The 70,419-nt window shown below is 50.1% G+C and overlaps 3 protein-coding genes across 3 annotated transcripts; all 3 read left to right on the forward strand.

Moving 5' to 3' along the window:
- Positions 1-18,148: 18,148 nt before the first annotated feature.
- KRT78 (keratin 78) lies at positions 18,149-25,994 on the forward strand (the record flags this gene model as incomplete). The annotated part of the gene is made up of 9 exons (XM_081082288.1): positions 18,149-18,682; positions 19,085-19,299; positions 20,350-20,410; positions 21,105-21,200; positions 22,240-22,404; positions 22,744-22,869; positions 25,168-25,388; positions 25,650-25,684; positions 25,765-25,994. Exons 1-9 carry the CDS (start codon positions 18,317-18,319, stop codon positions 25,992-25,994), a joined length of 1,515 nt encoding a protein of 504 aa, XP_080938414.1. The 5' UTR covers positions 18,149-18,316.
- Positions 25,995-31,255: 5,261 nt separating this feature from the next.
- KRT79 (keratin 79) lies at positions 31,256-42,123 on the forward strand (the record flags this gene model as incomplete). The annotated part of the gene is made up of 9 exons (XM_081082272.1): positions 31,256-31,732; positions 33,598-33,818; positions 35,158-35,218; positions 35,342-35,437; positions 39,620-39,784; positions 39,969-40,094; positions 40,722-40,942; positions 41,616-41,650; positions 41,921-42,123. 9 exons carry the CDS (start codon positions 31,256-31,258, stop codon positions 42,121-42,123), a joined length of 1,605 nt encoding a protein of 534 aa, XP_080938398.1.
- A 7,512-nt stretch (positions 42,124-49,635) lies between these two features.
- On the forward strand, positions 49,636-55,842 carry KRT4 (keratin 4; the record flags this gene model as incomplete). Its single annotated transcript, XM_081082263.1, is given in 11 exon segments — positions 49,636-49,726; positions 49,729-49,808; positions 49,812-50,345; positions 51,939-52,153; positions 53,052-53,112; positions 53,458-53,553; positions 54,082-54,246; positions 54,498-54,623; positions 55,047-55,267; positions 55,526-55,560; positions 55,670-55,842. Coding segments are annotated over 11 exon segments (1,797 nt in total).
- Between the last annotated feature and the right edge of the window lie 14,577 nt (positions 55,843-70,419).

Here is a 70,419-nt window from a genome sequence, read left to right on the forward strand (position 1 = left end):
AGAGAGCTCCTAGCCCAGGAGTCACTCAGCTCCTCTCCTGGGGTCCCCCTCCCCGCCCTCCCACCTCCTTCTTGCTGTTCTCTGAGCGCTTCCCAGATCATCTCTCCTCTGGAGCACTCCTCCAAGGGGCAGACTACTCTCAGGCTAAGGGACTGACTGTGCTGGCTCCACACTGGCATTTTCTGTGACGGTCTGCTTGGCTACAGTCCTCTGCTCCATGTACTCTGCTTTCTGCTTTAGAAAAGACAGTTACTATTCTCAGGAGGGGCATTGTTTCTAAGGCTCTGGTGACACCAGCTACAGAGCCTGGACTGGCCAGAGCCTGGCCCTGAAACAGACAAACACGCAGATCTGCGCAGGCTCACCTGAGCAGGTAGAGACCATGCAGACCCAGGCAGATAGGAAGATGTTGTGCCTAGATTCTCATGTCCATGAGGACACACGCAGACATTTTCAGCACTAGAGGCAAGTGTCCCAGCTCTGTCCCTTACTGGTTATCTGGCTGTAGGTGGATATTTGAATCTCTCTGTTGCTCTCTCTAAAATGAGGATAGCTAGAATACATCCTTACAGGGTCGTTGTGAGGATTAAAGGAATGAACCACTGGAAAGTGCCTGGTCCATTGTAATAACTTGACAAACAGTGGCTATGATAATCTATCTCCCAGGCCCACACAAACACTCATGGACACACACCCAATGCACACAGACACACAGCAAACCTCAGACATCAATGCATATGCAAGGAAGGACCAGGTGCGTTTGCATATAGATACATAGACACAAACAGCACCCCCAAGGAAAACAGCAACCCCCGCAACTACCATAAAAGCAAGTTTTACTGCCCAGGGTGTGATGGGAACAGCTGGCCCAGCTGGGTCGGGGGTGGAGGCCTCTGCGTCGGGCGGTGCCCGCCCTGCTCTGGCTCCCACTCAGCCCCAGGGAGAGGACGCTTTCATTCTTTCAACACGCCCCTCTCTGTTCCCCGAGAGCAGTCACCCCATCCTTTCTTCACCATCACCTGAAATCAGGCCCTACCCTCTCCCAACAAACTGAACCCAGAGAATTTGGGCCCCATGTGGCCCTGGGGGGCATGATGGCCTGGCTTTCTGGGTAGGGTTTTGGGGTCAGCAGGGGTGGCCTCATCCCCACGACTTCTCTGAGCTGTTGGAAAAGGTAGTGGTTGTGGGGGCTTGGCTGCAGGGTCACCTGCAGCTGGAGATACTCCCCTGGGATCATATCACACTGGGCTCTGGACAAGTGTCAGATAGCTTCTCTCTACTTTTTATTTTATTTTTATTGTGGTAAGAACTCCTAGCATGAGAGCTCCTCTTCTGACAAGCTACGAGTGCACTATAGTACTGTTGACGAGGCAGTGCGGCGAAGCAGCTCTCTAGGGCTCAGCTGGCATAACTGACCACCCTCTGCTTGCCTTGTGCTCCCCATCTCCAGTTCTTGCCCGGCCCCCACCCCTACCCAGTCTCAGGGAAAGCTAGAAGGAATCCCTGCCCCAGCTCTGGGAGGGAGAGTCCTTTCCCGTGACGCCATGGCCACCTAGCCTGGTCTTCCACTTAATGCTCTGCCATTGCCCCGGATACTGGACAATCCTGATAGCAGAGGATGTCAGAGCTGCTAGGGACCCCCAAGGTTATTGAGTGGAGATCCGAGATGGAGGCCCCATGTGCGAAGCCACACAGTGATTCTGCAGAAGCAGCAGTGGGATGGACCTGGGCTCCTGCTTCCTCCTCCAGAAAAGCCCCGAGCCTCAGGGCTCCATCCCCCCCTTCCCCATGTCCATTTTCCTAATGAGCAGGTCTGCGCCCCTCCCACGGCTCTCTGGTCCGGGGAGCTGGGGTTGGAGACTAGAGTAAGCAGGGGACTCAGCCTCTGTCCTCTAGAACTCCAGCCTGATGGGGAAGGCAGGGGTCAGATCCAGGGAACAGAGAGGCACATGCCGTAGTTGAGACCTGGCCACACCAGACTGGAAGGGTTTCACGGACTCTGCGAGGTTTACCAGGCCGTTGTCAGGAGAAAGGTTTCGAGGGAGAGGGAGGACATGGAGTGGCCTCTGGAATGTGGAGCTTAGAGGTCTTGAAGGAAGATGGATGAGGCTTGCTCTGTTCCTTCCGTGGAGTAAGCTTATTGCTTCCCATCATGGAGACTAGATTCCAACAACGAGGGATCAGGTGGCGCTTTGCTTTGAATGCTGGGTACAACTGAAATGGCCAGAGAGAGGCCTACATGTCTCACTCTGGCCTGGGTCTAGGTGTAATGTCCTATAGGGTAACTTCTAGGGCTGGGACACTGGACACTTTCAGGGGCTGGTCTCTCTGGGGAACTGGGGGCAAGGAGATGGTTCCACCAATGCCTTGCCCACCTTCGTGCTCCAGAAAAAGCGAATCCAGGCTCCCCAGAGGCCAGCGGACCCTGCCGATGGGTCCTCTGAGGACTGGGAAAACTCAAAGGCCGGGGCCTCCAACAGACCCCTTCCTTCCTTACTCTCAGTTTTCCTGCTCCCTTCTGCCCCCAGGCCTGGACGAGCCAGAAGGGTGGGGCTCCCACTTGGCAAGACCCAATTTTGCTGGCTGGGAGTTTTTTAGGGTGTTAATTAAAAGGAGCCACCCAGAGAGGATGACTTCACTTGTTCACACACACACCCTTCTGCCCTGCCCTCTCCTCTGCCCCCATTCACACGCCCAGCCAAGGCAGGGGCGGCGGGTGGAGGGAGCCCAACAGGGAAAGATTGGATTGTGAGCATCTGTAGATGTCAACAAGCAAACTGCAAGATCAGAGCATTTTTGACATTCAGTCAAATGTTGCCATTGCTGTATTTCGCCTGTTGTTCCCCTCCCAGCTGAGCTGGATGGGCAGAACTGATGAATGGGAAGGGAGCTAGAGATTTCCCAGGAGCTCCCAAATAACCCCACTACCGTGGGAAAATCCTCCCCGGGCCTGACCTCAATCAGCCAGCTGTGGCGCTGTGAGGTGAGGCCCCCGCTGGAGAGACCCGTGGTAGCCCACATTCACTACTGGCTGTGTGAGGTTCTCCCCACGTCTTCACAATTCTCTCTGTTCCCTGAATTCTCCCAACAGTAAAACGTTGCCCCCTTCTGTTGCCGGGCAGCAGGCTGAGGGTGTGGTGCCAGAGGTGGGCACTGATGCAGACCTGATGGTATCTGCAGGGGAGTTGCTGACAGCTCAGAGCTCCCAGATATTGCAGCGTTGGTGTTGGCTACAACCCACGTTGACCGCCTTGGTACTGGCTAATTGGCAGAGGGAGGTGGGTTTCTGGATTCTTTCAGGATCTGGTAGGGGGCTGCTCCCAAACTCCTCAGTGCTGGGAGCAGCAGGAGGCATTCAAGCAAAGGGGCTGGGCAGCTGTGCCCCACGTGGATGGGGAGGAGCCCTTGCTTGCCTGTTCCTTCCTGTCTCTATTCTGAGAACGCCCTGTAGAGGTCGCCCTAAGCCAGGCTTCTTGCCTGCAGCTGCTAGACAGGTTCTCTGCAGATGGTGGGTCCCCTCTAATACCCTCTGCCCCAATCCAGGATCTCTTCTCCATGGGGGTCCTCCAGGCCTCAGGAGTTCAGGAAGGGCCACGAGGGAGGGACAGAAACAATGAAGGGCCCAGAGCCTCAGAAGTGACAGGAGTGACAAGAGTTGGCAGCAAGACAGAGAATATGCAAATGACACGCAAAAGAGCCCAGCTATCCCACAATGCCCTAGCCAGAGGATGTTTGGGCCCAGGTTCCTCTTTGGTGGCCTTGGGATGCTGAGAGACCTTGTCCGCCTGTTTCTTTCTACCCATCTATGGGTGTTAGGATCCCATCTTTGCTGTTCCCTCCCTTCAAGTAACTAACTACCAGGTGTGTGCTAAATGCTTTAAATAGATACCATACTTAATTGTCCCAGTAATCCACTGGCAGGGACCATCAGCCTCATTTATATCCCTTCCCATGGGGTTGCAGTACTGTTTTCTAGTCTCCCCTCCCCCCTCACAAATCAGGTATCAAATGGACATCACCAGAATGTGACAGGACCCCCTACCCCACCCTCTGGAGGAGGTAGTCCTCTTGAGAGGGCCGGGAGATGGGGCCTCCGGTCTGCCCTTGGCCTTCCTGAGGGTCAAGTGTAGGGGAGGACTCTAAACAAGCCAGCGTGAGCGTTCCCTGCCTCTGTGGGGCAGCCCCTCTGCCTGACTTGGGCCTCCTCCACCCAGTCCCACTGCTCGGTTACTCTGTCTTTTCCTTAACAATGTCAGGGGTCAGACTTCAGTCCCCCTTGCTCAGGACCAACCCATTACCATGATGGTGGGCCAAGCTCTCCAAGGAACTTTAAAGGAGGTTTGATGCAGTTTCTGCACCTCCTTCTTGCAAAAGGCCTTTATGAGGCCTGGGGGCTGTAGGTGACACTTGCCACTTTCCTGGAATAGAGTCCCAGAGAGAGAGCCTCATCGAAGTGATGCTCAGCTTTCCTTGGGTTTTTGACACAGGTTCTCTCTGTCACTTGGCTGGGCCTGGGGAAGCTGGGAGGGGGCTGGGGGTCACCCCAGGTGAGGTTGGCACATCTCCCTGCTCCGAGTGCTCTGCCCCAGCCTCAGCAAGGACCCCCCACCTCACCCCATGGCATCCTTAATCCCAATTCCTCCCCCTACGTTCTCCTTCGTTCACTCTGCCCTGCGGCCTCTCCCACCTTCCCCTCCCTCCCTGGCCCCTGCCCACTTCCTCTCGGCTGAATCTTCAGCTGGGTCTTCTCTGTGCCTGTCCTCGGGGCCCCTTGGCTGGTCATGCTGGGGTCTCACTGGCTTTCTCTGCCCCGACAAGCCCGGGGACTTTTGAGTGCTCCTCCCTGGTGCTGAGAATGAGGTGACTGGAGGAATGAGGTCCTGGCACATTCCAGAGCTTGGAGGTGCTCAGCTGCCCAGCACCTGGGCTCCTTGGGGTCTGAGACTCCTGGCCCAGCAGGGCTAGAGGCAGATAGCCCAGGCCCCCTTAGGGTAGTGACGGCACAGTGGACAGGCATTTTGGGGACTCAGCCACCAGGCTGCAATTTCTACCATCTACGGCTCCCACTCTCTGCCACACTACATGCCACCATGCACCTGTCCTTCCTGGCCAGGTGTCCAGAGGCATGGGTTCCCTTCCTCACCCATTTCAACCTCTTCCACTCAGCAATCTCCCACCGGCTTCCTGAGGCCCCTCCATGCTCCCCTCCTCTGGAAGTCTACGGCAACTGCCGCAGCCCATGATTCTTCGTTGTTCTGAGCATGTCTCTGTCTTCCTTTAGATCCCCATCTCCCTGGTGGAGGGGAAGAGCAGAGGTGCCCATTCCAGCTGTGAACAGACAGGCAGATGTGGGCACAGACCTGAGAAAGGGTCAGGCTTTACAGACAGGTCTGGGTTCAAGTCCTGGCTCTGCCACCCCTTGTTTAACCTTACTGAGCCTCAGTCTCCACATCTAGAAATGGGTTAATTAGAGGTACAACATGTAGTAGTTGTGCACTGTGATAATTATTCTCACTACATGTAATAGTATTAACCACTGAGACAGCTTCTAGGAAGAGAGGTCTTCTCTAGAACCCCCAAATGAAAGGAAGAACTCCTTTTCATGTCCCATTCCTGCCTCCAGTGGCCCTTCTCTCTGAGACATCTTTCACACCCAGTCCTCTGTCATGATTTTGCCTTCTTTGGAGATGCAGGGTGGGGTGGAGTGCCTGTTGGCTGGGACGGGGTTGGTTGAGGGCTTTGAAGCTGCCTCCCCTCTGCCCCCAGCCTTAGGTCCCCTCGGGCAGGGAGTTGCCACTGCCCCCAGGTCAGGGCCTGCCCGAGCAGGTAGGCAAAGTGCTCTCAGAGTCTGAGAGGGGCTTATGCGTGTTGTTGGGGGCTGGCAGCTGCCAGGCGCCCTCTGAGGGGCGGGGAGGGCAGGGAGAGGGTGTGAGCTTCAGCAGAGCAGCGAGTGGGAGGCAGGGGAGAGCCGTGGGTGCATTCCCAGGCGGGGGTGGGTGGGGGTGTAGGGCGGGCCTGTCTGGCCTTTGTTTCCTCTCCTGAGTTTCGATCAGCGGGGCGGGGCTAAGGCTGGGCTGTGTTGAGGCTTTTCTCCAGGAAACTCGAAAGCTTTGAAGAGAGAAAAACATCAAGGCTCTTCCACGTCAAGTCAGGGCACTGTCCCCCCAGGATGGGGAATTGTGTCTCCGATGGATCCCCCCTCGAAGAGATGTGTGCCCGGGGTGGGGCTGGGGAATGTGGACATTCACACACAACCTCCATGCACACATGTAACTTTACACATTCCTAACACAACCCCACTGCACACTCACACCTCGTACCCCCTCTGTCTCACATACACCCTCACCCACCGATGTATACAACTGTCTTCTTGATACACATTCACAGAAGTTGTACATTCACACTCCTACTGTTATGCTACACAACTAGTTACACGTTTGCATGCAAACTATACGTTCACAGCCACTACCCTTTTACTTGTGTGCGCACATAGAAGGTCCTATGGGAGCACCTGCTCCTCCTACAGGCACATTCTCATTCATCCCCCCACATTCAGTTACAAGCTCCATTCAACACACTCCCCACAGGTATTCACACACATATCCACATTCAAACATGTCTCTAACTCTCTCTCTCTCTCTCTCTCTCTCTCTCTCTCTCTCTCTCTCTCTCTCGCCCCGGGAGGTCAGGAGGTATGATTGTCCTCCGATGACAGTGACAGCAAGAAAAGTCCCAGAAAAGTCGCCCTTTTGTGGGCCGGGCCAGCCCTGGTTGGCGAGGGCAGGCTCAGAAGATAATAATAATAAAAGTTATTAGTTGGTGGACACTACCCTGTGCTAAGCACTGTTTGGAGCACTCTGCATGTATCATCTTGTCTGACATTCATAGCAATGTTATGAAATAGGAATTATCCTCTTAAAGTCTGGACTGTGGACACACAGAGAGGTTGTCAGTCGCTGGAGGTCACACAGCTTGCTAGTCAGTAGTGGAGACAGCATCCGAACCTTGATCAGTCCGACCCAAGCTCTTAACCTGATTTCAGCCTCACTTTTGTGCCCTGCCCAAGGCACCTCCAGGATCTCAGGATTATCTTCCAGGGAGTCCATGTGCTCTGAACTTTTAAAGTCCAGAAAAACGCCCAGGAATCACCGGTGCTTTAGGTCCCCATCTGGGGGCGTTATACCCCCATCAGGCACCAGGGAGTTGGTGGCAAAGAAAGGATGTCAGGGAGCCCATGACCAGCCCCGCTCTGTTCCAGGTATTGCTGCCAGGTAGCTCCTGCCACGTGGCTCCCAGGCCCCATTCCAGTTGCGAGAGCCCCAGCCGCCTGCAGGGGGAGTCAAAGTGAGAGAAGCCAGGCTCCGGCTCCTGCTTCAGAGGGCATGCAGGGAATGGGTCTGTGCCCTGGGAAATAGGAGAAAGATGTCTGGGACAAGGATTGGACTGGACTACACTGTTCGGTGATCCAGCGGCTGGCTCCCAGGATCTACGATGTGTGCATGCATGCTCGTGTGTGTGTGTGTGTGTGTGTGTGTGCACGTGCGCGTGTGCACATGCATGCGTGTTCACAGGGGGCTTCTGGAGCAAGGTTCATGTCTCTTGTGGGAAAGAAATCAGACACTGGACTTGATGAAAAGCCCCAAGAATCACAAAAGGAAATATTCTGAACCATTCACAATAATCTAAGGGTGTATTTATTGACACAGACTGGGAAAAACTGGCTATAAATCCAAATGTATAATACGATCCCATTTCTGGGAAATACACATTTATATGAATAAATGGTGCTCACTACTGTAGAATATACTAGACATCTATACTAATAATAGAGGGATATGCAAATTGTCTGGGATGTTGTCACAGTAACAGTAACGACCAAATAGCAGGCTGTGTGGGGTGACAAGGCTGGCAGGGGGATTAGTGAGGGACAACCAAATGACTGAACAGCAGTCTGCGTGGGGCGACCAGGCTGGCAAGGTTGGGGATGACCAGGCCATTGGGGGGGACAGTTGGGGGCGACCAGGCTGGCAGAGGGGGCAGTGAGGGGCAACCAGGCCAGCAGGGGGGGGGGCAGTGAGGGACGACCAGGCCAGCAGGGGGGCAGTAAAGGGCGACCAGGCTGGTGGGGGGCAGTTAGGGGAGACCAGGCTGGTGGGGGGGGGGGCAGTTAGGGGTGATCAAGCAGGCAGGCAGGTGAGCAGTTAGGAGCAAGCGGTCCCAGATTGTGAGAGGGATGTCCGACTGCTGGTTTAGGCCTGACCAGCAGTTGGACATCCCCCGAGGGGTCCCAGATTGGAGAGGGTGCAGGCTGGGCTGAGAGGCCCCCCCCCCCCCCCCGCATGAATTTCATGCACCGGGCCTCTAGTATGAATATATAATTGTCTCTCAGTATCTGCAGGGGATTGGTTCCCCACCTCCCCCCCACAAGATACCAAAATCCATGGATGCTCAAGCCCCTGATATAAAATGGCATAGAATTTGCATATAAGCTATGCACATCTTTTCATATACTTTCAATCATCTCTAGATTACTTATAATACCCAATACAATGTAAATGCTACGTGTCAAGGTTGGTTAATCTGCAGATGTGGAACTGTGAATATGGAGGGCTGACTACACATACACATAAGCATGAAGTATAAACTTCACAAGGGCATGAATCAAAAAAAAATTCTTACCGATGATACATTTTAAAAAAAAATTGATTTTAGAGAGAGAAGTAGGGAGAGAGAGAGAAACATTGATGTGAAAGAGAAACGTCTATCGGTTGCCTCCTATGTGCACACTGGAGATCAAACCTGAAACCTAGGTATATACCTTGACTGGGAATTGAACCCGTGGCCTTTTGGTGTGTGGGATGACACTCCAACTAACTGAGCCACTCATCCAGGGCTGAGGGCATGCATTTTTAACTGTTTTTTTTTAGTGCTTTATCCCTAGAGTTAGAACAATATCTGGCACATTGAAAGCATCCAATAAATATGGTTGAATGAATAATGAAATATATTTACATATGGAAAAGTCTGGAAGATTACACACCAAAATGTCAGTAGTGACCACTTCTAGGTGGTAGTGATTTGGAACAGTTTTATTTTTTTCTAGTTTTATTTTCTTACCTGTTGTTTTAACACTTCAACAATGACTTTGTATTATTTGTATAAGGAAAAGGAAATGCCATACACTTTAGAATGGTCTTCCTCCACATCTTTAAAACAACAGCATAGACTTTAAGAAGGCTGACCAGTGGGTGGCTTTCTTTCCCCTCCATATCTTCCTGCTCATCCTCTTCTCTCTCTAACCCCTCCCCCCACAAGCTTCTGCTGGCACAGCTCTCCCTGTGCTTTCATGCCACCTGAGCAGGCAGTTGTCGAAACAATGGACAAGCTGACTCAGGAGCCAGGAGAAGGCCCTGGGCAGCCCGGGCACCCTTCCCACCTGCCAGGCCAGGCCAGCAAGCAGGCCTCTGGGGCCAAGAGAAACTGGGCTGAAACTGGGCTGATGTTGCAGCAGGAAGGAGTGAGGTTAGACTCGAGAACTTCCTGATAGTACTAAGTCTGGAACAGGTCAGGGAGGTCAAAAAGCCAGTCTCCTTTCCCGGGGGCAGCAGGTGCAGGTGCACTCCATTTCTACCTGGAGGGAAATAGTTGTTTCTCAAGCACCCAGCACAGCGCTTGGTGCTGAGAAGTGTCTAGAAAAGTTATAGGTGGATGATAGCACTTGTTGGGATGGTGGGGGTGGGTAGGTGAGGGTTGGGGTCCTCATCTGTGGGTCTCTATCTTAGTCTCTTGACTCTCTGAAACGAGTCTTGGCTTAGTGGATTCTTGCCTCATCCTTGCTGTGCGCCCTGAGCAGGTTGCTTTCCCTCTCTGAGCCTCAGTTTCTTATACTCTGAAATAAGGATGTTGGACAAGATGACCGCTTAGGTCTCTCTGCTCTGACATTCTACAGCGACTGGCAGGTTCTGCACGTGTGGGCGTTTTTGCTGTTGTGCTGCTCTCTAGCTGTGTTTTTTTTGTGTGGTCTTCTCAACTAGAGTCTATATTCCGCAAGGGCAGGCACATGGTTTGAATTGGTCTGTGTCTCCATGGTTTTTTTTTTTTTTTTAAATATTTTGTTGATTTTTTACAGAGAGGAAAGGAGAGGGATAGAGAGTTAGAAACATCAATGAGAGAGAAACATTGATCAGCTGCCTCCTGCACACTCTCTACCGGGGACGTGCCTGCAACCATGGTACATGCCCTTGACCGGAATCGAACCTGGGACCCATGAGTCCACAGGCTGACGCTCTATCCACTGAGCCAAACCGGTTAGGGCTGTCTCCATGGTTTTGAAAATACTATTTCTCAGGCTGAAGTTCCTTGGGGATGGGGGCAGAAGATTAATCTCCAACCCCCCATCCTCCATGCCCAGGGCATATCTTCAGAAGGCTGGTGAGAGGAGCTGAGGAGCAAGGAGCTAGTCGAGGTAATCCCCCACCCCATCACCCAGTCCTGGAGTTCCCATCCGGGCCTTGACCTTACTTTCCTGGGCTTGTAGGAATCCTCAGAACTTTGCCCTAGAACTTGCCCCATGGGCCTTCACCCTCTGGGGTGTTGGGAAGCTGTGCTTGGTAACACGCCTCATAAATATTTGCACGCCAAGAGCAGTTGCTAGCAGCAGGGCATCCAACCGGCTGAACCTGATTGGGTCAGCGTGTCGGTCGTTGCGTGCTGAACCCCGGATGGGCAAGTCTGGACTCTCAGCTCAGGTTTTCTGGTCTGAGCACTTCCCTCTTCCCTCTTAGCCTAGCCCTCGTCCCTCTCCCAGGCATCATCAGTTTGCTCCCAATGTGTGTCCCTGACTCCCCAGTCTGGGACAGTTTCCTCTCCAACTGTTGGAGAAGGCCCCCCCAACTCTTCCTACCAGTATGTGTTGGAGCCAGCCCTACAAATTTGGGATCCCTGACTATGTTCACTTCTTCCTGACTCTGCAGCCAGTGACATCACTGCAGACAATGACCGTCACTACAGTTAGTGACATCACACTAGCCTTGGTGAGAGTCGTTTACACCCAGAAAATGGCAAACACTACAAAACAGAGCGATCCAGCTGCTACAGAGCAGCCAGGAAGCCCAGCCAGGGAGCCCAGCGAGTCCCCTCTGAGCTCTCTCCCAGCATCAGCGTGGGGGAAGCTTCCAGTTCTCTGCGGAATAAGGAAAAACAGACAGATACATAATGCACAAAGCAGTCTTGGGGGCCTGGCCAGTGTGCTCAGTGGTTAGAGCATCGTTCCATGCACTGAAGGGCCATGGGCTTGATTCCAGTCAGGGCCCATACCCAGGTTGTGGGTTTGACCCCAGTTGGGGTGTGTGTGTGTGTGTGAGGCAACAGTTCAGTGTTTCTCTTTCCCATCAATGTTCTCTCTCATCAATGAAAATACACATAACAAAACATATCCTGGGGTGAGGTTTAAAAAAACAGTCTTGGGGGATGCTGTGGTGTTTCCGCGAGACTGCAGGATAAGCTAGAAGATCTGAGTTCTCAGCCTGACATGGCCCCTTTTTATCTTCGAGATCTTGGGCAATTGTTTTTGTTTCTGTGTCTGGGGAGAGAAAACAATGATACCCACTTCTCAGATTGTTGGGGGGCTTACAGAAGATGGAAGATTTGGCCCGGCTCAGTGATGGTCCTCAGAGGGTCCTCAACATTCTGAATGTAAGACACCATCATGTTACACATGTAAATGGGTTATGACAGCCATGTGTCACATGATATTTTAGTAAAAAACGGACTGCATACACAGACTGGTCCCATAAGATAATGGAGCTGAAAATTCCTGTTGCCTAGCGATCTAGCTTTCCTGGTGCTGTAGTGCAATTGAAAATTAAACTTGGTGCAGCCTAAGTGTACAGTGTTTATGAAGTCTAAGTAGCGGGCAGTATGTCGCAGGCCCTCACATTCACCCACTCACTGCCTCACCCAGAGCAGCCTCCAGTCCTGCCAGCTCCATTCACGGTGAGTGCCCTGTGTGGGTTACTTTTACCCCATATTTTCCTGCACCTTTCCTGTGCTTAGTTATATGTAGATCCACAAATACCACTGTCGTACAATTGCCTACAGTATCCAGCACAGCCCCATGCTGTACAGGCTTGCAGCCTGGGAGCCATAGGCTGCACCATATAGCCTAGGTGTGCAGTAGGCTGCACCATGTAGTTTATGGAAGTGCATTCTGAGGGGTTCACACAATGACAAATGACCTACGACGTATTTCTCAGAACGAGCCCCTGTCGTTAGGCAGGGTCTGACTGTATCCCAAAGCTAGAGTTGGGCATCATCCCCTCTTCCGTCCTCAACCTGAAACTTGGAGCCTTACATTTACATTCTGAACTCCCAGGTGAAACGCCGAAAACCCTTCTTCAAGGCCTCTGTCTTGGGAACGTGCTGCCTGTCAGTTTTGGGGTCTCATTTCCTGGGCTGTGGAGGAGCTGTGGGGGCAGCCGGTTGGCTTGCCTGTGGGCATCTCTTTCCTGTGGCAACGAGCTCGTTCTCTGGTTGGCGCCACCACGCTCCATGGCCAGTGCAGTGAGGAGGGCAGGGGCTACTTGCCCCCAGCCCAGCAGGCAGGAGGGCACCAGCGCAGAGGGTGCTGGAGTGAGTGCTCTCCTGACCTGGACAGAGTGAGGGGGCTTTCATGGCTCCCTCCTCTCTCCTGCCCTGCAGGCCAAGAGAAGTACAATTATGAGGAGGCTAGAAATGGGCCCGCCTGGCAGGAGGGTGCTGCTCTATTCCTGCCCTCACTGGCTTTGGTGCAGCAAAGACAGGGTTGGATTGACGTCTGTTTCCTAGAGGGTGCAGTGTAGGCCGTTGGCACACGGACAAGCAGTTTACATTTTAATAGTTACCTTTTATTTGAATACTAGAGGCCCAGTGCACAAAAATTTGTGCACTGGGGGGAAAGGGGGGGGTCCCTCAGCCTGGCCTGTGCCCTCTTGCAGTCTGGGACCCCTCGGGAGATAACGCCTTGCTGGCTTAGGCCTGCTCCCGGGTGGCAGAAGGCAGGCCCAATCCCTAGGTGCAGCCCCTGGTCGGGCTCAGAGAAGGGCCGATTGGGAGTTGGGGCGCTGCCCCCTACATGCACAGAGCAGGGCGGATCTGGAAGTTGCGATGCCACCCTCAGTCACGCTCAGGGTAGGGCTGATTGGGGGGTTGAAGCACCACCCCCTGTCATACTCAAGGCAGGGTCAATGGGGAGGTTGCGGCGCCATCCCCTGTCATGCACAGAGCAGGGCCAGTCTGGGGGTTGGGGCGCTGCCCCCTGTCACGCACAGAGCAGGGCCCATCAGGGGGTTGGGGCACTGCCCCCTGTCACACACAGAGCAGGGCGAATCAGGGGGTTGGGGCGCTACCACTGTCACACTCAGGGCAGGGCCTATGGGGAGGTTATGGCTCTACCCTGTCACACACAGAGCAGGGCCCGTGGGGGGGGGGGGAGTTGGGGCCCCGCACCCTGTCACACACAGAGCCGCAGGGCTATCAGGGGGTTTGGGCGCTGCCCCCTATCATGCTGATCCGGGTGCCGGGAGGTCTCTTGGCTCTGCTGATCCCGGTGCTGGGAGGCCTCGCGGCTCCGCTGATCCTGGTGCTGGGAGGCATATTATCCTTTTACTATATAGGATGGAGGCCTGGTGCATGGGTGGGTGCCGGCTGGTTTGCCCTGAAGGGTGCCCTGGATCAGGGTGGGGGTCCCCACTGGGGTGCCTGGCCAGCCTGGGTGAGGGGATGATGGCTGTTTGCAGCTGGTCACACACCCTTCAGGGTGGGGGTCCCCACTGGGGCGCCTGGCCAGTCTGGGTGAGGGGCTGAGAACTGAAGCTCCCAACTGCTCCTTTTTTTCTTTTTTTTATTCTGGGCCAGCTTTAGCTCTGGCTCCAGCTCTGAGGCCTCTGCTGCTGAAAGCAGGTATCTGGTTTGTTTGGGTTCTATAATCGAAACAATGTATAACTCCAGCTCTGAGATCCCGGCTCGTTGAAAGCAGGTTTCTGGGGTTTTGTTTAGCTTCTATATTTGTTACAATGTTTCAAACTGCAGGCTCAGACGCTGGCAAGGCAGGTGGGGAACGTTGGTTTCCTCCGTCACTGAAGCAAGCAAGCCTCATGTTAGTTTCAAGCTGCCTGGCTGCCAGCCGCCATCTTGGCTGGCAGTTAATTTGCATATCGCCCTGATTAGCCAATGGGAAGGGTAGCGGTCGTACGCTAATTACCATGTTTCTCTTTTATTAGATAGGCTAAATTAGAAAATTTAGAACTTGCACACAACTGTCACAATTTCAAGAACATTATTGCTGGGCGGCAGAATACGATTTGATTTAAAGAAAAACATTAAGTACATAACAGGTCTTATGGAATTATATAGGACATGATGGTGAGGATTAAATGAGAATGACTGAAGTTTGGGATATTTGGAATATTCTGGGCCAGAAGCTGGCATGTATTTCTCGGCTGCAAAGGCTGAACTGAGGGATGGTTCCATGGTCCCTAAATCAGAGGAAGTCACTGGGCTGACCGTGGTTGGAGAGGGGAGGTTGGCTAAAGGCAGACAGCATGCGCGCTCACGCACACACACACACACACACCCCACATACACACAACCATATTTCTTAAATGTATGCATCTCCCAACCTTGGGTGGGTGGGTGGGGAGTGATTAACGCTTTGGAGAACAGAATTAAGAGTCACAAGGATCTCCAGAGGTTGAAAGATAAGAGGAAAACAAGAGGACATTGAACGGGAATTCATTCAGTTAAGAAATACTTATTGAGCACTGACTAGCCAGGCGCCACTCCAAGTGCAGAGGACACAGAAGTGAGGAAAGAGACAAAATCTCTCCCTCATGGAGCTCACATTCTAGGGCAGGGAGACTGGCATAAGTAAAACACATGGTATGTTAGGAAGCGATAGCGCGAAGCGGAAAGCGAGCAAGCCGGGAGGGGGATAAGAAGTGTCAGAGGGGGGAGGGCCTCAGTGTTGCAATTTTGGTTGAGGGCAGCCAGGGAGGGTGACTTTCAGCTACGTGGGTATCCAGGGAGGAGCATGCCCGGAAGAGGAAACAACCGTGCAAAGGCCCTGAGGCAAGCGTGTTCCTGGCATCCTTGAGAATGAATTAAGGGATAAACTAGGTTAGGCCTCTTTCATGCCCTATACTTATTTTTCCTTATCGTAATTGCAATTAAATACTTGTCTAATGACCTTTTCAGTGTCTCTTTCTCTAGTAGGCTCTAGGCTCTCTTGGTGCCAGGGCTGGGCCTTCCTCTCTGCTAAATTCCTCACTCTCAGCACAGGCCCTGTCCGTAGTGCGCAACCGTGTTTTGTTGAGTAAATGAATAAATGTGAATAAATGGCTTTTGGGTGAAAAACTCTACCACACAAGCAGAACAGGCTTGAGAGCAGTTAGAGAGAGAGAGAGGCCGGGGAGTTGTAGCTGTGGCCAGGGGGCACTTAGGGGCCACTTAGGGGGAATGTATGGGGATGCCGTGAGAAATGCAGTGAGAGACAGGGGCTATGGGGAGCTACAATGAGCTGGGCTGGCCAGGGGCTTGTTCTAAGGCGGGATAAGGTGGCAGGGACTGCAGAGCTCCAGGTGTGGGTGAGAATGGTTAACCTGGAGCAGGAATGTAACCCCATAGATAGAACCCATTAGAGCCTTTGCATTTGCCAGGCTTAATATTAAGTCCAGGGTTTGAGCCCTTTGCGCCTTTGCTGCTGCATAGATTGGGATCCCTAGTGTACTCTGGCGTGCAGGAACAGATAACTCAGACTGAGGGGCCGAGCATTCAAATCTCCAAACAATTTGGTCCTTCTCTGCATCACTGCGTAATTTTTTTCTACTGGGGGAAACACACGTGACAGCAGCATTTGAGAACCTGGGCATTTAAGAAGGTCCCTCCATGAGTAAGAACTCATCTCCTAAAACAAGTGCTTACTGGTGCCCAGTGTATGCCAGACCCTGAGCTAGATAGACTGGTGGACAAGACAGACAAGTGGAGTACTGGTCAAAGGCTTAGTGGGCAGTGGTCTGTGCTGGCTGGGGGTCCTGGCTCCAGCCTCATCAGCCGTGTGGGTGGCCTTAGGCAAGTTACTCAGACCACAGAGCACTGGGTCAGAGCAGGCTTAGAGGTCACCTGGTGCAATCTCTTAGGTTACTCAAGGGTGCACAGTCTGCACCCCGCCCTACAGCCAATGGGACCTCAGAGTCTTTAAGTGTAAAATGAGGGCATTGGACCTTGAAGCTCACTTGGGCTCGAATATTCAATAATATTTCAAGTATGGGGAAGTTCCAAGGAGGTGGATTTGGTCCCATCTCAAGTGTGTGAGCTCTGTCTTCAACTTAAAAAAAAAAATTGATTTCAGAGAGGAAGGGAGAGGAAGAGAAAGATAGAAACAGCAATGATGAGAGAGAATCACTGATCAGCTGCCTCCTGCACGCCCCCCACTGGGGATCGAGCCCGCAACCTGGGCTTGTGCCCTGACCGGGAGTGGAACTATGACCTCAACCACTGAGCAGTCTTCCCCTTTTTAATACCAGGGTCGGGGGAGGGGTGGTCCAGTCCAGTCCATGGAGATCATTCTCAGGCATATTCGTGGGACCCAGAAGAAAGGCACCTGGCCCGCTTTGCCTCTGCGAACTGGTCCTGGGGGTTAGGGCTTGGAGGTGGGTCCTCAATACAATTGAACCCATGTTCCAGGTTCTCTTTCTAGATGGCCCCCTCTCCTGCCTGCCTCCCTCTCCCTGGTGCATCTGGATCCCATACTTGGGTCTTTTCTCCTCTTCTCTTCTTCACCTGCCCCCTCAGTCCCTTGATCTCCCTTGCTCTTCCCATTGAAGGCCAGGCCTCGGATTCCCCTGAGGTCATCTGTGGTTCAGGTTCATGTAGGGGAAGGAGGAAGGGGCTTCTAATCCTCTGGAGGGCAGGGTGACCTGCTCCCCTTGTCTGGCTGGAGGAGGGGTGGAGTATCTCTGGGATGGTTTGCACCGCTAGGACTGACTTCCTCATGTCTGGGTCTTGAGTGTGCATTATACCGAGTCTCTCTTTGACCTTGCTTTGAGTTGCATTATCAAAGGCTCCAGTATTGTAGCTTTGGAATACACCAGGCTCTAGAAAAGGAGGTGTGTGTGTGTGTGTGTGTGGGGGGGGGGGGGTGGGGTGGGGGTGGGGGTGGGGTGGGGGGGGAACAGGGAAAAATAACTCTCTAGCCATGTACAGAAGAAATTTTAGAAATTTCTAAACAAACAGAGCTGCCTGATACTGCTCACCAGCAGTGGAGGAGCCTCAGTGGTGAGGGTGGGGGTGGTGGTTGTGTGGGGGCTGGATGCCTCCTTCCAGGGGTCCTGCAGCAGAGGAGGCCCACTCAATGTTAGACGCGCTCTGGGGTTCCTCCACTTAGCAGACTGTCAGGGCAGAGACAGTATCTATCCCATGGGGAACCCCAAGCTCCTGTTTCTGCTCCCAGCTCCCCAAGGCAGCATGTTTCTAAACGCATTTTATTTCATAGCCTGGGTGCCTCTGATCTGTAACCTGACAATGCGGTGCTTGACTTGGAGAGGGGCTGGCCCTGGGTGTTTGTGGAAGGGACACAGGCTGGGCTCATGCTCCATTGGCTGTGATCCGGGATGGAGATGCCCGGTTTGAGTGGGGTGGTGCCTCATGGATGATTGCTGGGTTGGGCAAGAGGAGGGACTTGGACACCCTGTTTTTCTGTTTCGTTTCCAAACCCTGAAGTATATTTTAGTCAACCCTGACAGTAACAAGTCCTGGCCTCTCAGTGCTGCAAAGTGCCTTCCTTCTCCAGCTCTTATAGGTAGATTTTTCCTTGAGAAGCTTCGCTTACCTCTGTCTAACATCTCCAAGGCATTCAGGTTCTCTGTCTGACCCCCTCCACCCTTTTCCCCCTTGAATGTCCTTCCTTTCTTCCCTGTCTCCTCTTCCAGGAAGTCTTCCTTGACTGACCCTCAGTGATTTTGCTCAGGGCCATTGCTCCCCATCCCCAGTACTGAAGTCCAGGCCTCTGGCTACTTCCTTGTCTTGGGGACAGGCCCAGCTCTCCGTCAGGGTCTGGGTCTCCTTCCTGGGGCTCTGCACGTGCTGGGCACTTATTCTCCAGGTGTGTCAGACAGGTCAGCTGGAGACAGTGACAGACACAGTCAGGCCAAGAACATCTTGCTCTCCAGGGCCCAGCCCAGGCACGGGAGGGGATAAAAGTGTTGTGCCAGGGCCTCAGGGCAGGAACCGCACATTTTGACTCTCCTCTGCCTGTGCGCTGCTGTGACTGCAAGTCTCTGCCATGTCTCTTTCCCCCGGCGGGGCCCAGAGGGGCTTCAGTGCTCGCTCAGCCTGTTCTGCTGGCTCCAGAGGCCGAGGCAGGGGTAGCTTCAGCAGCAGGAGCCTCAATTCCTTCGGGGGATGCCGAGGAGGCTCCCGTGGAATGGCCTGGGGGTCAGGGGGAAGGCCAGGGGTGTGGTTTGGGGTGGGGAGTGGTGGGCCTGGGCTTTCCCTGTGCCCTCCAGGGGGCATCCAGGAAGTGACCATCAACCAGGATCTGCTGACCCCATTGAAGGTTGAGATTGACCCCCAGTTCCAGGTGGTGAGGACTCAGGAGACCCAAGAGATCAGAACCCTCAACAACCAGTTTGCTTCCTTCATTGACAAGGTGAGGGTCAACTCAGCTAAATCCTGCCTCAGTGCACCCCTAGGAGGAAGTTCCCGATGGACTTGGGGATGGGGACGTCTGGTCTACCACTTTCCTAATCTACCTCTGCAGCAAAGAAGTCCCTCTTTGGTCTAATTGGAGTCTCCCTGGTTATGCGGAGGCCCTGCAGCCCCATGGTTGGGGCTCAGCAGCAGAAAGCTGCCAGCCAGCAGTGGGGAGACCCTTCCCTGTTAATCCTTCTGATCGTGTTGATGTGCTCAGAGCCTTGAGGCTGCCCCTGCCCAGGCTGGGTTGTGGGGCAGGGGAAGGTGGACTGACTACAGGGTCCCTGAGGCTTCATGCTCCAGAGGCTCTGCCCAGGGAGTCCCACAGGGGCCTCAGGGACCCTCTGCTTATGCACAGGTGCGGTTCCTAGAGCAGCAGAACAAGGTCCTGGAGACCAAGTGGCACTTGCTGCAGCAGCTGGGGGTGAGTGACAGCCCTCGGGGCCTGGAGTCTTTCTTTGAGGACTACCTGGGCCGGCTCAGGAAGTGGCTGGAGGAGCTCCAGAGACAACGAGGGACTCTGGATGCTGAGCTGAAGTCCTGCCAGGACCAGGAGGAGGAGTACAAGGCCAAGTAGGTAGACCAAAGTTCCCCATGGGAACTGGGTGGGGTCTCAGAGAGCTGGATGGGAGCTGTTAGCTGAGGCCTTCCCCTGCCCGCTCCCCCCAGCCCCCCCCCCTCCCCGGCTTCCCTTTAGCCCCTCTGCATCTCATTCACGCTGACTCTCAGAGTGCCCCACCTGCTGCAGGTAAGCAGCCTGCTGCCCCTGCTGCCCCTGCTGCCCAGATCTGAGAGCCAACAGGCCCCAGCTCCCAGGCCCAGATTTCTGGCCAGCGCTGGGAGGGGCTTATTTAAATAATGCCTCAATGGGTTTTTTTCTCGAGAAATTCCTGTTGAGCAGGCTGTAGGCTAAAATGACTCAGATGTTCTCTGGTATCAGGGGTGGAAGGGAATTTATTTTGTGGGACCATCCCCAGGCCCGTGGCATGATTCACAGCTCAGCTGTGGTTCTGGGTTCCCACCAAAGTCACCTGGTGGTGTGGAGAGAACCTTGGACTAACAGGAGGCTTGGGTTCAGTGGCTGTGGGCAAAGGGCAGCTGTGTGGCCTTGAGCAAGTCGTTTTACCTCGCCCAGCCTCAGTTTCTATATCTGAAAAATGGGAAGATGTCACCTGCCCTTCTTCCCTCCCAGGGCTGTTAGGAAGGTGGGATGTGAGGTGGCGTGGGCTCTGGAAGGGACCCAAGGTTGGGGACAGGAGACCTAGGTGTTAGGTCTGCTTGGCCACCCAATCATCTATGACTCAGGCAAGATGATTTGTAGAATCTTTCTGATAAAATCCAAACTGCCTGCTTTCGGCCCCATCATTGTGAGCGGTGAGAAAAGGTGTGTGTGCCTGTAAATGTGAAGAAGAGCGGCCTACGTCACTAAGGGGACACGGGCTGAAAGAACAGAGGACATAGCCAGGATGTGACAAAGACTTCCTGATAGGAAGGGTAGAGACACAGGCAGGTGTGTGTCCTGCTTTGGAGCATCTACAGGCAAGAGCGGCCTCTACAGGGAGGTCGTGCTTGGAGGAAGCACATCGGTTCTGAGCGCAGCATCTCTCTGCTTTTACCTGGCAGGTATGAACAGGAGGCCCACAAGCGGGCCACGGTGGAGAATGACTTTGTGGTTCTCAAAAAGGTGAGGGGGAGTGTCAGCTGCTCCATCTGCATCCTGAGTACTCACAGTGCAGAGCCCAGTCCTTGGTTGGGAGGGCAGAGGGTGGGAGATCCTCATGAAGAGTACGCTGCCTGCCGGGGTCCCTCAGGAAAGTGGAACATCTACTTAGTAAGTCGACATAGGGACCCCAAGACAGGAGTCGATAGAACAGCAGTTCTCACCCTGTGAGTCGCAACCCCTTTGGGGGTCGAACGACCCTTTCACAGGGGTTGCCTAAGACCATCGGAAAACACATATATTTTTACATATTGTTTTTGTGATTAATCACTATGCTTTAATTATGTTCAATTTGTAACAATGAAATTGGGGGTCACCACAACATGAGGAACTGTATTAAAGGGTCGCGGCATTAGGAAGGTTGAGAACCTCTGCGATAGAAGGATCATGTGATGTGTTTTGGGTGTCACTGCGAGAGAGGGTGGGGGGAAGTACAAGAAGCAGAACTGGTTGGGATTAATCAGGGAAGGCTTCCTGAAGGCGGTGCGGGTCAATGTTAGACAAAAGCACAGGGCGGGGTGGAGAAGGAAGAAGCCGGTGTCTGGAGATGGCTGCGGGGGGATGTTGGACAGTTTGTGAACAGAACTCCTGGGCCAGCCAGCCAGAGTGGGGCACAGAGAGGAAGTAGGGATACATGGTTTCTGTCTCCCTCCCCCAGGATGTGGATGAGGTTTTCCTCAGCAAGATGGAGTTGGAAGGCAAGCTGGAGTCCCTGAGAGAGCACACCTGCTTCTTGAGGCGTCTGTATGAAGAAGTGAGGATCTGCCAGTGGTGGAAGTGGTGGTCTCTGAGGGCAGGTGGTAGTAGGGAGGGGGTAGGGTGGGTAGCCTTCCTGTGGCCACTGTGGGAGTGGCCAGGAGGGGTGAAGCCTAGTTAGGGTGACGTAGACTCTGGTCATTCAGTTGTTTGACAAACAATTACTGAGAAGTTACTATGTGGGTTGCTAGGTTCTGGGGACACACCAGTGAATAACCCCCCCCCCCCCAAAGTTACAAAGCTTGCTTTCTACTGGGAGATGGACAATAAATGACAGACTTAGTGAATAAGTATGTTAGAAGGTGATAAATGCCACGGAAAAAAGGGAAATTAGAACAGGGAAAGGAGGATTGGGAATGTGGGGGGTAGGGCAGGTTGCAATTTCAAATAGGGTGGTCAGGGTGGCCTGATATAGAAGATAAAATTTGAGCAAAGATTTGAAGGAGGCGAGGAAGTTATCCTCACAGGTAGGAATCCTAGATCCCAGGGTGAGGGAGTGGCCCCCGCCCTGTGTGCTGGGGTCTGAGGAAATGCAAGGAGGCCGTGTGGCTGGAACAGCTGGAGTGAGAGGGAGGTCGGGTGATAAGAGGTCAGAAGAGTGACGGGGACCAGATGATTTCAGGCCTTGCAGGACATTTTCCTTTAAATTCCAAGCTGCAAGCCCTGGCCGGGTACTTGGTTAGAAATTGTCCCTATACACCAAGGTTGCAGGTTTGATCCCCACTCAGGGCACATACAAGAATCAACCAAAGAGTGCATCAGTGGATGGAACAGCAGGTCGATGTTTCTCTTTATCTAAGATCAATATAAAAAAATCCCATGCTTCAAGAGTCATTGAGACCACCTCCTATAGCCATCATTTCAGACAAGGAGACAGCCCCACAGATGGCAGGGCGTGCTCAGTGCCACCCTGCATGAATGAGGGCTGCCCACTGATGGAGTGTGGGCAGAGAGTCAGGCCTCTTGCCCACCTTCCCCGGGGCTCCAAGGGGAAAGGGAGCTGGGGCAACTGGACGCTGAGTCAGTCTTCCTGGCAGGAGCTGGGCCAGCTGCAGACCCAGGCCGGCGACATGTCCGTGGTGCTGTCCATGGATAACAACCGCTGCCTGGACTTCAGCGACATCATCGCCGAGGTCCGGGCCCGGTATGAGGAGATCACCCAGACCAGCAAGGCCGAGGCTGAGACGCTGTACCAGACCAAGGTGCCAGGGCCAGGGGCAGCGCCATGCTGGAAAAGACTGGGTCTTCATGCCCACACCCCAGGGCGGTTGTCCACCTCGGTCCATTGGGTAGTTCTGATAACCTTCCTGAAGCTCCAGAGCTGGGTGGGCACGGCCATCTCCATTCTCCGGGAGGGAGGCAATGCAGGAAACCTGTGGGAGATGAGCCTGGACTTCTGCAAGCGCATCCCACCATGTCCTGGCCTCAGGGTTTAACCCATGTTCCAAATGAGGACGTGAGGAAGCAACGGATGGGGGGCATGGGTCTTGGCGTCAAAGGGGAAGGTCCTCTCAACTCATGGTCACCTCTGTCCCCCTCAGTACCAGGAGCTGCAGGCATCTGCTCAGCTCCATGGGAACAGCATGAAGGAAATCAAAGTTCAGATCTCTCAGCTGCAGCAGGCAATCCAGAGACTACAGAGACAGATTGAGGACCTCAAGAAGCAGGTGAGGGTCCCAGAGCTCCCTGAGCCCTGCCTCTTGCCTTTGTGCTGCGGTCACCGCTGGGCTGGTGTGAACCTTGATAACTGGCTGGACTCTAAGTAATTTGGGTTAGAGAGAACCTCAAGCCCCATTTAAGGGTACTTCAGCCTTCCTCTTATGCATTCTAGCTGCATGATCTCTGCATTGAACAACTCCAGGTGGCTCTGCTTGTGCTGGATTCCACGTCCAGTTGTACATCTTGCTTTAGGCTCCTTGGGGAGAGGGTTAATTTATCTCTTTTCTTATCCCTCCTTTTGACTTTGATGCATCAAGCCCAGCAGGGCCTCTAAGGCCATTCACTGAATTTCCTGGTTCCCTTTTGGGGAGGGTGAGAGCCAGGAGCAGGCGACATGGGCAGTAGAGTGGGGGGCTGAGCCCTCCTTAGGAGGTAATGCTGTTGGTGCCTAATGTGGGGAGGAGTGAGAGGGATGGAGGGAGAGGATGGCAAGGACAGGGAGGTAGTTTCCTATTCCTCTTGGAGAATTCATTTCTACATGCGAAGGATTTCCAGTTCTTAAGTTTTCAAGCGTTTTTGTATTCACTTTCCCCAAATCTGAAGAATCGGTTTTGGGGTCAACAGAGCATTGAGAACTGAGACCACAGAGACAGGCGGTTTCCTCTGAGAACTTTGGCTTGACTCCCAAGGTGCACATGACCCATCCATTGCCAGCAGGGCCCTCAGGGGAAAATCCTTAGAGTACAGATCACTCAAAGCCCAGACTCGGACTCCAACCATCCTTACCTGCTCTTCTTGGGAGTGTGATGCAGGGCCTGATACTTAATTTGCTGCCGTCGTGCTTTGCCCTTAAGTTTGGATTCCTTGCTTTGGATCCCCTGGGTTGCCTGTTAAAATAGTTCCCTGCGCCTCCTGTCAGACAGAGGGAATCAGGGTTTCTAAGGGTGGAGCCCAGAAACCTGCTTTCTAAACTAAGTTTGCCCAGATGACACGAATACGGGGAGTCTCAAAGCCCAGCTGCCAGAACTTAGGGTGGAACTACGTCCCCATGTCTGGGAACCAGAGCTCCTCCCACCAAAGGCTTGAACCTTCCTTGGGGATATGACTCCCCCTGCTCCTATTACTACTCCTTTTCATGCACACAAGCCTGATGAATTGGGACCCCCTGTGCCAGGCCCCAGGCAGAGCCCTGAGGGTTAGTTAGAGTGGTGGACTGGACTTCAGCTTTAGGTAGGGTCCTGACTCTGACACTCACCTTTCTGAGCCTCAGTTTCCTCATCTGTAGAATGGAGATGATGCTCCCCATCCACAGGGTGCTTGTGTGGGAAAGAATAATGAGAACCTTTAGGGAATGCCTTCATTCCGAACCAAACATGAAGGCCAATCAGCTGGATGGCCAATTAGACAAGGATCTTCATCTAAGAGTTTTCTGTGGGATTGGAGAGAAGAGTACAAAGAATGTATTTTTCAAACTAAAAATGGAGGTACATAGTTTGATAAACTCTGAAAACAGGACAAAATATTTGAAATGGGGCTGCTCCAAAAATATCCAGGGCCGTGGTGGCCAACAAGATGAGCCTTGTAGGTAATGATCAGAACGGGACAGGAAGAGGCTTGGCAGAGGGAAGAAGCCGGAGTGATCACTTGAGGAGGCAAAGGGTGGGCTAGTTTCTTGTGGCTGCTGTAACAATGTACCACAAGGTTGGTGTCTTGAAACAACAGAAACTTATTCTCTCAATCTGGAGATGAGCCTGGACTTCTGCAAGCACAGAAATCAGAGTCAGCAGGGCCATGCTCCCTCTGAAGGAGCCAGCTGGAATCCTTCCTGGCCTCTGCCTACTGGTGGCTCCGGCAATTCCTTGGCATTTCTGGTTTTGTAGCCGCATCACTCCAGTCTCAGCCTCCATCTTCATGTGGTGCCTTCTCTCTGTGCCCGTGCCCTCTCATCTTTTTCTAGGAACACCAGTCGTTAGGTTCAGGACTCACCTGAAATACAATATGATGTCACCTTGAGAGCCTTAACTAATTACATCTGCAAAAACCCCTATTTCCAATTAGAGCACATTCTGAAGTTCTTGGTGGACCTGAGAGTTTTGGGAGACAATATTCAACCCATTATGGGAGTTAAGGAAGCAGAAGAGGCCATACTCTTCTGTAGAATAAGAGCCGTAGGAGGGGCCAAGGATACTTTTGAGCTCATGTGATTATGCTGCACCCCAGCCTTCAAGTTTTATCCGCAGTAAGTGCTTTGGGAGGCTGTGTTGTGCTTACTGCCATTTCCTCCCTCATGTCTACATCCCTCCCAGAATGCCAACCTGGAGGCTGCCATCGCACATGCCGAGCAGCGTGGGGAGCTGGCTCTCAAGGATGCCCAGGCCAAGGTGACTGAGCTGGAGGCCGCTCTGAGAACCGCCAAGCAGAACATGGCCCGGCTGCTGCGACAGTACCAGGAGCTCATGAGCACAAAACTGGCCCTGGACGTGGAGATCGCCACCTACCGCAGGCTGCTGGAGGGCGAGGAGTGCAGGTGGGGCCAGTCAGAGGACCTGGGGATGTGTTTCTTGTGGGGAACGTGCTGGTGGAGGATGGAATGCCAACACAGAGCTTTCCTTGTGAGGGGAATCCTGAGAGATTTCCTCACATTCTAAACCACTGAGGGCAACCCATTCTGCTGGGAGGGGTTTTAAATTGGGGACCGTGGACTTTATCTGCTGAGAAAGTAGGTGAGCTGCTCCGAGAGGCTTTCTTGCTCCTTTCTCAGCAGTTCCTCTTGTTCTTTCTCCCCCAGGATGTCTGGGGAATGGACCAGCCAGGTCACCATCTGTGAGTATCAGGGGAGTTTCAGGGAGGGATCCCCATGGGGAGCCGAGGACCCTACTGTGACACTGGTGTATTTCTTGCAGCCGTGGGGGGAGGCAGTGCCATCCTGTCTGGAGGAACTTGTGGACTCGGAGGTGGGTCCAGCTGCTCCAGCGTCGTGACTGGAGGCTCCAACATCATCCTGGGCTCTGGACAGGGCCCTGTGATGGGGTCCTGCTCTGTGTCCAGCTCTGGCTCTGGCTCTGGCTCCAGCGGCCGCACCATCCTGAAGGAGACTGTCGAATCAAGTCTTAAGACATCCATTACATACTGAGTACCGTGGCAGCCACTTGCTTTCCTGCCTTCCTGAACATTCTCAGCCCTACCCCCACGCCATCATCCCATCCCTGCATGGCCAGTTGTGTGTCCACTGCCCACAGGGGATGCTGCAAAAATTAATAAAGTCATGTCTGCCTGCTGTTCTGAGTGCTGGCCTGGTCTTGCCTAGTGATTTGTCTGATTTGCCTGCTGCCTGCCCAGTGCATACTGCTCCATCCTGCAGCTAGCCAGCCTCATCTTCTCCTCTCTCCATGGCCTCCAAGATGAGCTAGGAAAACTCTGGTTTTGGCTTGGCCAGTCTGCATCTCACCCAATTATTGTCCTTTGAGGGGAGGGGTAGGTCTGAGGGCCGCTGACCAGATCCTAGAGTCTACACCAAGAGGCACCTGCCCTTGTCCTACTCATCTGCCTCTGAGCCTCCATTTCTCTAGCTTTTCTGTGAAGTGAAGCAGCCCCAATTCTCTCTGGAGATGAATTTTCCTTCCTCTCCTTACCTCTCCATTCCCTCCCACAAACTGTATTGGGTACAAACCACACTTGAGCCACTGTTCCAAGACTGGGGCCACTCTGGCAAGCAAAACCAAACCATCCTGCCCTCCTAGTGGGTCTGGAGACATCTGCTTCTGATGTGTCCAGCATAACCCCTCCCACCCATGAGAACCAGGTCTTCCTTCTCAGAGGCCTTGGCTCCAAGGCCAGAGGCCAGCCTCCTATGGCTAATTCAGACACCCTGGGTTGTGATCTGGGTGGTGAGGCCCTTTTGTGTCTTGTCTCTTCTTCTAATCCCTTCCTCCTGATGCCCTGGCTCCAGCTCTATCCAAGGTGACAAGGCTGGGTCTTCTCACCTCACCCCCAACTTTCATCTCTGAGCTTTAATCTGGCCTTCCTCCTGGACAGGGGTGCCCCAGTCAGGTTAATAATTCAGCAGTGATGCTGAGCAATAGCCTTCAATGTGTGTTCCAAGGGCATTTGAGGAGAGGCCGAAGGGCAGGGTCAAAGGTTCCCTGTGGCAATGTGCATGTCTCTGTCACTCCTTCCAGCAATTCAGCTAGGCCTCCAGGCTTGCACACCCAGCAAAACAGAAGGTGTGCCACTGCCCAGCCCACTCTCCACAGAAGGCAATCTGTGAAATATTTAGGCTTGTTCAGGTTATATCCTATGGGCATCTCACTTCTCACCCCAATCAGCTTATCAGAGGCTTCCTTCCAGCCCCCCAGTATACTCTCTGATGTTTTAGCATCTCTTGTAGCTTGTTCCCTGGTTAATCCTCCAGGATAGGCTCCATTTCTGATTCAGGACAGCCCCCCCTTCATCCTGCTTCTCCTTTTCCCCAAGTTTGGACCAGATTCTTCTCCTCCTGGAAACCTTCCCAGCTCCCTGTGTCTGAACCCACCAGACACTTCCTGTTTCCAGCACAGCCTGGCTGCACCGTTGCCATCCTGGGCTCTGTTCCTGTCTGTTCTGGTCTAGGACTCAGCTTCTCCATTAGCCTGGGACCTCTGGGCAGGCTCTTCTCCTGCACGCAGGACAGGGATCAGGATGCGGAATTAGGACTGGAACTATGCCCCATCCCCCTTACCTCTTGGCTCTATCCCACCCATGGGCCTGTCTGAACATGAGACTGGAAGTTTCTCCTCCTTCCCTCTTTTGCAGGAAGCCTGGAGAATGGACATCGGGGCCAGGTGCTACCTCAGCCGTTGTCTTGGCTCTTGCACTGCTCCTCCCATCTTCTCCCTCTCCACCTGGGTCAACTCCAAAGCCTGCCCAGAGGTCCAGGCTAATAAGAGAGAGAGGTCAGCCTTTTTTTCAGATCCATGGGTCTCTCCATCAAAAGTATCCAAGAAGGAGGCTTGTCAGCCGTCTGTGAGGGAGACATGAGTGGGTGAGCATAAGGCTCTGGAGCTTGGATCCCAGCTCTGCCATTTACTAGTGGTGTAACTTTGACCAAGTTACTTAACTTCTCCCTGTGCTTCTGTTTCCTCATCTGTAAAAAGACATTAATAATACTAAGAGGGCCATTTGGGGATGGTAACATTCAGGATTTCAAAAGCAAACAAATTCACCCAAAATAGTTCAGTTAAATAGACTTTAATGAAAGGATTATTTACAGAGGTGTGGGCGTGGCTAAGGGAACAAGCATAGGATGCAGAGGCCAGAGGCTGGCAGCGCTGGGAAGCCATTGCCACCCCAGAGCTGGGGAGGCTACTGTCTGGTTCGTCCAGGCTGAGAGGTTTTCTGGGATGTGGGATTTTCTGTGCTAACGCGGGATGGTCCTGGGAAAATCAGGACCAGGTGGACATCCTGCAGAGAGCTGGAGACACAGGAGGGAGAGGTGGTGACTGGGTGATAGAGTTGGGGAACGGTGGAGAGATCATGTGGAAGGAGACATCCAGTGCAGAAACAGGGAGGGAGCGGGAAGAAATACTGGCCCTCTCTCCCTCCCAGACCTCCTGATGGGGTCTCCCTTTGGCCAACCCAGCTGGAAGCCAGAGAACAAGGAAGCAGCCTACCAGGGTCAAGGAGATTGGTGAATGGATCTGGGGCAGGTGACTGGATCTGGAAAGAGGCAAAGGGAGTATATTCAGAATGGAGACGAAAGGTGTTATTGCATGGAAAGTGTATAGGCTCCTGTCTGCCCTACAGTGAGTGCTCAATTAAGTGTTGCCTATATAACCATAGAAAGTCCTACCTTTGTATGGGAGCTTCTCAAGGGCAGTGACTGTGTTCTCTTCACCCCTGTATCTTTTCTATTTAGCACCCAGCCTGACCCACGTTCGGTGCCCAGTTGTCCCACTTCATCTATCATTCCATCACCTCTTGTCCTGTCACAGGGAGGGGCCCTAGATAGGTGACAGTCTCCAGAGATGGGTGCTCTTAGACTGAGCGGCAGCTGGGGGAGGAAACTGCTCCCTCTTGGGCTACAGAGAAGGTATGAGCTTGGGTGGCCTGCACGAAAGTGGAGAGGCAGGATAGGAGGAGGCACAGTGGCTCCCACACTGTCTGGGCTGGGACTGGTGAGATGTCCTGCTGGGTAGGAGGGAGGCTACCCAGGAAGTAACTGTGAGAGCGAGAGTGGGCCCTGGGTTGCCTGTGTGTCTGTCATCAGCTCCCAGCACAAAGTCTGGCACAGAGCACCAGGTAAATATGTGTGGCTGTGGAGGGTGGAATGTGTGTTTGCAGCCCACTCTACTCCTACCACCAGGGCTGCTCCTGACTCAGAGGGCTGACATCACTCCTTTCCCCAGGGAGGGAGGCCCCACTCACAACTGTCTTTGCCTCCCACACCCCCATTAGGGAGAGATAAGGGAGGCTGAGAAAGTGATAACAGCCTCAGGGGCAGGGACAAAGGTTAGGGAAGTGACAGCTGGGTTCTGCAATCACAGGCAGGTGCTTTTTGAAAGGACTTCCCTTCGGTTGATCTCTTACCCCCGCAACCCTCCCTTACCTTCCCGCTGTAGTTTGACAGTCTGTTCAATGGAGAACTTGTATGGCCACATATAAGCACAACCGACAGATGCAAGACACTGACGGTGAGGGGACGAGGGCAAGTGCCAGGAGGTAGGGGGGCGGTCAATGGGGGGGCGGGGAGAGACATATGTACTACTATTTGTAATACCTTAAACAATAAAATAAAAAAATATTAAAAAAAACAAAAAGCCAAACTAAACCAAAAACAAAACCAAAACCAAAACAAAACAAAAAAAAGGCAGAGGCAAAGAGGCCCAGAGAGGTTGAGAGTTGCCAGAGGACACACAGCTCAGTGGGGAATTCATCTCCCCTCCCCGATTCCTACCCCAAACACCTGTTATCCTAGCTCCAAGCAGGGAGGAAAAGTAAGGGACTGGTTCTGTCAGTGCCCCTTGCCCTATTGCTCATGGGAGTATATTCAACTTCTTGACCCTGGGAGACGTGGGCTGCTCTCCTCCTGCCTCCCTTGAGGGTGGTACCATGCCCTCTCCTTTGGGGTCCTGGGAACACAGACTGGTGAGAGTCCCAGCTCTAGCCCTGGCAGCTGTGTGAGGAGCCCAGCCAGTACCATCTCTCTCCTTCCCTCAGGCAAGTCTCTCTCCTTTCTGCCTCCCCCTCCCCCCCACCCCCCCTCCCCGCCCCAAGTAGTTGAGGAGGGACAATCTCTAAAGTCAACCCCTCTGTACTCCCTCAGTCCTAGCATTTGACTAACATTTCCAAGTTTCCCTTGTGGCTGTTGGTCCCAGTAGCCTGAGGTGGTGAAACAAGGAGGGGACTGTGTGAAGTGATTTGAGGACCCTCCCTCCGCTGGCTCCTTCTGAATCAAGCAAGGGGCTCCTTGTGGACTGGGAAGACAGGAATGCTGGGGTGCTCCATGGTCCTAGTGGGGCTTTTGTTGAATACATACTTCTATGTCCAGCCAGATGGGATGTGTCCTCCACCCCCTCCAGCTCCCTGCAGACTGGCTGCACCCTTCTGGGAGGCTCTGCTGTAAAGCAGAGGGCCGGGGGCCTCAGGCGATAGTCCAAGCCCACTGTTTCTCTTTGCCCCTGAGGGACCAGGTCTTTCTAGTTCCTGAAGTGCGCAGGTGCCGTGGTTGGGCAGGAACCTTCTTCCTGCCCTCCCATCCACTTTGCCCAGCACAGGATCTCCACGCAGCACACAGTCTGTGGTGTATGACAAGAAAACAGGTTGTCCCCACACCCACTCTGCCACCTGTGCCCCCCACCCAGACCTGCCAGGGGGCAATGAGGCCGTGGGCTGGGAGGTGGGACTGCAGCAGGGCTGGGCTCTCTCTCCACAACCCATTGCCCAATGCGCCTTCACTCACCACCTGCACGGTCTGGGCCCTGGGGCCTTGGCTTACAACAGGGGCCTGGGACAAACCCCACAGAACAGAGCCCCATTGATAGCGGCCACCAGGGCTGGGTGGGAGGAGACCAAACCAGCCACTGCGTGGTGGAGGTGGCTGTGGGAGCCCGTATCATCCTGTTCCAAGGCAGGGGAGCCCCAGGGGGTGGCATCCTGCCCCAGACAGTCTCTGCTCAGCCTCAGCTCTGGGGCACAGGTGACAACTGGGAGCAGCCCCTCCTTCCTGCTGGGGGAGAAGGGACTCTCCCGCCCCAGCCCACAGGGCCCCTCCCTCTCCTCCTGGGGCGATGGGGCAGGAGCATCTGTGGAGGTGAAGAGCCGGCCCAGTTGGGAAAAGATAAAAAGCGCATCAGTGGCCCAGCAGCTCATCACAGTCCCTCCCAGCTCTCAGCCTGCGCTCTAGCCCCTCTGACAGCCATGAGGTCCTCGATGGCTCGGCGGACGTACACCACCAAAGGGGGCTTCAGCTCCAACTCTGCCAGTGGAGGGGGTGGGCCCAGGGCCCACACCAGCTTCAGCTCTGTCACCATGTCTCGGAGCAGTGGCAGTGGTGGTGGGGCCCGCTGTGGCACTAGCACAGGCGGCTTTGGCAGCCGGAGCCTCTATAACTTGGGGGGCAGCAAGAGCATCTCCGTCAGTATGGCTGGAGGGGCCTCCTCAGGGCGGGCCCTAGGCGGCTTCGGCCATGGCAGCGGGGCTTTCATGGGCCTGGGGGTTGGAAGGCAGACATTTGGGCCTGTCTGTCCTCCTGGTGGCATCCAGGAGGTCACTGTCAACCAGAGCCTGCTGACCCCACTCCATGTGGAGATTGATCCGGAGATCCAGCGGGTGCGCACTCAGGAGCGGGAGCAGATCAAGACCCTCAACAACAAGTTCGCCTCCTTCATCGACAAGGTGGGCCAAGGTGGAAGGAGGCAGGGAGGGTCCTGCAGTAGTGACAGGGCCTCTGAGAGGGGTGGGCTGGATGGAGGCTGCTGCAGCCCATGTGCATTTGGGTGGGGTCGATGGGATGACTTTTCGAGCTCTTCCAGCCTGAGCCTGGGATGTCCAGACCTGGATGGCTGGAGGCAATCTTCAGGTCTTTACTGTAATTGCTCAGGTGAATCTCGGGTCTACTCATGCAGCCTATTGGCCAAGCCCACCCTGACAGCTACGGCCTTTCCTGTGGTCATAGTTACTCTATTACACAGCAGCCTTAGCTCACAATTACATAGCGGATTGTCCTCATTGCTCCTCTTAACAAGGTGGCCCTTATTGCCTTTTGCCATTTGACAGCTAGGAAATTGACTCAAGTGAAAATTACCCAAGAAGCCCCACCTGTTCCCTATTCTCTCAGTCTTGGTGGAGGCCTAAGGACAAAGATGTAGTCAGACACAATGCGGGGAGGGTGTGTGTCCTAGGGGAAGGCCTCCTTTTGTTTCTCCAAACTCCATAACCTGGGGCATGGGGTCTGATCTGTCCCAGGCTGGAAGTGTCCTGACTCCCTCCCTAGCATCCAGGTGGACTGGGAGGCTCTTGTCCTGTTCACTGGCATTTCCAGGTCTGTTTTGCTGGCCCTGTCTATCTCTACCCTGAGCCTCCAGGTCCATGATGGGGGAAATCCTGGTGGATGACTGTACCTGGGTTCAGTGATTTGTGGGTTCCCCAAGGACATTCATGTCCCTTTCTCATGCGATACCCACAGTGTCCCAGGAGGAACCACAATAGGTAACATTGTGTCCATTATTAAGAAGAGAAAACAGGTTTAGAGAGGTCATGTAATTTTCCCAGGATCATACAGCTACCTGGAGGCAGAGCTTGGCACTAAGAGGGCTCCTTATTGCTTATGGCAAGTGCACCTGCTGCGTGGTGTGCCTGGGCCACATGACTGTGGGCCTGGGGTGCTGTGGGGGTGGGACCTTGAGAGACTGGATAGCAGAGGGTGAAGCAAGCCATTCCGCCCACCCTCCTCACCTTCCACCCTAGTGGCTTTTGGTTCTTCTATGGGACTGTCCCAGAGGCTAAATAAGCAAAAACCCCATTCAGGCTCTCAGAATCATGGCCTGGGAGCTGGGGGCCTGAGAGGTTGTCTGTGTCTGGTGTCTGGGAACCCTAGCTCTGCAGAGAACCCCCCTGGGGCCTGTCAAACCCTTGCCATGAGCCCCCTTCTGAGTCTTTAGAGATAGGGCTGGGCATTGCTATTTACAATTTTTTTCTTAAAAAGTCTGATTTACAGAAAAGTTGCAGGAAGAGTACAACATACTCTTTTATACTCTCAGCCAGATTCATCAATTAAAATTTTTTTGTCACATTTGTTTTCTCTCTCTTTTTTAATGTGTGTGTATATATATAATCATAAACATATGCATATATAGTTATCTATATATTATGTATATACACACACACATATATATGCATTTGCATTTTTAACAGTTGATTTTGATGTAGAATTGGGTTCAAAAACATTGGTCTAGTCCAGTTCACCCGGGACAAATGAGGAAGGGAAGCCCAGAGAGGAGTGACCTGACTGTCACTAACTAGTAAATGACGGAGCTGGGGCTTGTGTGCTTATTAACTCTTTAGAGCCCTTGTCATCAGGACCACCTTTTCCAGCAAAGACCGTTCCCTCAGGAACTCCTCCCTTCAGCAAGGCGTAGGCCTGCACTGCCCCTGGGATGTCCTGGTTGTGGACGGACGGACGGTGGTGAGGAGCCCCATTCTCAGTCCCTCCTGGGGAAAGGGGATGGTGCCAGCCCACCGCTCTTCTTGCTCTGGCTCAGGTGCGTTTCCTGGAGCAGCAGAATAAGGTGTTGGAGACCAAGTGGGCGCTGCTGCAGGAGCAGGGCCAGAACTTGGGCGTCACCAGAAACAACCTGGAGCCCCTGTTTGAGGCCTACCTGGGCAGCCTGCGCAGGCAGCTGGACAACCTCCAGGGCGAGCGGGGCAGGCTGGACTTAGAGTTGAGGAACGTTCAGGATCTCGTCGAGGACTTCAAGAACAAGTGAGGAGGGCTGGGCAGGCTGGGGCTGTGTGGGGAGGGGCGGGGGCCCTTGGAAATCTCCGCAGAGAGAGCCGTCTCATCTGCAGGGTCCTGGGACCCACATGGGAGATGCACAGACAGAGCTGCTTCCCTCGGTGCTCAGGCACCGGACCCATAGCCTCCTGGAGAATTGTCACACTTGTCAATAATTTTGAAAAGTCTTTATTATATGGTGGGGAGAATAGTGTAATGAACTTATATGTTCTCATTACCCAGCTTTAATAATTATCAACAGCCAATCTCGCTTCATCTGTATCCCTACTTACTTTCTTTCCTCCCTTATTGTCTTAGCAAATCCAAGCCATCACGTAATTTAATTCACAAAAATTTTTTACTGGATATGTTCATATAGTTCATCTTCATAACTTGACTTAACAAACATAAGCACAATGCCATAATCACACCTAAAACCTTTAAAACAGTAATTCCTCAATCTCATCAAGTAGTTAGTCAATTTTGATTTTCAAATTGTTCCATTACAGTAATAGCATTTAAAAATACAGTTTGTTTGAATCAAGATCCAAATAAGGCTCACATCGTATAAATCGTTGATATGTATATTTATAATTTTAAGGCATACTTTTTCATAATTTTCTCAACAACTTGACCTGAGTTGTTGGAAACCTTAAAGTCTCAGCAAAAGCAGTTGGAGATAAGCTAGTTGTTTGAAATGCCATCCTGTTGACACATCACCACCTGTTTCTGTAAAGCCTCCTAAGGCAGTGGATCTCAACCTTCCTAATTCTGCGACCCTTTAATACAGTTCCTCATGTTGTGGTGACCCCCAACCATAAAATTATTTTCGTTGCTACTTCATAACTATAATTTTGCTACTGTTATGAATCGTAATGTAAATATCTGATATGCAGGATGTATTTTCATTGTTACAAATTGAACATAATTAAAGCATAGTGATTAATCACAAAAAACAATATGTAATTATATATGTGTTTTCCGATGGTCTTAGGCGACCCCTGTGAAAGGGTCGTTCGACCCCCAAAGGGGTCGCGACCCACAGGTTGAGAACCGCTGTCCTAAGGGCTCTTTTCCAAAGAGATGGCTTCTCTTAACTGGTGTAGTATTGCACAAATTCTGTGCCATTTCCTCAAAAGACGCAGGGAGGAATATTTAAAGTCTGCACCCCAAGTTTCTTCACCGGTTGGCTGCATTACCGAACTGCTTCCCAAAGGTGTTCTTGGCCAGTGTGGGACCCTTCAAGGCTTCCTTAAAGCCAAGAAGGTCCAGTACCTTAAAAGGCACATCAGGGGTGAGCCTGGCCTGAATCTTTTCTGTGTAACAGGTATGAAGATGAAATCAACAAGCGCACTGCTGCTGAGAACGAGTTTGTGGTGCTCAAGAAGGTGAGTAGGGTGACAGGGAGTGGAGGAGGGTGGTTCTTTGGCTGCCGGACGGCTGGGCTGACTCTGAGAGAGGCCTGAGGCTGAGGGCTGAGCCATCTGCCCTGCTCTCTCCCTCATCCCCAGGATGTGGATGCTGCGTACATGGGCCGGATGGATCTACACAGCAAAGTGGGCACCTTGACCGAGGAGCTCGACTTCCTGAATCATCTCTATGAAATGGTGAGATGGCCAGTGGACAGGGATCGTTACATACAGCACGGGGATCCCTCCAGAGGACTGATCTGAATTCACCAGTGCCATTTAGTTGATAGATGATAAACCTGGACCTTTGATTAATACTAGCTTCCATTTATTAAGTGCTTAAATGGGCCAGGCACTGGGCCAAGCGCTCAGCAACTCTACAAGTATTATTGTCTCCATTGTATAGTCAGGGACACTGAGGTTCAGAGCAATTTGCTCATGGTCACGTAGCTAGAGGCATTGCTGGAGTTAAAATCCACTTCTCTAACTTCAAACTCTGACTCTTGCTGCTGTGTTATACTGTGTTCCCCCTTTTGCCCAGTTTGTAATAGAGCAAGGGATGAAGGAGCAGAGATGGACAGAGCTGAGATGGGGACTGACATTCCAGGTTGGAGCAGGAGATGAGGTGTGGGTGGTGAGGTTCTAGGAAACAAGGGGGATTTGAAGAACTTGGTGAGAGGGTTGTACTTAACATGAGTCCCTATGCAGGGACCTCAGGGTAAGCCTCACACTCATTTTAAAGCACTTTCTCTAATTTCTCAGTGGGGATCTTCTACATATATTTATTTTGGGCCAGGCATTTCCATTTCTGAACAAATTTATTAGAAAGCTGACTTGAATCTTCTTCCCATGGCTTCTGCTCTTGATAGACCCTGATTCTGCCCCGTGGGCTGCACATATCCAATTATCTTCCATGTGACGTATGTCTTTCATATGACAAACATTTAGAGGTCAGGATTAGGGGATTGGAATCTGTGGTATGTGCAGAAGTTTAGGAAACAAGATTCTGAATCCTGAATTCAGAAAACAGAAGGGTGGGAGGGAGGCTACAGATACAGAGTTCTATTTATGCAACCTAATATTGTACTAGCTTATGCGTTATTTTAAAAACCATCTCACCATGTTTTTTCCTTAAAATCCTCCTGGATTTTTTCCCACATCAATGCTTTCAGGGGAGACAGGCATCCACTGTCCTCCAGCTTCCTGTATTGGGGAAGTTGAATTTTTGAAACTGAATGCAAGAGCATTTTCTTGTGAAATGTTATTGAAGTTTCATCCCATTGTTGCAGGTCATTGTGGGCACTTTGAAACTGGATTCTCCTCTCCATGTATTGGAGATGCTCAATTGGATATATTAGTGATGCATCAGCTTTGGGTTATCTGCAGATTTGATAAACTTTCAGTTTAGTTAGTTGATTATATTTCAGTGTAAATCATTGATAATTGCATTAAGGCAGACAGAGTGAGAATAGAGTCCTAGACCAAGGACTAGACTTGATCTTTAGTGGTGCCTTCCTAGTAGGCAGGCCTCACACCATTAACCAGTAATTTCTGGTTTAAATGGCCGAACTACTTTAATTAATTAATTATTATTATTTTTTTTGGCTCAGCTACTTTAAAATCTAGTTAGCATGTCATCATTTGGCCCACATTTTTTCTGTCTTATTTTTAAGAATGCCAGAATAAAAAAGAATTTCCAAAGAGAGAAAAATGTGCCTTCCAAAAAAACACACACAAAGAAATGGCTTGGTCAAACCATGTCCATGGCAGTCCTTTAGAAGCTTAGTAATACAACCCTGGAAAAAAATCCATTCATTTTGACTTTTCCTTAGGGAAATATTGCTGGCTCCTACTCTCTCACACACATTTTATAATTTAGACTAGAGATTCACAAGAGATAGATATCAAGTTTAACTTGGAGAAGTTAAAATTTCTCCCTTTTAATTTTTTTCTCCAGTTGCTGTTCAGTTTGGGTGTGTTTTGTTTCCCTGTCTTCTAATTCGCTAATTTGGTCCTCCGCTTCTCCTAGTCTACTGTTGAAACTTTCAATGGTGTTTTTTATTGCAGCTATATCACTCTTCATTTCTTCTTGGTTCTTACATAATTTATTGATTTTTTCATCTGTTTCTTCTTGCTTCTTGCATAAGTTGTTGATTTTTTCCTCCATTCGGTTTATGCACTCTAGGACCCTTAATCCGAATTCTTTTTCTGTCATGTTGCATGCCTCTGTATCACTTAGCTGCTTTTCTGGCAAGTTCTCCTTTTCTTTCCTTTGGGGGTTTCTTTGTCTACCCATGTTTGATCGTACCACCATATCTAGATGTTAAGTCATTCAGTGGCTGCTCCTTGGGTGGCAGTGGCTCCTCGGGCTGGGGTTGCTCCTCAGGCGGTTGTGGTAGCAGCTGCTCCTCAGTTGGTAGCAGCTCCTCTGATGGGTGCTGTTCACAGTTGTGGTGGCTCCTCTGGCTGGTGTGGGGAGGCTTCACACACAGCTGCTGTTCCTCAGACAGAGGGTGTGGTGATCAGGAGGCTGCTGTTCCTTCAAAATTTCTCCCTTTTGAACATGAGACACTTGCTGTGTCTGGGGCTCTGGATTCTGGAACCTTTCCTGCTGTCCCTAGTTCTCCAGGATCATGGGGGGTGTGCAGCGTCTTGGCAATCCCCATGGCCTCCTAGGATATGCTCCTCTGACGTGGACCCTTGAGATCCCCAACAAGGCCAAGGCTTCTCATATTATCTGTATTTGTCTTGGGTTTCCATTTCATCTAAAGCAGTGGTTGCCAACTGGTGGTCCATGGACCATTGGTGGTCTATGAGGTCCAAAAGGTTGGTGACCACTGTTCTAAAACATCCTGCTCTGTCCAATTTGATGACTGTTCCTCCTGATGGAAAAAAACAAATGACATAGCTGTTGAGTTGTTGGCTTTGTCTGGGTCTTCTGCCTCTCTTGTTCTTTCCTAAAGCTTATCTATCAGCCCCTGTTCACTGGCTTCAGCATTTCACTGGCTCATCTTTGGCTCTGTTTTTCTCTGTTCAATATCTCTACGTGACCAGTCTGGATGGAGCTTGTTGGGAATGTTCTGTGCCATCATGCTGATTTCTTAGGTGCCTCCCAGTTCTTCCTTACTGGGATCATTGATGGTCATTCATTGTTTGGGGCTTCCTCATTTCCTCTCTTAGGTTCTTATCTCTTTCAGATCAATGGTTCCCACCCCTCTCTTCTCTGAATGTGTAGCAATTGGCTTCCCTACTCTTTAAGGCACATGTCTGGCATACCCAGTGTTCCCTCCTTTGCTATTTCTTGTCTATATGACACACTTACTGAGTACCTTCCACAGGACAATAGAGGGACAAAGTCACTGTCTTTGATGGGCCTGGATTATCATGTGATGAGTCATCACAGTGACTCATCACATGGTGCATGGAGCAAGCTGTGGCTGACCCTTCCTGGGGGACTAGAGGAGCTTCACAGCAGATGGCATTTGAGTTGGATTTTAAAGGAAGAGTGAGACTTTCAAAGGAGGAACAGGAAGAGCTGCCAGACAGGGCCCCAGCCTGTGTAGTGACATGGGGGCACCAAAGAGCATGATGTGTCTGGGGAGCAGCAGGTGGGTTGGGCATTGAGTGTGTTAGAGAATAAGGTGAAGAGGTGGACAGGGAAGGTGAGCTAAGGGCCAAGCTGGTGTCACTTCCAAGTCCCTCATTGCCTATCTGCAGCTCCTTTTGGGGCGGTGACTGGGGAGGGCGGGAGGAGGGGGCGTGTTAGGTAAGAATGAAGGCCAGAGCAGTCATTCCCTTTTTGCTTCGTGGGCAAATCAACTGTGATTGCCACTGTGGCACTTGGTAATAGATTTTATAGTCTGTTTTCACAGCCAGATTTTAGGGAAATCTGGAGGTCCAACCACCAATTCCTGGCATGTCTTACTGGGCAGGAAAGGAGCCTCATGGCCTCCCCCTGGCCTGGGAGCATCCCTGTGGGTTCCAGGCCCTGTTCCAGTGCCATCACTTTGGCCTCATCTTACTCTCCACCCACTCTTTCCTTCAGGGTCCCTGGTGTCTAAGAAGGCACATGCCTTTTAATCCACAAGGCTCTTTCCCCTCTACTTGCATTGGCCCCATTTCTTTGGAAAGCCTGAGCTTTCTGTCCCATAATTCTAACAAGACCACCCTCATTCACTCATGGAAACCTACAAATCCACAAAGAGAAATATGTTGTTTATTAAAATTAGAGCCCCATTTCACAGCTGGAGAGACTGAGGCTGTTCTTGCAGTTGCAGTTTCCTTCTTGAGTGTAGCCTGGCCTGATGCCACTTGGACCCCTGTCTTTCATCCTTTAGTTGTTTTCTGGGGGCCTGGTGGCAGCTAATTTTGTTTCTGTAGGAACTGAGCCAAGTGCAGACCAACGTTTCTGACACCAATGTCATCCTCTCCATGGACAATAACCGTAAACTTGACCTGGACAGCATCATCGCTGAGGTGAAGGCCCAGTATGAGCTGATTGCCCAGAGGAGCAGGGCTGAGGCTGAGGCCTGGTACCAGACCCAGGTGAGGAGAATGGCTGGCTTAAGTATGTGAGCTGGGACTGGACCTTATTCCATTGGGAGAGGCCTGGGCCACTGGGCTCCTTGTAGGCCTGGGGTCAGACACCTCCAGCTGTGAGGGTGGGCCAGTGGTTACCCATTGGGTCTGGAGCTTTCTGACAGCTCACTGCCACTTCTTTGGCTTCTAGTATGAGGAGTTGCGGGTGACGGCTGGGAAGCATGGGGACAATCTGCGGGACACCAAGAATGAAATTGCTGAGCTCACCCGCACTGTCCAGAGGCTGCAGAGTGAGGCAGATGCAGCCAAGAAGCAGGTAAACCTCTGGTTGGGGGCCTGAGGGCCTGGCTCAGGTGTTGGTGGAGGTGGAGGGGCCTTCTGCCTGTCATTCTGAGGTATGAGATCTGCTCTTATCCTGGTGGACTGGACACAAATGCAGGACCATCACGATCAACACACCCCTTTTATGAGAGAGGAAACTCAGGCCCAGAGGCAGAAAGGGATTAGCCACCATCACAGTGTATTAGTGGCAGAGCAGGTGGGATGACCTCCTCCAAGGAGATTGACCCCATCTCCAGGAGATCAGAGCAGAGGCTCAGGGTTCAAGGGTCCAGGTCATAGCTGCTGAATCCATCTAGGGTATGGCTGAAAAGTTTGGGCTCCTCCCTAGAACAGAGTGAAGCATCTGGTTATTGGTGAAGTTGTATTATTTATTTTATCTCTTTTGGGGCACTAAGCTGAGCTGCAGCAGGAGGGACTTTCCTACTGGTGTTACATGATCCTACTTGTGTAATAGCATCTCCTCTTTCAGATGACTATTTCTGATTTCCTTCTTTTCCAGTTGGTTGTGGTGGGAGCAGGTGGGGGATGCCTGGCTTAAGGGCAGAGAGATGGGTATGATAACCTTGAAGGATGTTCTCAACACCTCTCATTCCCTGGGCAGTGCCAGCAACTGCAGACTGCCATTGCGGACGCAGAGCAGCGTGGGGGTTTGGCATTAAAGGATGCGCAGAAGAAGCTTGGGGACCTGGACTCGGCCCTGCACCAGGCCAAGGAAGACCTGGCCCGGTTGCTGCGTGACTACCAGGCCCTCATGAATGTCAAGCTGGCCCTGGACGTGGAGATCGCCACCTACCGCAAGCTGCTGGAGAGCGAGGAGAGCAGGTGGCGACCCCTCCTGCCTGATTCTGAGGGCTTCCCAGCCCTGCCCTGTTGGGGGTGGGGAGTTGGGGGTTAGGTGGCTGTGCAGTTGGCTCTGGTGGGGGGCAGGTAGATAAGGGAGGAACCAGGGAGCTCCCAACTCATCACCTGAGGGAGACACTCCACTTGTGTTTGCTGCCTCTGCTGCGCATCCCCTTGGTTGGTACAACCCTCAGTAATCCTTCTGGTAGTTGGTAGGCTAAGAGGAGTGAGGCTTCTTCTTCCAACACCAGATTCTATCACCAGTGGAAGCTTTGAAAAAGATCCATCATCTCTGATCTCGGGGAAGGCCTGAGATGAAGACAGTCACTTTAACCAGAAACTGGGCTGCTCTGTTTGGGCTTTGTCTTCCCTTCCTCAGAGCAGGGGTGCTGACCCTGTCCTGCATGGGGAGGGGCGGGAGGGCGGCGATGTGTCTGCTGGGCTCTGCTTCTCTGTGGTACTGGCTTTAGCACCGGCAGAAGGGCCCCAGGTCCAGCATGGCCACATGCACACTCTTCTTGTGTCTCCTGGTCTTGGTTCCCGAGAGGTGGCCACCTGAACCGAACCACTGTAAAGGCAGAGAGAGGAGGGAGAGGGCTTTTGCTCAGGCTCCTGGAACTGCTGACCCTTTTCCTGGCCTTTCTGTTTCCCCCAGGATGTCTGGAGAATGTCCCAGTGCTGTCAGCATTTGTGAGTATTTTGCTGCCCCGCCCCAGGCCGGCCCCTGTCCTCTGCTCAGTCCACTCAATCTGTCCTTGGCCCAAAACACACATCCCCTCCATTTGAGCTCCTGGAGACAGGTTCAATGGGTCCCCAGAAAATGAACTTCCTGCCCCAGCTCTCCATCCATTTCCTAGGGCTTCACTGCCTGATTTCATCCTGTCCCTCACTGATTTCTGAAAGTCCCTGGCCCTCTCTCAGCATGGCTGCCCTTCCTCATCCAAATCCTTTGCTTTGCAGCGGTGATTGGCAACTCTACCACTGTGTGCGGAGGTGGTGCAGCCGGCTTTGGGGGTGGCATCTCCCTGGGTGGGAGTGGAGGTGTCAGCAAGGGTGGCTTCAGCACCAATGTGGGCTATGGCACCAAGGGAGGACCCATTTCTGGGGGCACCTCCATCCTGCGGAAGACCACCACAGTCAAGACGTCTAGCCGGAGGTATTAGCTGCTGAGCCTTGCAAGCTGGGCCCTGTAGTCCTCTCCCCACCCCACTCGCCCACCTCTGCTGCTCTCCCCACCCTCCTCCTTAGGAGTGGGAACAGCCCCAGGACCACAGACCCAGTGTATTTGTATGTCACACTTTGCATGTGATCTGCATTTTGGGAAGGGCTCAACTCTACCCAGGTTTCTCCTTTGTTCTGCGATGGGATAGGAGGGGAGGTTAAGGCCACCAGCCTGAGTGATGTGTTTGGGTGATTTGGAGTGACCATTTGACCACTGAGAGGAGACTGGATTTCCCAGGCCATCTTGCTTTCCACACCTCTGCTCATCTGGTCTGAGCTTAGGACAGGCTAGAGGAGGAGGAAGGGAAGCCAGGAGTGGTCCCCAAATACCCTTTAACCTCCCCAGTCTCCCACCAGACCCACCTACTCCCTGAATCTACCCCCAGCCCCCTTCACTGTCTGTGCCTGTGATGTATCTCAATAAATGGCAACTGCAGCTAGCTGTCTGTCTGTGGCTCCAGTCTGTCTTGTCTGGGGAATGGAAATTATCAATTGATTAACTCCATGATGGTTGAGGCAGCAACAACCACATGCTCACTATGCCCCAGTCATCATGCTGAAAGCACATTAGCTCAATGTTATCAGCACTCTTGGCCTTGGCTCATACTCTCTCCCTTGTAGAGCTCATAGAAGGCTGGAGGGAATATGTAAGTTGCTCAAGGCAGTACCCAGGAACTGAGCAGCAGCCTATCACCCAGCCCATCCCCTGATGCTATTGAGCCCTCCGCTAACTCTGTGGGGGTAGGTAGCATGCTTGTTTAGTGGAGAGATCTTGGGCTTCAGAACTAGGCAGACTTGGGTTTAAATCCAGCTCTGCCACTTATTAGCAGTGTGACCTTGGGTTAGTTACTTAACCTCTCTGAGTGCCAGTTTCCTCCTTTGTAAAAGCAGGTGTGATGAGAACATGTGTAAAGCCTCTGGCTTATGAGGACTTCAACAAGAATTGCTTCCCTTTGCTTTCCTTCTCTCTGGATTCTGGTTTCCCAGCTCACCATCTTGGAGTTAGATGATTTCTTTCTCAGCCTTTTCATCCAGTCATCAGTAAAAATTCGCATTTTTCTGTCAACAGCAGAATACACTTCTTCTCAATGGTACATGAAACATTTTCTAGGATAGATCATATGTTAGGCCACAAAACAAGTCTTAGCAAATTTAAGAAGATTGAAATCATACTGCATATCTATGCTGACCATAATAGTACAAAATTAGAAATCAATAATAGGAGGGAAACTGGAAAGTTCATGAATGCATGGAAACTAAGCAGCACTCTCTTGAACAACCAATGCATTAGAAAAGAAATTAAGAGAAAAATCAGAGTTTCTTGAGACAAATGAAAATGGAAACACACACATCAAAACTTACGAGATGCAAGAAAAGCAATTCTAAGAGAAAAGTTTCTAGCTATAAACACATACATCAAGAAAATAGAAAGATCTCAAATAAACAACCTAACTTTACACCTCAAGGGACTACTAAAAGAATAAACTAAGCCAAAATTTAGCAGAAGGAAAGAAGTAATAAAGATTAGAACAGAAATAAATTAAATAGAGAATTAAAAAAAACAATAAAAAAGATGAACAAAACTAAGAGTTGGTTCTTTGAAAATAATCAAAATTGACAATATTTAGCTAGATCAACCAAGAAAAAAAGAAAGAGGACCCAAATCAATATTATAAGGAAAAGAGGAGACCTTACCACTGATACCACAGAAATACAAAGGAGCCCAAGAGGCTACTATGAACAGCTGTGTACCAACAAACTGGACAACCTAGAAGAAATGGATAAATTCCTAGAAACACACAACCTACCAAGACTGAATCAGGAAGAAATAGAAAATCTGAACAGACCTATTATTAAGAAGGAGATTGAATCAGTAATAAAAATCTCCCAACAAAGAAAAACTACAGGCCAGTATTCTGATGAGTATAGAGGCAAAAATTCTCAAGAAAATACTAACAAACCAAATTCAGCAACATGTTAAAAGGATTGTACACCATGATCAAGTGGGATTTACCCCTGAGATGCAAGGTTGATTCAACAAACACAAATCAATAAGTGTGACACATTATATTAATAAAATGAAAGATAAAGATCAACATTTGACAAAATTTAACATCTGTTCATGATAAAAACTCTCAACAAACTAGGTATAGAAGGAACTGTTTCTCAACTTAATAAAGGAGGGTGCTTTCAGGGGGTTTTAGATAGCTCACGGAGCCCTCCTGTGCACCAAGCAGAGCATCTGTGCATTTATCTGTTTTACAAGTGGGACTGGGCATTTTTGAGGGCAAGAATGACTTTGCTGCAAAACATGTTGGGTAGCCCCTGCTTGCACATGTCCAGCGTGGATCACCAGGAGAAGCGGCTCTCTACCCCTGGGAAGGGGGGACCCTGTGCACACCCCCTCAACCCCATTTCCTAATTCTAAGGAGTCCCTACCCTCTCATTGCCCTCACTGGTTCCTTCCCAAAATGCTGACTAGTCTTCTCTGCAGTATCTGATCCCCAAGTTGGCTCTGGCTCCCCACAGAGTGACTCAGGCACAGTGGGGCTGCCAAGGGCAAGGCCAGGTGACGGTGACCAAAGGTGACCAAACCGGTGAGGGCCCAGGCCTGGCCAGGGTGGGCGGGGTGCTTTGCCACACCACACACCAGGTTTGGGGCTGAGAGTGAAAGACCTCAGGATTCCCGTAATCCCAGGGCTGAAAGCGAGGCTTGCCTCCCTCACCCAGAGAGTCCTGAGCAAACATACCAGCCTGCCCCTGCTCCACACCCCTGGCAGCTGCTCATCCCTCTTGACATCCCTCTGGCTCAGTTGCCAGATGAGAAAGGGTCATGGAGGACAATGACCCTGTGGGGGTGGGGTGGGGAGCAGCTTTCAGCCATCGCTGCCAGGTAGAGTCATGTGGCCCAACCCCTTGCCTCTGGCCCAGGTAGGCAGGAGGCATCTCTCCCATTCTCAGGGAAAGAAACTCTCTTTACCTCTCTCACTTTAGGGTAAATGCTCCTTGTATAAGAAGTTCTTCCTTTTATCGAGCTTAGGTTTCTCATGCTATAGTTTGAGGATTTGGGGAACTTTGGCAATTCTGATTTAATAACAATCAGAATATGGCTTTAGACTAGAACTTCCTTCCTGTTTGGTTTGGGTTTATTATAGGATTTGCAATTAGTTAATTTGGATTTAGTTAATTGGAGGACAGAGAATGGCCCCTCCAGACAGTGTCATACCTTATTGAATATTTGTAAGATCAGGTCCACATAAACCAAACAATCAATCATGTGACAAGAGCAAGGACAGAAGGAGCAGAGATATCTCTGTGGGAAATGCAGTGTGCTGCCCAAGACCCAGTTGCTGCGGTGGTGGACCATAAACTATGGGTCTGTATAAGTTGCCATATAACTTCCCCCCCGAAGGCTCTGTGTGAGACAGTCACTGATATAAACATTGTGGTATAGAGGTTAAGGTTACCAGTTTGAAGTTAGACAGGATTGGCCTCCCACTACCAGCACTTCCTAGCTGTGTGATCTTAGGCACTATATACAACCTCTCTGAGCCTCAATGTCTGCAGCCCTAAACTGAGCACAGCAACACCTCTTTTGCAGGGTTGTGAGGAATGGAAGTGTTACAAGAAAAGCACCCGGTGTCCAGTACATAGTGGCAGCTCTACATGAGAGTCCCTACATCAAAATCACAAGCTCCTGCACAGCAAAAGAAACCATCAAAAAATGAAAAGGGAGCCCACTGCATGGGAGAACATATTTGGCAATGATACATCTGATAAAGGGTTAACATCCAAAATATATAAGGAACTAATACAATTTAACAGAAGGAAGACAAACAATCCAATAAAAAAATGGGCAAAGGACCTAAGTAGACACTTCTCCGAAGTGGGCATACAGATGGCCAAGAGACATGAAAAAATGCTCAAAGTCACTGATCATTAGAGAAATGCAAATTAAAACGACAATGAGGTATCACCTCACACCCGTCAGAATGACTACCATCAACAAATCAACAAATGACAAGTGCTGGTAAGGATGTGGAGAAAAGGGAACCCTAGAACACTGCTGGTGAGAATGCAGACTGGCGCAGCCATTATGGAAAAGAGTATGGAGTTTCCTCAAAAAATTAAATATGGAACTGCCATTTGACTCAGTGATCCCACTTCTAGGAATATATCCTAAGAAACCTGAAGCACCAATCAGAAAGAATGTATGCACCCCTATGTTCATAGCAACACAATTTACAATAGTTAAGATATGGTAACAGCCCAAGTGCCTGTCAGTAGATGAATGGCTAAACAAGCTGTAGTACATTTATACCATGGAATATGATGCAGCAGTAAAAAAGAAGAATCTCTTACCTTTTGAGATAGCGTGGAGGGACCTGGAGAGTATCATGCTAAGTGAAATAAGTTAAGTCAGAGACAGACAAGTATCACATGATCTCACTCATATGTAGAATCTAATTAACAAAATAAACTGATGAACAGAGTGGATCCAGAGACATGGAAGCATAGAACAGAGTGTGGAATCTTGGAGGGAAGGCGGGGGAGGGTGGATGGGTAGGAGGTAATCAATCAAGGATTTTGTATGCATGGCCCATGGACACAGACAATGAGGCACTGAGGGCCTGGGGTGGGGGTCAGGGGTGGGCTGGAGGAGGTCAATGTGGGGGAAAAAGGGTCATATGTAATACTTTCAATAATAAAATATTATTAAAAAAATAAAATAAATGAGTCTCCTTTACTTAAAAACCACTGTGGCTTTTTCCTCATCTTACTTTTTGTCTAAGAGATGGTGTATAAATCAAGTTAGAGTTATCTTCTTGGAAAATACCTCAATCTTTGCTCCATAGTTTGGATTCCTCACAAGCACAAAATAAGATTGATTGTATATTATATATTGTTTCCCTGAAAATCCCTTCCCAACTGCTGCCTTTTGTTTTGGGCACTAGACACGAGTGGATGCAACTCTAGGTTCAACACACATCATTTCTCCTAGTTGTGGAGTGTCACTGCCACAGACTAAGAGACACAAAGGACATGTCTTGAGGCTTCATCTCTGCAGATGCAACCCCTCTTCTTAGCCAGGAGTGGGGAACGTCTGGCCCGAGAAAGCTGTAAAAGGCCTGAGAAATCATTCGGTCTGGCCCTGCCAAGGCATTAGGGTTGAGTTAATTAAATGTTTGACCAAATATAGCAGGCTAATTTTTAAGTTGATAATTTTGTATGGCCTGTGAATGATGTTATAAATACTCACATGACGTTTGGCAGGAAAAAGGTTCCCCACCCCTGTTAGCTTATAAATGTCCTTGGTGATCCCCCAGGGACAGCCAGGAGAATAGAGCCATGAAAAGGAAGGGCAGAGGTCTAGGTGAGGTAGCCAGGGGTCTGAGCCCCTGGGCTCTCTCTCAGGCTATGATCCTGATGACCTTCCTACCTCTTCTTGGGGCAGGAAACCAGACAATCAGACTCAGCTCCCCAAGGGGTGGTGCCAGGTCTCTGCTCCTGCGGCAGCAGCTCCAGAGACCTGAAATGGCTCTACGTTCCTTACCAGCCGGGCCCATCCTTGGAGTCAGAGTGGAAATCAGTAGACCCTTGGATGCTGGACCCTCAGAGGCTGTTGGCCTGATCAGTCAGTTCAACCAGGTTTGTTCAGTTGCTGAATTCTGGATTGGCTGCTGCACAAAATAGACAAACTGACTTCATACCAGCAGGTTGGTGTGGGTGAGAGGCCAGGGAATGCAGAGACTTTGGGATCAGACTAATGTGGGTCCAAGTCCTGGCTCCACACATGCTCTTCTGTGACCCTGGGGCTCCTTCATCCGTTTTGGGCTTCCAGGCCATCGTTCGAAGACAGGGCTAATCATCCTGACGGCATAGATAGCACTTGAGGAAGATTAAATAGTCACATGTACATGAAGCATCCCACACAGTGCCTGGCACAATGTTGACACTCACTCAATACTCATTAAAAGAATGAGGGAATGTTCAACCCCATTCCTTATAGGAGATGGTCCTGGCTATAGAATGCTTACTTACTACAGGCGGATGGACTTGGGCCTTCCCCCATGGACCTTGGATGGGGCCCGGGGCTTCCTGTTCTCACTGCCACAGCTCTTTCACCCACTCTTCATTCACTAAGAGGCCAGCTGGGCAAGGCAGGGGCAGCTCAGCAAAGGCGGAGGTAGCAGGGTCAGAGAGAGGGTGCAGATCAGAGGCAAGAGGAGGGCAGGTGGGGGGGAGGGTGAGAGTGGGAGGAGGAGAGGCTGGCAGAGGGGAGAGACTTTCCAGCCAGTCCAGCCTTCCCTGCACCCCTGTCCCCAAAGCCTGGATCCACTGACCAACCTCTTCTCACCCCTAGGGTCCTGCTCTCTCCCTTTGCATGGAGGGAGCTGTTCATTTTTGCTGTGATCAGCTTTCATTCAGTCAGGTCAGCTCAGGCCTGGGGAAAATATTCAGGTTCTGGTCACTGGTGCTCCCTAGATTTGGACCAGCAGTGTCGTGAGGAATTGAGAAGAGGAGAGGGGTACAGATCTATCCAATGTCTCCTCATGAGTGGCAATGGCAAAGCCCGGGCAAGAAAAGAATGAATGTTACTGACCTACTAAGTGCCAGGCCCTATAAGTACGTTGTTTATTATCTATGAGGCAGGTTTCCCATTTTATGGATGAGAGGATGGGTTGAAGGGGTTCGGAGGGTTAGTTGACCTGCTCAAGACTGCACACCTAGTTAGTGGCAACAGGTGGGATTTGAACATAGGCCTGTTTGCTGCACTGAGCGGGGAAGAATTTAAGTTAGGGCTGAAAAGTAGCATTTTGTATTTGAAAACACTGCTTTGAGAAGGGGCTCATAGGTTTCACCAGTCTACCAAAAGGGTCCCCAGCACCAAAAAAGCTACAGACATTTTTGAAGACTGGGACCAATTATGGGAAAACAGAACAGGCTCTGTCTTGGTGGAGGCAAGCACATGTCTGGGCAGCAAACGGAGCAGAGGTGAATCTTGACCTAGGTTTGGAAGGCTATAGGCTATAATACAGATTTCCCCCTTGGCATGTGTACATGGGGCCAAGTGCACATGGAGGAATACTAATGACAATAATAACAAATATATGTGCAGCTCCTGACAGTTAACCAAGCAACATTTCTAATTTACAGATGAAACAAATGAGTTTCAGAGAGGGACTTGTTCCAGGTTTGCAGAGCTGGTAAGGGCAGGTTGTGCATTTGAACCCAGGCCCTCAGGTTCCAAATTCTATGGAGTGAGAAAACAGACCATGGGTTGTCTTGTCTGGAGCAGGGAGGCCACCGGCAGGCTGGTGAGATGGAAGGGAAGTGGGTGGGGGACCTGGAAGGTGGGGCCAGGCAGGGCCTCTGATGCAGGAGGCCCTGGGGCACCCATTCAGGTTCTCCTGGAGGGAGTGTGTTGGGATCCAGTTACCTGTGCCCTCCGAATGACTTCTGTAGGTGTGTTTAGTGACATGCTCAGCAAGTGTGAGAAGGATGGGCTGGTGCCAAAGGCCAAGCCCAGAAATGTTTCAGATTTTTCCTTTATGCCCCTGCAACCAAGCCCTGCTGCTCCAGCACATATAAGAGACCCAGGCTAGCGCTGAGGCATTCACCGGCCTGACCCCTCTTGCTTCTCTCTGACAACTCGGAGCTCACTCTCCTCTCTCCAGCCATGATCTCCAGACAGCAGTGTGTCCGAGGCGGGTCCCAGGGCTTTAGCTGTGGCTCGGCCGTCGTCGGTGGGGGCAAGAGGGTTGCTTTCAGCTCGGCCTCCATGTCTGGGGGTGCAGGTCGTTGCTCCTCTGGGGGCTTTGGCAGCAGGAGCCTCTACAACCTCGGGGGAAATAAGAGCATCTCCATGAGCATGGCCGGATGCCGGCAAAGTGGTGGCTTTGGGGCTGGAGGAGGTTTTGGGGCTGGTGGCTTTGGTGCTGGTTTTGGTACTGGCAGCTTTGGTGGTGGATTCGGGGGCTCGTTTGGTGGACGGGGTGGCTTCCCCGTCTGCCCTGCTGGGGGGATTCAGGAGGTCACCATCAATCAGAGCCTGCTGACCCCACTCCATGTGGAGATCGACCCCGAGATCCAGAAGGTCCGGACTGAGGAGCGAGAGCAGATCAAGACCCTCAACAACAAGTTTGCCTCCTTCATTGACAAGGTGAGCATCCCCTTGGCCAGATAAGGTGGCAGAAGCCAGGGTTCCTAGAGTCCCGGCATCTCAGACCTGGGCCTGCCACGGGAAAACCACTGAACTACTTGGGCCTCCATTTTCCAGCTGTTGGAGGGGAGTCAGTGTTCTGAGTCTCTTGTTTTATGGCAGGTGGGCTGTCAAAGTAGCTCAACATTTGGAGTTTTCTAGATGTGCTGTGTGATACTTGGGAAATCATTCAACTTTTCTGGGTCTAATTGCCCCAGCTATAAAGTGGGTTCATAGTTTTCCTCCTTTTTCTCAGATTTTGGTTTTAAAAAACACAGTTAATAATTTAATAATTAACTAACAATTGCAGTTAATACAATAATTTAACTGTCGGCACTTCTGTTGTAACAGAAGAAAACTGGGCTGGTTTCTCAAATAAAAAAGAGGCTGACTTCAATGGCAAAATCTAAGTCCCTTCCTGACTCTGGGCAAAATTGCTTATCTGGGTCTGTTTAAAGAGATGAGAGGGTGGGTCTCTCCTGTTCTTTTTGTAGTCCAACTTTCTTTTGCATACAAGGTTAGAGATTCAAGTCCTCAAACTCAATTACAGTCAAGTATGATGGACGATAGCAAGCAGATTAGCCTCAGAGAGCTGAGGCATCCAATGACTAATAACTGAATGGATAAGTGTAGCATACTCAGTCAAGGATGCCCTGGGTCTCCATGCTTCAAAGTCTTAGTCCGCCTAGCTGTATGAGGCAAGAATGAACAATCTTGGAGTAGATTGTGTGGGACTGTTTGCCCTTTCTTTCTAGTTTGAATAAACCAATAGTAGCTTAAAGAGGCTTTTTTGCAACTCTAGGGCATACAGATATACTAGTAAGACCAAAGGTTTGGTGTTTGTTTCATCTCACCTTTTTGGTTCAAATTGTGATCAGTTGCCCTTACCTACTTTTATTTCAATTCTGAAGCACATAAAGTGGAAATGTCATGCTAAGCTGCTACCTTGATTTATTTGTCTAGATCTTTTCATAGCAAAAGGGAAAGTTCTGGGAAGTCCCCTTGCAGAACTGAATCTAGCTGAGACTCAGAATATGTCTATGGCCTTGATCTTAGTTAAGTATCCTCAGCTGTACATACATTCACAGGGACATACCAAATGCATTTATGAGTAAGTGTTTTTAAAAAATCTGCAGTGAATTTATCATTCCTTTGGTATGGGTCTGAATCACTTTGAATGCAAGCACTCAGACTATGGGTGTATCCCCTAATTTCGTTTTATTTTATTATTTCATAGAGGTTCAGTGTTCTTAGCAATTCATCCCAGGGTCCCTGGATCCCTATATAGGAAGTTGTTCTTGCTACATGGTCAGGCTCTGCTGCTCTGACTGTGCTCTGTTTTTCACAACCCACTGGGCCCATTTGTTGCCAGGAGCTCACAAGTGGGGATCACCATGTTGACCCAGTGATGGTTCCTGGAGTTGCAACTGGATGGCCCTACTTGAATGGCTCTTGGGCCCCCTGTTTGACTTGGATTGAAGGGGTTGGTGTTGGCCGTGGCCAACTCTCCTGTCGAAGCTTCAGGCCCTCATTCTGTACCTTTTTGAAACACAGGTGCGATTCCTAGAGCAACAGAATAAGGTCCTGGAGACCAAGTGGAACCTCCTCCAGCAGCAGACGACCACCACATCCACCAAAAACCTGGAGCCCTTCTTTGAGGCCTACCTCAGTGCCCTCAGGAAGCAGCTGGATTCCTTGGTCAATGACAAAGGACGCCTGCAATCTGAGCTGAAGACCATGCAGGACAGCGTGGAGGACTTCAAGACCAAGTACGTGGGGGAAGAAAGAGGGGATGCCATCTCACAAGTCTGCCTGGCCATGTCCCAGGCTTCCTGGGCTCCTTTCCAGTCATTTAGAATCCCAGGCTCTGAAGATATCCCAAAGGTGTCAGGAAGGTCCTCTAGTCTACGCCCCTGTATCGCCACAGTTACATTTTAATGGGGTAAGGTCTAGCAATCCTAAATTCCCAAATATAAGATGAATGATACATTCAAAGAGCTGGGCTTGCCATATACAAACAAGATTAGTTCAAACAGATGAAAAATACAATACCATGAGCAGAAGAATATAGGTTGTAGAGACAGATGGATTTGGATTAAATACTGATTCTTTCACTTGCTGTGTGATCTTGAGTAAGCTTCTTAACCTCTCTGAACCTCAGTTTCCCCATATTTAAATGGGGATAATAGTCCTACCTTATATGTTGAGAATAAATGAAATTAAATGAGGAAAAGAAAGCAGGTAGCAATGGACATATAATGAACATTCAATCCATAGTAGCTGTTATTACTATGCTGACTCATTATGGGGTGCAGCTGAGAAGATACCAACACACTCTCTCAGTTCACTCTCACATGAAACAAAGAGAACTTCTATGGAAATAAAATCAAGCAGATCATTGCTGGTTTTCCCCTCATATCTTATCTCTTGAAAACAGTCTTTTTAAAGTTTGGTTTTCACTTCTCTGAATAAAACAGGTTCTATACTGGTGCCTCATGCCTGGTCATTAGTCAATAAATGTAGGTTGAATGAATATTTGTATGAAATGGGGAAATGTAGCCAATTAGCTGGGTATTTCCAAATAGATGTTTGAAAGGAGTAGCAGGTTGTTGAGAAAAACTAGCTCACTGTGGGGTTTCTGTCTTTTCCTTTCCATCCCCACCCCAGGTATGAAGAGGAGATCAACAAACGCACAGCTGCTGAGAATGACTTTGTGGTGCTCAAGAAGGTAGGGGGATAAAGGAGGCTGGGAAAGTGCAGTGAGCACACCCTTCCCTCCGGAGTGGTCTTTGGCTGGAATCATGGGGTTGGTCCATATCTGCCTCATCTCCATCACATTTGATACTATCCAGATGTAACTGAACCAGGTCCTAAGGAATTAAGGCTGGGAAAAAACCCTGTTTAAATAATTAACATCCATGTCTGCAGATGGCTTTAGAGGCAGAATATGTTAAATGGCTTCGTTCCTCACTACCTCACCTGGTCTTGAGAAGCCTTTCTGTGTCACTTAACATCTTCTGCCCCCTGATATAATTACTGTAGCGCATCTCTTCTCCCCACTCTTCCTCTGTAGGATGTGGATGCTGCCTACATGAACAAGGTGGAGTTGGAGGCCAAGGTGGATGCCCTTAATGATGAGATCAACTTCCTGAGGGTCCTCTATGCTGCGGTGAGGATTCCATTGCCCCCTCTATTCAGGGAAGGGCATCCTCCATCTATGAGGCTGCTGGTTGGAGTTCACAGTTCTTTGAAAGGACTCTAACTCTTTACTTCAGGGAGGTGGGTTCTCAGAAAGGTCATGGATAGAAAGAGGTAATGTGAGAGGTTCTTAAAACCAGATGTCTTAGAAGAGGTGATTAGATCTAAAGATTGCATGGGATAGAATTTATTGCCATTTAGCATTTCTCTAGTGAAATGAATCTATTCCATTTTCTTTCATCCAATGAACTAGCTTCCCACTGACATGGATTGGCTGATAGTCCCTGGGGAGCAGTAAGGACTCCAAACATTGCTTTCCTGTCTTGAAATGTCACAACCACTTGATTTATACATAGAAATTTGCCCCACCACATTGGGAATGCCGACTCTGCTTCCATCTGAACCCGTGGCATGGCCATTTCTGTGACGACAGCAGATTTCTGGTCTCAGATAAGGGAAGGCTCTCCAGGTGGCCTTATGTGAGACATTTTCCCTGTAGGAGCTGTCCCAGATGCAGAGCCACGTCAGTGACACTTCCGTGGTCCTGTCCATGGACAACAACCGCTGCCTGGACCTGGACAGCATCATCGCTGAAGTCAAGGCCCAATATGAAGAGATCGCTCAGAAGAGCAAGGCTGAGGCTGAGGCCCTGTACCAGAGCAAGGTGGGTCCTGAAGATTTCTCAGGAGTTGGGGGTGGCTTCTGGGGCTTTGCTTTTGATGTCTGTGAGCAGGCGATTATCAGCTCGAGTCCAAGAGAAGTCAGAGATGAACTGATTCTTTGAGGTCTGATTTGAGATTATGTGACATTTTGTTTTATTCCTTCCACCTGTGGCAATTCTTGCTGGGATGACCTGAGAATAGACCCTACTCAGACACCTCTGACCCCTGGTTCCTTGTGTCTCTTGGGTCTTAGTTCCAGCAGCTCCAGACCTCAGTTGACCAATATGGCGACAACCTGAAGAACACCAAGAGTGAGATTGCAGAGCTCAACAGGATGATCCAGAGGCTGCGGTCTGAGATTGAGAACGTCAAGAAGCAGGTAAGTGTCACCTCCTTCCAGCTGCAGTACACGGCTGAGGCCTAACAGATGTCTCTACAGGAGATGAGCAGATAAGGCATCAGGCCAGAAGATCCTGAGCTTGTCTGCAGGGGATTTGTAGCTCTTTACATAAACCATACCCAGATCTTCTCAGCAGTCTCCTAGTTAACATGACATGCCAGCCCAGGAAATGAGATTTCTTGGCTCTTTTTAATTGGTTTTTGCTTTTTAACCAGTTTGGTGGGGGCATTGGTGGGCCCTGGCTGGAGTGGATGAAATGCATAAGAAGGTGCATCAGGGAAGGTGGGGAGAAGGACAGACAAACCCTGACATGTTAAGTCCAGAAAACAGGAGAGGAGACAGATGTAGAGGTCTTGACAGCAGGACACTGACAATTGTCTGTCTCAATGCCCTTGTCTACAGTGTCAGACCCTGCAGGCCTCCGTGGCTGATGCTGAGCAGCGTGGGGAGCTGGCCCTGAAAGATGCCCGCAACAAGCGCGCAGAGCTGGAGGCTGCACTGAAGAAGGCCAAGGAGGAGCTAACCCGGATGCTGCGGGAGTATCAGGAGCTCATGAGTGTGAAGCTGGCTCTGGACATTGAGATTGCCACCTACCGCAAGCTGCTGGAGGGCGAGGAGTGCCGGTGAGGAGGGGAAGGCAGGGCGGGAACATGAGGAATGGAGAGGTCTGGGGCTATGGCAGGTCCAGGACATTTCTGTGGGGCCACCTGCTTCAATGCTGCTCTGGTGCATTATGAACAAGCGCAGTGTTAGATAATAGGTTCAGAGTCAGGCCTTAAATTTGTCTTCTTAACAATGGGAAAGATGCTCTACACCTGCTTATTGAATGAAGTGTGGCTCTGGGCTCTGCTGTGGCTCATTGCTCTTTCTCTCTCCCACAGAATGTCTGGAGAATGCCAGAATGCTGTGAGCATCTGTAAGTACCTTTGGTTCCTGCCGTGCCCATTTGTTCACCCTGATTTGAGCTGCAACTCTTGGTTGCCCACATTGTTGGAATAACCGTGTCCTTTGCTTCTCTCCCACAGCCGTGGTTGGTGGTGCTGCCAGCGCAGGAGGCATTGGTGGAGGATTAGGAAGCTGCTCTGGGTTTGGCCTGGGCGGTGGCTTTGGCTCTGGCTCTGGAAGCGGCTATGGGTTTGGTGCTTCCAGCAGCAAGATCATCTCTTCCACCACCCTGACCAAGAGATCCCACCGATAGAGGAGATGAGGTCCCTGCAGTCCCCTGAGCCCAGCTGGGCCCAGTCTTGGTGTCTCTGTGCTTCCTTCACCTCCACCTTCACGCTACCTTTCTGGGACTCATCTTACCAGTGTCACCTCAGTGCCAGGGTATGGACTCTGCCCTTTTGGAGTTTGGTAGTTTCTTCTCAATGTGGGCTTGGTGACTTATCTGGAATGGGAAGGTTGTCAGCCGACTCTTCACCCCACATGGACAGAGGAGAACACAACCACACGCTTCATCTTCAGAATAATTGGGATCATATATGTGCCCTCCCAGCCCAGTGCCATCTCCTACCAGATTCCAGATATCTCTCTACATCAGGACCAACTCCTCCATCACTTGGCAGCAACTGGCCCTGCAAGGTCAGGACAAGAACCACTCAGTGTCCCATCCAGCTCTTCTCCTTCCTTCTATCCATCTATGGGTGAATTTTCAATAAAATGCTTTTGTCATTCACTCTGAGCAATAGTTCTTGTTCATTAAGAAGAAGTCTCCCAAATTCAGGTGAAAGTGAAGGAAGCTGGGGCTTGAGGGGTCTGTCTGTGTAGATCAAGGTCATCAGTTAATTTTTCAGGTTTCTCCTTTTAAAATACTCAGATTATTGAGAGAGAAGTGTATGGAGCCTGAAGGCTGCATCCGGAATAGAGGCACAGGCTCAAAACAATCAACAAGTATACAAAGATAAACCATTGTAGGGAATCAGGGCTCGGCCATCTCAGTGCTGAGCCTGCAGTGAACCTGGAGGGAAGGGGTCCAAATCTGGGAGGTGTCGGGTGTAGGAATGGTATGAAGAAAGGCAGTCAGGAGTCTATGGAATAACTGAGTGTTTATACTCAGTCTATCTAGCAAGGCCTCCCTAGTTACGAAATTCCATGTGTGGGCCTAAATCCCACCAGACCAGCAAGGCTTTCAGAAACTTGTTCTAAGAATCAACATGGTCATGGTTGTTGGATGGAGGAGCGAAAGCTTGTCCTCTTCACATAGCTTTGGTGCTGTGCCCACTTCTCCAGCTCCTCAGGTGACTGTGTGATGATGCAAGAGTGGAGGGCGGGGGGCGAGCAGTAGAGGGTGAATCTGCCTGATGGGCAAGCCCTGGAGATTCCTGTTGGTAAAAGGCAGAATGGGGGTGAGAGCACTCAGAGGTGGAGGTTTGGTCATAGCTTTTGTGGACACCCTGTTTCTATATTGGACCAATTTCAGGATACCTGGAGCAGCATAATCTTCCCTTCACTAGAGAAAGACTGCATAGCTCCCCATGTGCAGTCTGACACTCATTCCCTTGGTCATCCAATTGGTGCCTCACACCTTTGACTTCTGGGGCATTCATTCAGACTCCAATCCCTCCAGCGTAGTGCCCATGGGTCCCTGATTGTGTGCACATAGAAGGCACACAGTTTGCTCAGGGCCCGTCCTTGCCCAAGGGGCCTTCACACAGACCTGGAGGTAGGCTCAGGGCAGCAGGGGTGGAGCAGCAAAGGGTTAATCTGGGCTCCCGGGCTGAAGCCTTTTGCCAGGAGCAGCCACTCCCTGGGCAGGACTCCTTGGTTCTTCAAAAACCCTGCCCTAATCTCCTCATTGTCTCAGGAGCTCACCCCAAGTGTCAGAACAGGAAGTTTTTGACTTTTTCCCACCACTGCACCCCTCCCCTGGGAAAATGCTGACTGGCTCTTTTCTGAGTTTCTGGGGTGCCTACAAGGAGAGGAGTCAGGGGTTGGAACAAAGGGAGAAGCTTCTCAAGTTCACCCACCAGGAAGTTGCAGGTTGTGATGGACCACGTTGAGAGGTCAGGGGTGGTGGTGGTGGTAGTTGTTGGGCAGGTTAATGAATTAGTCATGTCCTCTGAGCAAGTGAAGACTGAGAGAAACCACCCCTAATGCCATTGCTAGGTCACCAGGTTTTATATTTGTAGATATGTGGCTATGTGAGTGTTTTTTATTTATTTATACAAGAAGATTCCTATTTTACAAAAAAGAGAAATAACATTCATGCTGTTCTCTATTTCCACAGTTCAAGGCAGTGGATCCTGGTCATGAGCCATAGGTTTGAAACTGGGTGGCTAATTGAAGGGAATTATTTGGGGAGAAAATCCACTTCTGAGATAATTGGTGCCACCCTTCCCTCAGACCCCTTAAATTGAATTCTGGCCAGTTCTTTGTATTCAGGAGAACTAGAGAGACACAGGTTGCATTACCTGTTCCTTGGGAGCACCCCCTTCCGCCCCCGCCCCCCCCCCCCCCCCCCGCCAATGCTTTACCTTGAAGTATACTTAAATCACTTATCACACCATAATGTGAGTTGGGAAATCTTTAACTCAGTTTATTTGATTCATCTGCCCTGATTCCTGCTCTCTAAGCTCTTGACTTTTGGTCATGGCTGAAACCTCACCCTTGGTTTGGCTCGGGCTCCTGGCTCCCAAGCAATGACCACATTTGCACAGGTCCCTCTGCCTTTACCAAAACTCTCTGTTCTGGGTCCAACCTTCTCAGTTTCAGCAAATTGTCCCTCCCTTGCTGCTAGTAAAACCAGAATGTTATAGCAAAGAGGAGTTTATTAGTGTTGTCCTACTGTGGGATTTTGGTTTAGCTTATTGTTGGGACCCAAGCTTTGGATTCAAAGACCTTGGAATATGTCCATTATTATTTCTTGGGTGATGCTCAAGGTCTAGCTACCTGGGGAAATAACTGAGGGAGCTGCTCCCCTTTTGTGACCCTCCAGGGCACGGTACTAGTGGGCCAGCCCAGGACAAAGGGGGCTTCATGCAGGTGGCATTTAAGGACATGTAAGCCTGGGTGCTAGAGGTGGAGAAAAGTGATCTGACAGAGAGCAGGATTCCATTTTATTTTTCAATTATAGTTTACATTCAATATTATTATTATTATAATTTTTTAAAAATATTTTTATTGATTTCAGAGAGGAAGGGAGAGGGAAAGAGAGATAAAAACATCAATGATGAGAGAGAATCATTGCACACTCTACACTGGGGATCAAGCCTGGACCCCCTGCACACCCCAAACTGGGGATTGAGCCCACAATCCGGGTATGTGCCCTGACTGGGAATTGAACCATGACCTCCTGGAACATAGGTCGATGCTCAACCACTGGGCCACACTGGCCAGGCTATAGTCAATGTTATTGAGAACAGGATTCTAATCTCTAAGAGGAAGTCCTTTTTTTCTAGGAAGCCTCCCAGAGTGGCTCTGCCTTATTGGCTCACTCTGTTGTTCTGCCACCCAGAGGCCTCTTCAGGCCTCATTCTGATCACTCTCCCTTCCCTGTGAGGTGTCTACAGCATTTCCTTCATTAGACTGGGAGCTCCTTTGTCTGCAAATCCATCAAAAGCTTCAGCTCGACAAGCATCACACAGGAGTCCTCGCCCTGAGGAGGCTGTAGTTCTATGTGAATATGAATGCATGGATATGGGGAGCACTGGGGAAGCAGACATTAAATACAGATTTTTCCTACTTTCAGGAAAGAGAGTGATAGTAGATGTAAATACTGAGGCTCTGGCAGACCAAGGGAGAAGCATTTACTTTTGCCTAGGGATTCAAGGAAGGCTCCCTGGAGAGGTGACACCTCTGATAAATCTTGAAGCCTGAGAAGTAGTTAGCCAGGTGAAAGGGGTATAGACTTGGAGTTGAGGTGAGAGGTGCAGGTGTGCAGGTGAGAAGGGTGCTCTAGACAGCATGAATACTAGAGTAAAGGCAGGGAAGTATGGCCCAGCGCAGTATATCTATGAACCCAAAGCAATTTAGCACCTCTCAAGATTAAGAGCAGGGAGTGGTGGGAGGGGAGGCTGAAGAGGTAGGTTTAGGCCACGCTTAGAGGACCATTTGGCCCAATTCGTTTGGGGCTTGGGCTTCATATTCCAAGACTGAATAAGCTCAGGATGAGGCATGTGTGAGAGAACAAGCTCTGAAAGACTTAAAGAGGGGACTCTGGTCACCTGCTTTCAGGATGTGGCCTTTAGGTCCTTGATGGGCTTTGGACACATGTCTGGGAACTGCCCCTGCACCTCACTCCCCTTCTACGGAGCAGTAATGCTGAGCCTTGCAGCTGCTCTACTTCTTTTCCTCTCTTGTCACTATGAGAGATGTTCTCAGGGACTAGGAGATTTATTGTCATTCCATGGTCTCCTGGAAGAATCATTTCCCTCAGAATGACATCATCCCTTCAATAATTGTTGCCTACCTTCCATGGGCTAGGGGCTGTGAATCACTGTTTCTAAATCTCCCAAGATTACTTACACAGTATCTCATGGTCATCTTATTTCCTACCATGACCACACCCTCTGCTTTAAGTCCAAGTGGAATCCCTTAGATTCTCCAGTGGAGGGAGTGAGATCTGTGCTTTTCAAACCATTGCATGGTAAAATTAATGTGTATTTCCTCTTAACTTTCTCTTCCCCAGGTCAAATGATCACCTAATTCCCCCCCCCCCTTTTTCTCTTACCTTTTATCTCAAGTAACTTATTTAATAGCTCCCTGTTATTAAACCTTGCAACGAGGACAAGATGAGCTTTCTGCTACTACAAACACTGGTTTGAGGAGGCACAGCAGACAAATAAGATTCAGCACAATGATGGGGCGAGCTCCTGGCCACAGAGGAATCTTACATAAATAAAGGCTTCCTCAGGGTGAGCCTCACCTTCTGTTTCATTGTCCTATTTATCTTTTCTGCAGTGCTCTGTGGCTGCTGTTCCTTCTTCTTACAGCAGGAAGTGGAAGTGAGTTGCTTGAAACTAGAAGGCAAGTGTCTGTCCTAGAAGATAAGGAAGGTGGTGTGGTTTCCACACATTTTCCCCTGACCCCTGTGATCGAACGTCCACATAGAAGCTAGGCTTATTTATTTATTTATTTATTTATTTTAATTTTAAGAATGTACTTTATACAAAAAACCCCAGTTCATATGGAAAGAAATCTACAGACATATGAGGATCAAAAAGCTTTTTAAAACATTCTTTTAAAATATTATCCAAGCCCGGCTGGCATGGCTCAGTGGTTGAGTATTGACCTATGAACCAGGAGATCACAGTTTGATTCTTGGCAGAATCATCAGGGCTCCAGAGGGGAGCTGTGCAGATGGCAGTCAATCAATGATTCTCTCCCACCATTGATGTTTCTGTCTTTCTCTACCTCTCACTCCCTCTCTGAAATCAATAAAAATATTTTTAAAAATTTATCCAATATATAATATTGAACTTACTATTGCGATGTAACTCTCAGTAAAACAGGGAATTAGCAGACACCAGCAAAATATACACAATATAAAAAGAAATAGCATTCTACTTCCCAGTACTAGCCAGGAAAAGTTCTCATGGCCTTTGTAGCAAGAGCAAAGAATCTCTGACCCTATGTGTCACAGCCTGGTGGACACTGGCCTGGGCTCCCAGGAGCTTTGTGCAAGGCAGGAAGGTGAGGGGCCTGAGCCCAGCTGCGGAAAAGAAGGGGTCCTACAGAGTGTCTGAGTTGGGGCTCAGCATTTCAGTAACTTACTCCTATTTCCAACCCCACTCCACCCCACCCCACCCTAACCAGGACAATTAGTTGGTTATTAGGCATCCTAACTAATAAAGAGGTAATATGCAAATTGACCATCACTCCAACACACAAGATGGCCGCCCCATGTGGACACAAGATGGCCGGCAGGGGAGAGCAGTTGTGGGTGATCAGGCCAGCAGGGGAGGGCAGTTGGGAGGGACTAGGCCTGAAAGGGAGGGCAGTTGGGGGTGACAGACCAGTAGGGGAGAGCAGTTAGGGGCAACCAAGCATGCAGGGGAGGGCAGTTGGGGGGGGACAAGGCTGGCAAGGGAGGGCAGTTAGGGGTGACTAGGCCGGCAGGGGAGGGCAATTGGGGGTGACCAGGCCAGCAGAGGAGGGAAGTTAGGGGTGACCGGGCCAGCAGGGGAGGGCAGTTGGGGGCAATCAGGCTGGCAGAGGAGCAGTTAGGTGTAGATCAGGCTGGCAGGGGAGTGGTTAGGGGGTGATCAGGCTGGCAGGCAGGCAAGCAGTTGGGTGCCAGCAGTCCTGCATTGTGAGAGGGATGTCTGACTGCCTGTTTAGGCCCGATCCCACCAGGATCCTTTGAGGGGTCCCAGATTGGAGAGGGTGCAGGCTGGCTGAGGGATACTCTCCCCCCCCCCCCCCCCATGCACAAATTTCGTGCATTGGGCTTCTAGTCTATATATATATAAAAGCCTAAGAGATCATTTGACAGAAAGAACAAAAGTATTGGAACGACTGGTTGACCAGTCCCTATTATGCGCACTGACCACTAGGGGGCAGATGCTCAATGCAGGAGCTGCCCCCTGGTGGTCAGTGCACTCCCACAACCAACCTCCCCTGGTTTCTCCCCTCCGCCCCCCGCTGGCAAACTTCCCTCAGACCCTCCCACCTATCTGGCAGGCTCCGGCCCGCCTGGCCCTGATCTGGACTGGGTGAGATGGCCCTGATAGGCCCTGATTGTCAGCCAGTCCTAGGGATCCCACCCATGGACAAATTTCGTGCACTGGTCCCCTAGTTTTTACATAGTTTAAATAAGACTCCTGGTACAGAATGAGGAAAAGAGACTAGCAGGAGATAGCCCCTGTAAATGTCTGTTTAGTAAAAGCTAACAAAGCAGAGAGGGATAAACCCTGGGGCTTCCGGAATGCAGTGGCCCTGCAGACAGCGCTCTGGTCAACACTGCAGTGAGGATACTTGAACTTGGCTGAGCATGCAGAGGGCTTTCCTCCTGGCCTCACAGCATTGTCCAGGAACCAAGACTGTGGCTGAGCCTTGCTGTGTGAGAAGAGACCAGGTCCCTGTTTTCTTTTTTGGTGGGTTGGACTCTACCATGCAGCTTAGGACACTGCGCCCTGCTCTCCATTCCTTTTGGGAAAATAGGACTTGAGTGGACACTTCTGCATCCCATCTCTTGTATGAAGCAGTGCACAAGCTTTGTCTCTAGACTCAACCTTTAAAAAGTCAGCTCTTGTCTCACCTTTGCTAAAACCCTTCAAGGGCTTCACCTCTCAGAGTAAAACCCAGCCTATTCAGCATCTCAGAGCCTTGTGTGATTTGCCTCCCAGCTGCCTCAGACCTCATCTCTGATGCCTGTCCTCCTTTCCCATTTGCTTCAGCTGTCCTGGCCCCACACTGCTCCTCAAACACTTCTCAAGCTCCTGTCTCAAGGCCTTTGCACTTGTGGTTTCCTTTGCCAGGACGCCCTTTGCTCATATGTCTGCATGCCTTGCTCTTTCACTGCATTCAGATATCTGCTTAGGTCCACACAGACCACCCTCTATGAAATAATACCCATTGTCATGTCTACCCCGTTTCCTGCTGCATCTATCTCATAGTACCTTTTACCTGACATGACATCTGTTTATTTCTTTGTCATCTGTCTCCTACTGGTATGTTAGCTCTCAGAGAGCAGGGACTTCATCTGTTTTGTCCACTACTGCATTCCTCACACCTAGAACAGTGCTTGGTAAACAGTAGGTGCTCAATAAGGGTTTATTGCATGAATGGAGAGAGCCAGGGCAGGCTGATCAGGGTTGACGTGTTGCATCTGTGGAAGAAGCAGGGCATTAAGTCAAGAATATGATGAGGAAAACGGTGCTTGGGTCATGTACAGATGTAGACGTGAACAAAGCCAACTCCATCTCCGTGTCTGATTTCATTTCATTTTTAAGTTTTGTGCTGTGACCTTTGACCAACCTCACTGTCCTTAGCAATCTTGATAGTTGATGATTATCTGTGTTTCTTAAAATGTAGCTATAAATAGTTTTGTTAGTAAGGGACTGAATGGCATGACAGCCAAGATAAATATCAAACTGGTGATATTATCAATGATAAGCAGTCATCTATCATAAGACCACCAGGAGATATAGCCCCTGGTACTACTGCATTCTCTATCCCCTTGCCTTGTTAGTCATTAGTATCAAAGTTATACCATAAAAAGTACTCTAACAGGGGTCTGTTAGCAGAGAATGATCTGCACAGAATTCTGGGTTGTCTTTTCCGCTCCGACCCAATCTTCCCTCAGGTAAAATTACTCTATAATAAGTTATGTTATAGTCTATGGAGTTTCCTGCTTTGTCTTTTGGTTTGAAGATACCTTCTTGTTATGGAGGCCATTGCATCTCTGCTCCACCATCAGACACGTAGTCACAGGAGCAATTAATTCATTGAATTAACCTGTGATTTTTCCAGAGCAACAGAAGAAGCCCTATTTTCATGTTAGGACACAAGCAACTTCCAAAGTGACACAAAATGACAAATGTTCCCTGAGTATTAACTATATCCAGGTACATTCTTAGTGTTTGCCATACATTATTTAATTCAATTCTCACAATAGCTATTGATGATAAATCTGCTATTATTTTCATTTCACAGATGAGGAAAGTTGCCCAAGATCACACAAGTAAGAGGCAGAGCTGGTATTCAAACCCAGGACCAGCAGTTAAAGAAGGACATAGAATCTTAGCCTGCATTGAAAGAAGCAGTGTCCACATCACAGACAATAAGGGTTCTCCTGGTAGTTTTGGTACACATTACACCACCTATAAATATTATATCTTAATCAGGCACCATGGCTTTAAGAGGTAGATTAACAACATGGAGTGAAGAGGCCTGAAACTGTATGTACTGAGGACTGGAGAAGTTACTGGTTGTATTTAATCTGGAGAACAGCTTCTGGAAATTCAACGGGTTTTCTAATATTGGCAGAGTTGTCAGACAGAAGCCAGGGGAGTTTGTGTGTGTTGCTCTGGAAGGCCAGATGAGAGCAAATTAATTTCAGTTCAGGCCACATCCATGGAAGGCCTGTCAGGGCCAGATGCTGATGACCACAGGGCAAGGCGGGCAGTGGTGACAACACTCAGAGAGTTGCAGTCCAGCAGGGAATTCAGCAGGGGACAGTGAGCCCTGTGTAAGGGACAGAGCTGTCTAGTAGTAGAAAAGGCTGATTGGTAGGAGTTGTAGAACTGAAGTTGAAAGGCCTCAAGGTGGCTGTTGTGCTATTGCAAGTGTTCTGAGCATCTGAATGTGCACAAATGTCTGTGCATTGAATAAATAGTATATGTAATATCATTTCCAAATGTATGTGATTAGAAGATGCAATTTTATTTAAAAATTAGAGGCCCAGTGCACAAAATTCATATGGGGGAGGGGGGGATGCCCCTCAGCCCAGCCTGTACCCTCTCTAATCTGGGACCCTTCGGGGGATGTCCGACTGCTGGTTTAGGCCCGATCCCTGTGGTCTAAACCAGCAGTTGGACATCCCTCTCACAATCCAGGACTGCTGGCTCCTAACTACTCACCTGCCTGCCTGCCTGATTGCCCCTAATTGCTTCTGCCTGCCAGCCTGATCACCCCCTAACCACTCCCCTGCCGGCCTGATCAATGCCTAACTGCTCCCCTGCTGGCCTGATCTCACCTCCAACTGCCCTCCCCTGCTGGCCTGATCACCCCTAACTGCCCTCCCCTGCAGGCCTGGTCCCCCCCCCCCCGCCCTCCCCTGCAGGCCTGGTCACCCCCAACTGCCCTCCCCTGCTGGCCTGGTCGTCCCCAACTGCCCTCCCCTGCTGGCCATCTTATGGCGACCATCTTGTGAAGATGTGGGGGTGGCCATCTTGTGATGACGTGGGGGAGGCCATCTTGTGATGACGTTAGGGCATTGGGCAAGGGTGCAAGGGTGCGAGGGCCACCTAGGCTTTTATTAGTATAGATACTATTGAATTCATAGTATGTTCTCAAAGGATACTGAAAACATTAGTTCTGACATATATGAAGGTCAATATAACTTTTTGGCATTAAAAGGGATTTTCAGATCCAGAGAGGGGTGGGTGCTATGGTAATGGTGGATAGGCAGGTGAAGTCCCTGCCAACCCCAACTTCACTGATCCCATGAAGAGGAGTCAGGCTCCCACTGGAGAAGAAGGAATTAAAGCTAGATCATGAAGACTTTACTCAGGTCAGGGTGGTGCCTTGCTGGCCGGGGCAAGCCAGGAGATTTGACGAATTGCTTTCCACAGGGATCCTGAAGAGTAGGAGAGGCTGTGTGTGTGTGGGTATGCCTCCAGGTGGAGGAGTGGACTGGATAACCTCCTGGCTGGAGCACCCTATTAGGTTCTGATTTGATACATTGCAATATAGTGACTCACTCTTTTCTCCAGGGAGAAAGTACTTAGGATACTTAGTTAAGGTTCAAATAATCCAGGTGTCGGGGGTGAGTGTAAGCCAATTCCGTTTTCTCAAAATATTTATTGGGTTCTGCAAGTGCAGAGGATTGAGCCTGACTATCAAGAATTTCAACTCACTGAGCAGTTCCTCCCCTTCCATCATCTGCATCGTTCATGACTCTCCAATCAGAATTGACATTCTAGTTCTGCTAATGTACTTTTTAATCCCTGTTTTGCTTTTTGTTTCCTTATGGGCAATGTCTTCTCCACAATCCTGCCTGAACAATAAGAATAGATTAAGCCCCTCTTCCCACTCCTTCCACCACCTACTGGGGAGGTCCCAGATCTAGGTCTAGCTCAGTGATGGCGAACCTTTTGAGCTCGGTGTGTCAGCATTTTGAAAAACCCTAACTTAACTCTGGTGCTGTGTCACATATAGAAATTTTTTTATATTCTCAACCATAGTAAAACAAAGACTTATATTTTTGATATTTATTTTATATATTTAAATGCCATTTAACAAAGAAAAATCAACCAAAAAAAAAGAGTTTGCGTGTCACCTTTGACACGTGTGTCATAGGTTTTCCATCACTGGCCTAGCTGATGACAATCCTAGCTGCAACTTTACTTCTCAAAGATTCTTCTCCAAGTGATTTCTCTCTAAAAAAAATGACGAGTATGGTGCAGAATCAGTGGGCTCTGGTGAAGGCTGGTATCTTCCCTGGTGGAGGCAGTAAGGTACCTTGATTCACTATGGGTTTAAGAATTCCTAGAGACCCATTGCCCAGGACTTCAAATATGAATATCTGTTCTGTCTAATGCAAACTGAGAAAAATTTATTAAAGGACATTGTTGCTCCTGGCATCTCTGGGAGCTCTGTAGCCTGGGACCACACCAGTCACACTTGGGGGCTGCTCTGGTGAAAACATCATGACGACTGCTGCTGTATCCATGATGGTTGGGGCCAGATGACAAAACTCCACCTCTGCCCATGGAGACCCAGATGCTCCATCATTGTGCTCTCTAGAAAGATCACTTTCTTTCTCTGTGGCCATCTCCTTATGTTGTCCCCAAGTCTCATAAGGGTCTATCTTATTGGAAGATTGCAAGGCCTGGCCTCTAGCTACAAAGTGTCTGGGAATGTGTTTTCTAGATTCTACCTCAGGAAGGTCGGGATCACAATGTGGAATATGACCAGACCATAGGAAGGGTGTTCAAAGATGTTGTGTAGCCACAAGTGACAAAAGTCCCCCACAGTCTTCACTTCCTAAATCCAACTGTGCTCATTTTCAATGCTGAGCTTTGGCTCATGACCACTTGGGCTGAAATGCCTGTCCTTCTGTCTGTTCGAACCTGCCCTCCTTAAAAGTTTGAGCTCATGTCTCTTCCTGAAGCCTTCCCATGTGATTCCACCTGTTCATTGCTTTTTGATTCTCCATGCTCTCACTGCACCTGCAACACAGCTCTTAGCTTTACACAGTCTTGTGTTGTTTGGTTTGTCTAGGTTGTGAGCTCGTCGTAAACCATTCTCTCTACCACATGGTGACTGAGAGAGTCTCTGCTCAGTAAACACTCCTCATATTTGTTCACTGATTTCTCTTTGTGGTGCTGGAAGCTGAGGCCTGCTTCCCCTCACCCCCAGTTGTGGAGTTTATATGATTTCTATTTGTGCTCACATTCCCTGTGGGGCCTCACTGGATTATCTGCAAATGGAAGCATCATTTTATTGGATGAATTGTTTTGACAGGTATGAAAGCTGAAATTCTCTGTGACTTGCAAATCAAAATAGTTAAAAATAATAGTGGACACTGACTGAACGCTTACAATGTGCTAGGTACTGTCTAGGCATGACAGTGATTCAATGAGAGAGGTACCATTAATAATTTTATAGCTGAGGAAACTGAGGCAGAGAAAAGTTAAAGAACTTGTTCTTGCTCATGTACATGTAGTGACAAAGCTGAGATTTAAAAACTGGGTCTATGTATATCCCAAACTAATATAATGTATGTCAATTATACCTAAGTTAAAAAATAAATGAACTTAAAAACTAGATCTATTTGACTCTAAAGTGCATATTCTTAAACATTAAGAGAAAAATAAGGCTAAATTTTTGTATGTTTACTTAAACACCTGACAGAGGTTTTGTTCATCCTGCTATGTTCCTGTGAGATCCAGAGGTGTAGAGATGACTGGCCATCTTTAATGGTTAGTGATGCTTATGTACAGAGAATTTAAACAGCCTTGGTCATGGTTGGTCATGAGGAGGGGCTGGTCCAGCTCTAGGCTTGGTTCATTCTTTAAACTCTGGTTCCTTTGAGGAAGCAAAGACAAGGAGGGTGTCTGTGTGTGGCCTTGGGCTAATTTCACATGCCATTAAGCCTTGGACAGCAGCTGTGTAAGATCAGGGCTGTAAGTTAGACATGCTAGGAAGGGAACCTCGGTACTGGGCACGGAGAAGATTATGTGACCTCGAATGCCCAGTCAACTTCAAGTTGATTCTGTGATTGACTGATTCTTGATCCTGTGATTATATCACATTTTTCCTACTGGAGAGGAGGTGACATCCATTTTGCATGTATGTTTCTTAAATCTGAACACCAAATGTGAGAGGTCTGGATTCCTCATGTTCAGATGATCTCAATTAACTTGAGCTACCTCATGTAATGAGATTTGAACTAGCTTTCGACCAGTTTTATTTGGTTGTAATTCAGTATAAAGGTGCTATTCATTCATTAGTTCATCAATTGATTAATGCATTCAACCAACCTTTATGAACATTTATTATTGGCAAAGCACTGTGCTAAAAACCAAGGGATCCATAAGCTCCTGGAAAGTTTATGGTCTTATTTTGGGAAAACAAGCATGTCAAACGCGTGGCCGGCAGGCCACAGGCCTCGTTTATTTGGCATGTGGCCCGCTGCAGCGAGTTTGACATGCTTGGGCTTGAATGTTGCATAGCCTGGGGGTAACAAATGAGGGAGAGGACAGGTGGGAGAACCAGGCCATTGAAGAGCACTTTACTTCCTCTGCCCTTGGGCCATCTCCGGCCTTTCCCAGTGAGCATTGAAGAATCCCTTGCTCTTTTCTCCTTTCTGCCCATTCTGTGGAGCCTCCTGCCAAGGCCACACAGGCCACACCCTTGGCAGGGCCTTGTGTGCAGCAGACAGAAGGAAAAAAGACCTGTCCTGGAGAGACAAGCGGCTGCCCTGGCAGGCTCCAGAGCTGCGCAGGAAGGCTTTCCTCTTGTACAAGCCAAGCCCAGTCGCTAAGCCTCTGAAAAACATCAAGCTGTCAGATTCTCAGGCTTTTGGAGTCAGACACCTATGGTGGTGCTGCCAGCTCTGCCAGGTCTGTCCTTCTGAGGCTGGTGGGTGAGTCTAGATAGCGAGGCCCCTCCACCAGAGAATGATCCTACAGGGGCCCTGCGTGCCTTATTCATGAAGGAGTCTCCAGTAGCTGGTACAAGTTAGGTAATCTGTCAAATTTGTTGAAGTGATGGTAGAATTGATGTTTGAATTTTCAGTTCTTTGGGACTTGGACTGAAACCAGAGAAGCGCCAAAAATGGGGAAAGCAAGAAAGGAAGCCTTAGAGATACCCCAAGATGTGGAATAGTGTGCAGTTTCTCTGGGAAGGTTTCAAAAACAAATGAACAAATAAACAAATAAATTTTTTGCATGTTGAATTTTGCTAATGACTCTTCAAAGCACTTAGGTATTAACTGCCCTTTTTCTCTAAGGATAGTCGTGAACCCACATGCTGCTGCCTCCCAAACTATAGGTTGGGACAGAGTGGGAACCAGAAGGCAGATTTGTGATGGTTCTGGGCTTTGTTTCCAGGAAGGGAGGCAGAGAGGTCACCACATCATCCCCCAATCCAGCACAGAGCTGGGCACACAGTGGGCACCCAGTGACCATACGCTGATGGTGGAGTGGAATGTATCATCTCTTCTATTGAAATATTTTCCCCGAGTGCTTGGCTGTGCTTCAATATCTACCACCCAGACAACCAGAACCTCCCCAACCCACCTTCCACGCCATCCCTTCCAGAGCTGAGCCCAGTTCTGGTAGGGCTAAGGGCACCTGACGCGGATGAGCGTGCCTTTGGGTCCTGAAAGACAAAGCTAGGAGGTGGCCAGGCCCAAGCATGGGGCAACGCCAGACACCACCCCCTGCCAGGTAAGCCTGCCACCTTAGCACTTTTACCATCTCAGATGATTTTCAAGGTGTGTTTAACAACCTGGAACAAACTTATTGCCTTGGAGGCAAACCCAACCCATGACTATTTGGGATTAATTATCTCTCTTTCATTTGAGCCCAGCAACCTCTTAGCTGTATATAAAGGGATTTATCTTGCAGAGGTCTTCAGTGTTCTTCCCTCTTCCTCTGACTCTAGG

The sequence above is a fragment of the Myotis nattereri genome, assembly GCF_964212035.1.
Source record: "Myotis nattereri genome assembly, chromosome: 2".
Lineage (NCBI taxonomy): Eukaryota > Metazoa > Chordata > Mammalia > Chiroptera > Vespertilionidae > Myotis > Myotis nattereri.